Source organism: Impatiens glandulifera, chromosome 2, assembly GCF_907164915.1.
Source record: "Impatiens glandulifera chromosome 2, dImpGla2.1, whole genome shotgun sequence".
In the NCBI taxonomy this organism is placed as follows: Eukaryota; Viridiplantae; Streptophyta; class Magnoliopsida; order Ericales; family Balsaminaceae; genus Impatiens; species Impatiens glandulifera.
The window spans coordinates 9,742,046-9,814,134 of record NC_061863.1 but is presented as its reverse complement, the minus strand read 5'-3'; the positions used below and the strand labels follow the sequence as shown (position 1 = coordinate 9,814,134).

Sequence of the window (72,089 nt, the reverse complement as noted above, 5' to 3'; positions counted from 1 at the left end):
TTTAGCCTAAAAGAATGTCAAGTTGATGAAAAAATTTCGTGGAATTGAGAAGTAAACAAAATTGAGAAAAATGACGTTCTAGTTAACACTAACAAAGAAGACAAAGATTAACTTATTTAATTAGTGTCAAATATACTAGATTTAAGCTTAGATCAACTTAATGAAGAAAATCATAACTCAACTAATATGACTTCATCAAACTCTTCATCTCCGAGTTCAACTCTAAAGAGGTACAAATTATCAAACAATATATGCTACATTCTGTTGGTGTTCCTTACCATTGCGGGCGAGTTTTAAATTCCGGGTAAACGGGTCAGGGTTTTCTTTTAGAAAACGGGTTAGAGTATAAATACTTTTTTTTGAGTATTTTTCTCATAACAAAGCAAATAGAGAGATAGTGAATTACAGATCTAGGGTTTTCTGGTTTCCTTCTTCTTCTTGTTCTTTGGCTGATCTAGAGTGAGAGATTGGGGGAGCTTTTGATTGTGGAGTAGTCCAATCATTCCTAGTGTAATCACTTCTTTCATTTGAGAGCGGGGCTGTAAGTTTCTACTATTGACATTTGTTTGATTTAGTGAAACTTATCCCTCCCGTGGACGTAGGTCGATTTTGACCGAACCACGTATATTGTGTTGTCGTTTATTGCTTTGTGCTATTTCAGTTCTTAGTAATCTGTTTATCGTCATAGACGATTTGGAATCTGATTTGCTACAGGTTTTGATTTCTAAGAAGATCCATAGTTTTGCTGTTGCAAAACCCAACAGTGGTATCAGAGTAGTATTAATTGGTTATCTGTTTTAACATTGGAGCAGAGTGCTCTGCTGGTTATTTGGCGAAATTCATAGAAGAGATCAACTGGTTTCTTTGCTGGTGTTTTTGTCAGTTGTTAAGACAGTAATAATGGGGAAATCTAGACCTGATATGGTGAGTCTGAATGGTACAAACTACAGGCAATGGAAACTGATGATCAGTGATCTGTTAGTTTCAGATGATTTGAATGAAGCAATTGAAAATGAGGGTGTTAGACCTGAGACTACAAAAGAGGCTGATTGGAAAAAGATAGATAGAAAGGCCTGAAGCTTTATTCGTTCCTGGGTTAGTGTAAATGTTGTGCACCATGTTGAGAATGAGACTACAGCGTATGGTGTGTGGAGCAAACTTGAAGCTCTCTATGCTGGGAGGTCAGCAGGGAATAAAGCAGCACTGGTACGAAGGCTGGTGAATCTGAAGTACATTGATAATAAATCAATTGCTGAGCACTTGAATGAATTTCAAAATATTTTGAATCAGCTGAGTAGTATGAAGATAAACTTTGATGATGAGGTGCAAGCACTTTTAGTCCTTGGATCTTTGCCTGCAAGTTGGGAGACACTTATTATCACTCTCAGCAACTCAGCACCAAATGGTAAAGTCAACATGGCATTTGTCACCAGTTCCTTACTTGATGAGGAGAATCGAAAGGGGGATAAACCCTCTAAGTCTGATATGTTGGTGGTTGATAGAGGAAGATCAAAAGATAATAGAAGTGGTTCGAGCAGGGGAAAGTCTAGAAGCAAGTCTAGAGCTCCAAAGAAGGATGGTGCTTGCCATTACTGTGACAAAATGGGTCACTGGAAAAATGAGTGCTGGAAATTTAAAAATGATAAAGCGAAGGGTACAGTGAAGCCCAGAGAAAAGAAAGAACAGAGTGCAGATACATCTGCTTATGCTTCAGATGGTGAACTGACATATGCTTCTAACTGTCAAGACTCCTATCTTAGCACATCTTCAAATGAAAGAGCATGGATTGTTGACACAGGTGCCTCATTCTATATAACTCCACACAAAGGTTACTTCCAGTCCTACAAAGTTGGTGATTATGGTGAGTTTCGCATGGGTAACAGTGGTGTGTCCAAGATAGTTGGTCTGGGTGATGTTAGAATTGAGACAAACATGGGCTGCTTCCTGACATTGAGAGATGTAAGACATGTTCCTGATTTGAGAATGAATTTGATTTCAGCAGGTAAGCTCGATGATGGAGGTTACCATAATGTTTTCAGTGGTGGAGCATGGAAGCTAAGCAAGGGTTCATTGGTTATTGCACGAGGTAAGAAATGTTGTTCCTTATACAAGACAAATTTGAAAATTGTCTATGATGCGGCATATTCTGTTTTAATGGAGTCATCCTCTGAGTTGTGGCACAAGAGATTAGGTCACATTAGTGAAAATGGGCTGAATGTTTTGATCAAGAGGAATGAGTTGCTGAATCTCAAGGATGCTCATCTTGAAAATTGTGAGCATTACTTGAAGGATAAGCAGAACAGAGTCTCCTTCAGTAAGTCAAAAGTTGAACTGAAAAAGAATGTCCTTGAATTGGTCCATACAGATGTTTGTGGCCCTATGAAGATTAAATCCATAGGCGGTGCTTCCTATTTTATAACCTTCATAGACGATGCATCTAGGAAGGTTTGGGCTTATGCTATAAAGTCCAAGGATGAGGTTGCAGCAAGGTTTAAGGTCTTTCACAAGCTGGTTGAAAGAGAGACAGGAAGAAAACTGATGAGGGTGCGGTCAGATAATGGGGGAGAGTACATAGGCTCATTTGATGATTATTGCAAAGAGTAGGGTATTCGACATGAACAGACTGTGCCCAAGACTCCACAACAAAATGGTGTGGCAGAGAGGATGAACAGAACAATGTTGGAACGGATGAGGAGTATGCTCTCCCATGCCAGGTTGGCTAAGCATTTCTGGGCTGAAGCCATGAGCACTGCAGTGTATGTGATCAACCGTTCTCCCTCCAAGCCATTGAATAATAAGTGTGCAGAAAGTGTCTGGTCAGGTAAAGATGTTAATTATGACTCTTTACGTGTTTTTGGTTGCAGATCTTTTGTGCATGTTCCAAAAGATGAGAGGTCTAAGCTAGATGCAAAAACCAGACAATGCATATTTTTGGGGTATGGTGATGAAAAGTGGGGATACAGGTGTTATGACCCAGTTGATAAGAAGGTTTTGAGAAGCCGGGATGTGGTATTCCTTGAAGATCAGACTATTGAAAATTTTGAAGATGGTGAAAAGCTTGATGCATACATACGTGACCTTTCTGGTCTTGAGTTGTCTCATGATGTTGAGGAGACAAGGCAACATGTAGCTTCAGACTCAGATAGTGATGATGATGTTCCTCAGGGTCAAGCTGTAGGCCATGGAAATGATACTAATACTGAAACTGATCTTGGTGATAATGTTGAGGTTGATTTTGAAGTTCAACAAGAAGATAGAAATCAACAGAATCAACAAACAGAGGTACTTCGGAGGTCTACTAGGGAGAAAAGATCAAGTTCTAAGTATCCTACTACAGAGTATGTTCTTCTAACAGATTGTGGGGAGCCTATATGCTATAAGGAGGCTCTTAAGGATGCTCATAAGAAAGAATGGCTAGCTGCCATGGATGAAGAGATGAAGTCATTGCTGAAAAATGGCACATATGATCTAGTTGAAAGACCAGAGAACAGAAAAATATTACAAAATAAATGGGTGTACAAGATCAAGCAAGAAGGTGATGATAGCAAGACAAGATACAAGGCTAGGCTGGTTGTCAAAGGTTTTGGCCAGAGGCATGGAATCGATTATGATGAGATTTTCTCACCGGTAGTGAAGATGACTTCTATCCGGGTGGTGTTAAGTCTAGCTGCTTGTATGGATCTTGAGGTTGAACAACTTGATGTCAAGACTGCATTTCTCCATGGTGATTTGGATGAAGATGTTTATATGGAGCAACCTGAAGGTTATAATAAGAAAGGTGAGGAAAGCAAAGTGTGCAAACTTGTCAAAAGTCTGTACGGTTTGAAGCAAGCACCAAGGCAGTGGTATCTTAAGTTTGAGTCGTTCATGACCATCCATGGGTACATGAAGACGTCTACAGATCACTGTGTCTTTGTGCAAAAGTTTGCTTCTAATGATTTTATTATACTTCTCCTTTATGTTGATGACATGCTGATTGTTGGGAGAGACAAGCTCAAGATTGCCAAGTTGAAAAAGGATTTGGCTAAGTCTTTTGAGATGAAAGACTTGGGTCAAGCAAGACAAATTCTTGGAATGCAGGTCATTCGTGATTGGATGAAGAAAAGGCTATGGTTATCTCAAGAGAGATATATTGAGAAGATTCTAAAACGATTCTGTATGGACAAGGCAAAGCCAGTTGCTTGTCCATTGGCTACACACTTGAAAATAAACAAGACAATGTCTCCTAAGGATGAAGAGGAAAGACAAGAAATGTGCAGTGTTCCATATGCTTCAGCAATAGGCAGTCTGATGTATGCAATGGTCTGTACAAGACCGGATATAGCTCATGCGGTTGGAGTACTTAGTCGTTTTCTTTCAAATCCTGGTAAGACACACTGGGAAGCGGTTAAGTGGCTAATGAGATATCTTCGAGGGACCTCCAAATACGCTTTGTGTTATGGTACTGGAAAGTCACATGTTGAAGGGTTTTCTGATTCAGATATGAGTGGTGATATTGACACAATGAGATCAACTTCAGGGTATTTGTTTACTTTTGGAGGAGGAGCTGTATCATGGCAGTCTCGTCTATAGAAATGTGTTGCTTTGTCTACTACAGAAGCTGAATATATTGCCATTACTGAATGTTGTAAAGAAATGAGATGGATGAAAGAATTGTTGAAAGAAATTGGCATTGCACAAGACAGGTTTGTGGTGTTTAGTGACTCACAGAGTGCTATACATGTGAGCAAGAATCCAAGTTTCCATTCACGTTCAAAACACATCCAAAGAAGGTACCATTGGATCCGTGAAGTGCTCGAGAAGAAGGAGTTATACTTGGAGAAAGTGCACACAGATGAGAACGGGTCAGATATGATGACAAAGGGCTTGCCAAGAGGAAAGCATGAGATATGTTGTGCCAAAGCCGGAATGGTTCTGGCAGAAGCGTCACAATGATGAATGTTTATAGCAACATTCTCCCATGGCTCGGAAGGGGGAGAATTGTTGGTGTTCCTTGCCATTGCGGGCGAGTTTTAAATTCCGGGTAAACGGGTCAGGGTTTTCTTTTAGAAAACGGGTTAGAGTATAAATACTTTTTTTTGAGTATTTTTCTCATAACAGAGCAAATAGAGAGAGAGTGAATTACAGATCTAGGGTTTTCTGGTTTCCTTCTTCTTCTTGTTCTTTGGCTGATCCAGAGTGAGAGATTGGGGGAGCTTTTGATTGTGGAGTAGTCCAATCATTCCTAGTGTAATCACTTCTTTCATTTGAGAGCAGGGCTGTAAGTTTCTACTATTGACATTTGTTTGATTTAGTGAAACTTATCCCTCCCGTGGACGTAGGTCGATTTTGACCGAACCACGTATATTGTGTTGTCGTTTATTGCTTTGTGCTATTTCAGTTCTTGGTAATCTGTTTATCGTCATAGACGATTTGGAATCTGATTTGCTACAGGTTTTGATTTCTAAGAAGATCCATAGTTTTGCTGTTGCAAAACCCAACACATTCAACTATTGTCTAGTTAATTCTGAGAATTTTGACGAAGCAATCAAAGAAGAATCGTAGAGAAAAGAAATGGAGGAGGAAATCTACGTGATCATGAAGATTCAGACATGACATCTCATTTTGACAAGCCAACAAACAAAGAAGTCATATGTGTCAAATAGATCTACAAAGACAATCATAATTTTATCCGTGGTGTAACATTCACCTTATTGATTAATAAGATATTTGAGTTGTTTTATATAATATATATTAAGGTTTTTGTAATGAAAAGCTATGAAAGAAAATAAAATAAAATACTAATTCTCTCTCAAATCTTTACAAAATATTCTAACACCAATAAACCAACTGACTGCCACCCATCACATCCATGGATGTTTGCTATGTTGTATTACAGCTCCCATGTGTTTTACCAGAACGCCGCGATAGTGAAAGATGGTATAATACTAATATTGAATCCGCCATATCCATACAAAAGATACGGATTTGATCCATCCAAAACAAATCCTTTTCTTGGATATAAACATTGGTATCTGCGTTCCATCCTTACTAGGCACAAATACCTAGAAAAAAAAAGAGGATATTAATGTAGTTGTTTTGTTTCCATCTCAAAATTCTACATTTGTTATATATGGTAAAAATCACAAATAATCTAAAAAATAATTTGATCATTATCAAGCAAAACAATCTCAATATAATTTAAATCATGATTAAGCATACAATTTGTATACCAACTCAAAAAAAAAAGAACACTATAATCATAACCAAGATCTAAAAAACGTTTGATGCTTATTATCAAGCGATACCAAAAGAAAAATTATATTAATTTCAATCTTAATTTTAAGATTTATCAATGAGATAATGACTGACAAAGTACTAGTTTCAAAATAGTCTCGTTATCAACTCAAGATGATAATTGGGTTGGGAAAAGACAACAAGAATAAAGATTTCCATGAAATGTATTATTCTTTCGATTGAAATGTTACAGCTTTGTTAAGTTATACCAAAACCTAAGTCTTGAACACGTGACCGAAATATTTTACATATAACTTCATACGTAATATTATTTTCCGTTAGTGCATTGGGTAATATTTTGAAACACTTTTGTTTATGCATGTGGAACCAAATAGGAAACCGTGATATTCTACATCTGCCAAACTTAGTTCAGTTTTTAAATGTGATCTCATCAGGACACACATCCTGATAAGAAATTTGACAGAAGATGCCACACAAAACTATTCGAAAAATCTACATTAATTATAACTTACATTGCCGAAACTAACGATGATGAAAAACATTGGTTGAATCGTGATACAAAATATAAGTGGATCATGATTGAGAAAAAAAATCACTATACCAAGCAAAAACAAATTACAGTATTCATGATCAATAAAATAATAAGTATACCAAAAACTACACCCTCTAATCCATAAAAATAAATATTATAGTTCTATCAGCCATAAAATAATAATTGTTTTTAAAAATGTCAACTTTTATTAAAAAGCGCAAAATGCGTTCTAACGTTACAAAATGGAAAGAAAAAAAACATTAAATAAGAAAACAATGTAAGAATTTTAAATGTCAATAACATCGAAAAAATCTCATCACGTACAAGCCCCTTTTTCGAATTGAAACAAACGCGTGTAACTTGAATCATTTGAGACGCTTGTATCTATAACTTTTCCCTTCAAAAACTCTTCTATTTTCCAGATCATCCACCACAAGATGAATGGAATTGGTTTCTAATTGTCCGCGCGAGACGATTGTATATAACTTGATCTCTTAAGTAGCACTTTTTTCACTCAAGTTATCCTAATGGATTCTTTGTAATATAATAAATGTTTACATGAAAAACTCTTCTATTTTTCTAGATCATCCACCACAAGATGAATGGAATTGGTTTCTAATTGTCCGCGAGAAGCTTGTATCTATAACTTGATCTCTTAAGCAACACTTTTTCACTCAAGTTATCCAATGGAATTGGTTTCTAATTGTCCGCGAGACGCTTCATCTATAACTTGATCTCTTAAGCAACATTTTTTTCACTCAAGTTATCTAGTGGATTCTTTGTAATATAATAAATGTTTACATAAAAGACTCTTTTAACCTTTGAAAATTAATCAAATTACATCACTACAAGGGTAAAATAGACTTTTTAAATACTTCTATACATTAGTTTCACACTTCATCAAATATATATATAAATACCTAAAATTCAAATAACTTCCTTTAGTTTATTTTTCGACACTTGATTAATGCAGTTTTATCACAAACACAAAAGAGGAAGGAGAATTCAACCAATTTTATAAGATTGTGAATTAAAGAATTACTAAAAGCCAAAAGGTATGCTTCTTAATTGATAATAGGACTTTAAATAGCCAATTTAACACATAATAAATCAAACTAAGCATAAAATTAAGCAACTAATATATCCTGAATTTAAGCAAATAATCTATCTATCTTTAAAAAAAATAAGATTTGCTCAGTCATACTTAATTACTAAACAACTACGGCTAATTAAATATAAAAAACTACTTTTTGTTATTTTAATCAATGATCACCCTTGTATGACTTGGGTCTATTTCATGAGAAAAAAGTCCGAAGTATTTATGGGATTCAAAAAGTTCAAGAGTCTCATTGAAAAATAGAGTGGATGCTTCATAAAAATCCTATAAAGTGATAAAGGCAAGGAGTACACTTCTAAAGAGTTTCACAAGTTTTGTAAAAATGAATGAGTAGAAAGACAACTAATAGTAATTAAGGTATACCCTCAACAAAATAGTGTGATTGAGATTAAAAAAATTGGACGATTATTGAAATGAAAAAATCAATGATTCACGAGAAAAGTTTACCGAACATCTTTTAGGCTTAAGTTGTTTACACCATCGTTTACATATCCAATGGATGTCCAAATATATACATACCAAAAAAATTCTGTTTGAAGCATGGAGTGGTATAAAACCATCGGTGAATCATCTCAAGGTATTCGAAAACTTGTGTTATTCTTAAATTCCAAAAGTAAAATGAAGTAAACTTGACGAATCGAGTGAAAGATATATTTTTGTTGGCTACACCACAATGAGCAAAGGCTATGGACGGTTTAACTTAAAAGAATGTCAAGTTATTATCAGCCGTGATGTTCAAGTTGATAAAAATTCTTTATGAAATTGGAAAGAAAATAAAGATGAAAGAAATGACGTTCTAATCATCATTGACAAAGAAGATAAAGATGAACTTATTTTATTAAACTCAACTTAATAAAGAAAGTCATAACACAACTAATCCGACATCATTAAACTCCTCGTCCCAAGTTCAACTTTAAATAGATACAAATCATTAAACAATATATGCTACATGAACAATTATTGTTCAGTAAATCACAAGAATTTTGACGAAGCAATAAAAGAATAATCATGGAGAAAAGAAATGGAGGAGGAAATCCATGTAATCACGAAGAATCAGACATGGGCCAACCAACAAAGAAGTCATAGATGTATGTGGAATTGGGCCTAGGGTTTTGAGGCATAATTTGGTGTGCCTCAATATTAGGTACAAAAAGGGAAAAAAGATATGTACGATTATTTATTGGATTCAAAAATGCATAAAATCATGTCAATCAAATCATATTATTATGGAAATGTCAACTAAATCGACACGAGATCATATAATGGTGGAGATGTCAAATATATCACATGATTTTTACCCTAATTATGAATTCTAAAATTATATATATATATATATATATATATATTGTAAACGAGAATATTAGTGTGAGACTAAAACCTAGAACAAACAGAGAGAGTTAGAGTTTTTAATCCATATTATAACTCTATTTAATCGATTCTCTTCAAGCAAGACGTAAGACATTGTTGGTCCGAACCTGGGTAAGAATTTTGTGTCGTTATTTTGTTCTTTCTTACTTTTACGCTATTGTTCTAAATTTCACTTCGGTTGCTATTATTCATTTTTCATTCTTACGGTGATAGTTTTCACCACAGTGTCAAATGGATCTACAAAGACAAGCATAATTTTATCCGACAAACGATAGAAGACAAAACAAATTCAACTTAATTTTTGTCGATATGAAGAATAGAAATTTGACATCCTCACAAAATCATTTAGAAGAGAATTGTTTCACCAACCTCGAGCTAAACTTGAAATACGACAACACATTAAAAGGAGTATTAAAATTAATTTGGTGTAACGTTCACCATATTAATTGAGTATTATAAAAAAAATTGTAACCATCAATTACATTAATTCCATAAATTGTACGGTATAGTTCTAAGATATTTTAGTTATTTTATATACTATATATTAAGATTTTTGTAATAAAATGCTATGAAAGTAAATAAAATAAAATACCAATTCTCTCTCAAATCTTTACAAAATATTCTAACACCAATTAACCAACTTTCTTCCACCCTTCACCTCCATGGATGTTTGCTATGCTGTATTACAGTTTCCATGATACTGAAAGATGGTGTAATACTAATATTGAATCCGCCATATCCATACAAAAGACACGGATTTAATCCATCCAAAACAAATCCTTTTCTTGGACATGATAAACATTGGTATCTGTGTTCCATCCTTATTAGGCACAAATACCTAGAAAAAAAAGATAAAGTTGTTTTGTTTCCTTCTAAAAAAAATTCTAAATTTGTGACAAAAATCACAAATAATCTAAAAAAATAATTTGATCAGTATCAAGCAAAACAATCTCAATATAATTTAAATAATAATTTAAATCATGATTAAGCATACAATTTGTATACCAACTCAAAAAATGAACATTATAATCAACCAATTTTAGAAGATTGTGAATTAAAGAATTACTAAAAGCCAAAAGGTGTGCTTCTTTATTAATGATAGGGCTTTAAATAGTTAGTTTAATACATAATAAATCAAACTAAGCCTAAAATTAAGCAACTAATATTTCATGAATTTAAGCAACTAATCTATCTATCTTTAAACAAACTAGCGAGATTTCCGTACATTTGTACGGTTAAAACATAATTATTACCCACATCTTCTTTTTACTCACTTCGGTCAACCAACATATTACTTATTACCCAACCATCATCTCTTTACCGATTTTTATCAACTCATTTTTGTCAAACAACAATCATATTCTCACTCACTTATAAACTCACTTTCGTCCACCAATATATTTTTTATTCCCTCTTTATAATTATTACAATTTTACATCAGGTGAGATTCGAACCATTGATCATTATTATGCATAATGAACACTTAATCATTATACCACTTAAGATTGTTAATTTTTTTTAATGAATATATAATTGATATGACTCACAATTATATATAATTATATATATGGAATGTTATATATAAGAAAAAATATATATAAATAAATCAAATTATATAAACAAATTTAAAATATTATTAGTTTAGTTATTTAAAATGTTAAAGTTATACTGTTAGAAATGTTATACGTTCACTAATTTTGAAGTTGAAATTATAATATAAATATTAGCTTAATTGGTTAGAAGGTTAAATTTATATTATGAGGTTGCAAGTTCAAAATTTATGTATATCACATTTTTTATTTAATTTTTCAAGTTTATGTGTGAGAAGGTCAACTCACGACCCGACCCAGTTATCTATTTACTCTCACATACATATCCAAATTAACCACAATTCTCTATCCGTCAATCCAGATACTTTAAAATATATATATATATATAAGATTTGGTCAGTCGTGCTTAATCTCTAAACAACTATAACTAATTAAATAAAACAAAATAACATTACCTAAATGAGGTAGATCATTGCTAATTTATTCAACATAAAATAAATAACTCATAACTAAAAAAACTTATCTAATATTTCCTCCCGTAAATTAATATGCATATTCATTAAGTTTAATGAAATTCACTAAAATCAAACTTATCAAACATTTCTACCCGCAAATTAATATGCATATACATTTAGTTTAGTGAAATTCGTGACACCAATTGATCTCCCTATCCTCTAGAATGCATTAGTCTTCAAAGGTTTTATCATCAAGTCAGCCAATGATAATTACTCCTGCATTAAATGAGTTTCAACAATTTTTGCATTTGATATATCTCGAATGAAATTATATCGTATATGAATATATTTACTCTTTACATGTAAAACTGCATTTTTAGATAATTTAATAGTAGAAACATTATCACAATATAATTTCAAACACTTTTGTTGAGAATGATAATGTGTTTCAAGAATTATACACACACATGAAGCATCAGTAACAATTATGTTTTTGTTGTCGAAAGTGTTACAATTGGTTTTTTATTTGAAGCTCACGCCACAATACATTTTCTCATTATGCAGACATAACCTTAGGTGCTTTTTCTATCATCATAATCACTTGCATAATCACTATCTGTCAAATAAATTAAGTCATCTTCCATCTTTCCTTTACAATAGAGAATTCACATTGTAGTTGTTTCCTTCCAATATCGAAATACCCTTTTAACAATACTTAAAAATTATATAGGTTACTCTATATATCTACAAGAAATATCAACTACATAAAAAAATGTTAGGTCTTGTGGTTGTTAAATATCTAAGACCACCAACTATTTGTTTTGTTGGTAATGAATGATGTCAATCTTATTATCAGCTTCATCCAAAAATACATTCTCCCATCTCAAAATTTTATAGCAGTTCATTAGCATATTTTTGTTATCCAATAAATATTTCAGTTTCAGTTTGAATTACTTCAACCCCTAAGAAATATTTCAGGTCAATCATCTCAAACTCTACCATCAATGATTCTATAATATATTTTATCAAATCTTCATCATTTCTTGTAATAATAAGATCATCTACATAAATTCTAACAATTACAATGTTTATCTTACAGACAGTTTTTACAAATAATGTAGGTTCATAGGCTCGAACCCTTTCTCAGTGAAGTATGTGGCAATCTGGATGTACAACGCCCTATGAGTTTGTTTCAAACCATACAAAGCCTTTTATAACTTATAGACTTTATCTTCTTTTCATTTTCTTTTGAATCCTTTGGGTTGTTCAACATATACTTCTTCATTTAAACTATAATTGAGAAAATGTACTTTTCACATCCATTTGAAAAATCTTCCAATTGTTTTATTATACCATTATTATCATTATAATTGTGTCTCATCTTACTATAAGTGCAAATATTTCAATATAATTAATGTCATATTGTTGAGCATATCTTTTTAACACAAGTTTTGACTTGAACTTTTCAATGTCACCACGTTCATTCAATTTTTTTTTAAAATCCACTTGACACCAATATTTTTAGCTCATTTAGGTAGGTCCATCATTGTCCAAGTTTTATTTTTCTCAATTGAAATTATTTCTTACCTTATAGATTCCATCTATTTTGAGTTAGAAGATGCTTCTTCAAAAAAACTAGCATTAGTGTTAGCATACATGGAAATATTTTCTTTATCTCCATTGCTTCTTCAAAAGAACTATCATTAGTTTTAGCATACATGGAAATATTTTATTTATCTTCAACTATTTCACAATCACTGGTCACATAATCTATCAACGGTATTGCTGCTTCTGATTGTGGAGCGTTTAAAATTGTGGGTTCTTCTTCAATTTCTCTAAATGACTAGATAGTGGAACTAAAAAGTAGGGAAATACATGGACATGATCTACTAGAAACCACCCACTAAATCACTAACTAAAACTAAATTACTAAAAATAAGGGAAAATAACATAATTCAATCAAACTTCAACACTCCTCCTTGCTTGAGTTGTTGTAGATGCCAAGTTTCTCCCTTAGGAACTCGAACTTGTTCCTCGGTAAGGCCTTGGTGAATATGTCTGCTAATTGAAGTTCAGTCTTACAATACTTTAGCACAGATCCCTCGTTTTGCACTTCCCTAAGAAAGAACAATTTAATGTTGAAATGTTTGGTCTTCCCATAAAAAACAGGATTGTTTGAGATAGAAATTGCAGCTTGGTTGTCAACAAACACCTTTGTACAATCATTTTGTCTCAAGCTCAGATCAATTAGCACTTTCCTCAGCCATAAAGCTTGATTTGCAGCAGCAGTAGCAGCAATGAACTCTGCTTCTATTGTGGATTGTGCAATTATCTCCTACTTCTTACAGCATCATGAGAACACTCCTGAACCAAAACTAAAACAATAGCCCAAAATACTTCTCATATCATCAATAGATCCAGCCCAATCACTGTCTGAATAACCCTGCAAAGAACACTTCAAACATGTACTGAACTTAATGCCAAAGTTTTGTGTTCCTCTAACATATCTAAGAACCCTCTTAGCTGCTCTAAAATGAGTTTTAGTTGCACAGTTAGTAAATCTTGACAAAAGACTTACAACATGCAGGATATCAGGTATGGTTGCTTTCAAGTACATGAGACAGCCAACCAACTCTCTATAGAGAGCCTCATCAACTTTATCAGTTTCATCATTCTTGCTCAGTTTCTCCTTATGACACATAGGAGTAGGCATAGTTTTGCAATCCTCTATTTTGAACTTTTTTAAGATCTCATTGGCATACGTTTTCTGGTAAATGAATATCTCGTCAATTTTCTGCATAATTTCCATCCCAAGGAAATATGTCATCTCTCCTAAATTTGTCATCTCAAAAGAACTTTGCGTATCCTTTTTAAACTCTTCAACAAGCTTAGCATTACTTCCTGTTACTAACAGGTCATCAATATATAAAGAGATGACAACAAAATTGATTTCATCCCCTTTAACATAAAGAGTTGCTTCACTTAGACTTTTTCTGAAGCCCAACTCCATCAAATACTTATCAATTCTGTTATACCAGGCCCTTGGAGCCTATTTCAGTCCATACAAGGCTTTTTTGAGCAAGTAGACTTCATCTTCATGCCCTTTCACAACAAACCCTTTAGGTTGCTCAACATAAATCTCCTTTTCAAGAACTCCATTCAAAAATACAGATTTAACATCAAGCTGATACACTTTCCAGCCCATTTGAGCAGCCAAAGCAAGTAGCAATCTAATGGTATCTAATCTAGCTACATGAGGAAATGTTTTAGAAAAATCAACACCAAAAATCTGAGCATACCCTTTAACAACAAGCCTTGCTTTGTGTTTTTTAATGGAGTCATTTGCATTTAGTTTGGTTTTGAACACCCACTTCACTCCTATCACATTTCTGTCCCTTGGCTTCTTTACAAGCTTCCAAGTATGATTCTTCTCGATCATAGTGATCTCCTCTTTCATTGCAGCTCTCCATTTTGAATTCTTTTCAGCTTCCCAATAATCTACAGGCTCAAGGACTGCAACATTATAACTCTGGTAGATATCAGAGAGAAATCTTGTGCCCCTCACTAGTTCATCATCCACCAACTCTTCTTCATTTAGTTAAGGATATGGAGTTGGTTCTACTTCTGCCCAATTCTGATTTGCATTCTCTATGAAGTGCACATCTCGACTTATCATAATCTTTCTAGTTTGAGGCTGAAAAATTCGATAAGACTTTGAAACTGTACTGTACCCCACAAAGATTCCAGCTTCAGCTTTTTTATCTATCTTATCTCTCTTGATCTGTGGAATGAATAACACAAAATCCCAAATATTTTAAGGTTTTTCACAAAAGCTTGTAACCATACCATGCCTCAAATGGTGTCCTTCCTTCCACAGCCTTAGTTGGTAGTCTGTTGAGTAGAAAGACTATAGTGTTTGAAACTTCTGCTCAGTACTCCTTTGGCAAGTCTTTCTCATGAAGCATACACATTTCCATCTCCATGATAGTGCGATTCTTCCTCTCACTCACTCCATTCTACTGAGGAGTGTATGGGGCTGTCAGTTGGTGTTTGAATCTCAGCTTCTTCACAGAACTGATTGAATTGTTCTAAGGTGTAGTCCTTGCCATTATCAAACCTTAAGGCCTGAATCTTGCATCCACTTTGAGCTTCTTTCCACTGTTTGAATCTCAAAAACACACCAGCAACTTCAGACTTGAACTTGAGAAAATAGATCTAACACATCCTTGTATAGTCATTAATGAAAACTATGTAATACTTACTCCCATTTAGTGAAGGAGTTTTGAGAGTCCCAGCAAGGTCTGTATTGCATTATGTTGGAAATGGCCCAACCTTTTATGTCAAATCTCAGCTTGAGATATTGTAGCTAAATAGGCTGATTGCTCCTCCTTTAGTGGATCTAGTTCAAATATTTTCCCTTTCATGCTAACTTTGAACACATTCACCCCATCTGCATCTTTGATTAGGCACTCCTTGCCCTCAAAGATTACCTTTAAACCTCTTTCGAGTAACTCACCAACACTTAATAAATTTGTATTGATGTTGGGCACAAATAACACATCTTTAATTAACTTAGTATTTGAGGAACTGCCTACTGCCATAGTTCCTTTTCCCTTGACTACAATGTACTCTCCATTGCCAATTTTGACTTTGGAGTTGAATGATGTGTCCAGTTCTTTGAAGAGGTCTCGATCAAATGTCATGTGGTTGGTGCAGCCATTGTCCACAAGCTAGTTATTACTTAAACTATTTGCTGTAAAACAAGTTGCCACAAAGAGCTGCTCCTCCTGGTCTGCAACTTGAGCCACATTTCTTTGCTGAAGGCTCACTTGAGTCACATCCTTCTGTTGTAGATTACTTTTGTAAATTCTAGTGATGCCCCATCAAATGACACTTCTCACACTACACATCTGGCATCTTCCAGCATTTAAAAGGTGCATGACATTTCTTCTCACAGTACTTACAAGGAGGAAAGTCTGGTTTAGAACTTCTACTTGTGCTTGGAGAATATGAACCTGCACTTTCCTTCTTGCTTTTCCAGTTCTTCTTCCATTTTTCACTTTGGCTTGACTGCACTTTTGCTGGTAATTCTCCTTCTACAAACCCTTCATTCCTCATCAATCTTCTTTGTTCTTGTGCCTGAAAGGCACTCAAGATTTCTACAAAACTGACTTTTGACATTTCTTTAGTGTTCTCTAATGAGAAAATGGTAGCCTCAAACTTTTCAGGAATAGTTACCAACACCTTTTGAACCAATCTGGAATCAGGAAATTCAGTGCCAAGCAATCTTACCTTGTTGACAATTGTGAGTAATCTGTTAGAGTACTCTTTGATGGTCTCTGAATCATTCATCGTCACCATCTCGAATTCCCTAATTAAATTAAGGACTTGCATCCCCTTAATCTTTTCATTTCCTTCATACTCTTCTTTGAGAAAATTTCAGACCTTAAATGCTGACTTTATGGTCATTATCCTGATGAAAATCTCATATGACACAGCAACAAACAGAGTAGCCCTTGCCTTTGACTTTCTTGTCTTCTTCTCTTTGTGATTCTTCATCTATGTCAGTGTTGGGTTAGCTTGTAATTCTGGTACTACATACTCCTCTTCAATAGCTTCCCAAAGATCATTTGCTTCAGATGAGCCTCCATTCGAGCAGCCCAGACATGGTAATTATTACCATTGAACACATGTGGTTCTAATGATGTAAAGGGTATATCTGAATCCATAGAAAAAGGTAGATGTCGTGGTAGGTATCTCACTCACAGGTCCCTCAAGAAGATAGCTCTGATACCAATTTATTGGTTATTTAAAGTAGAAAAGAGATGAAGGAAAATTTAATAATTTTCATTAAACTGAAATCATTTAAATACTACTAAATGACTAGATAGTGGAACTAAAACGTAGAGAAATATATGGACATGATCTACTAGAAACCACCCACTAAACCACTAACTAAAACTGAATTACTAAAAATAAGGGAAAATAACATAATTCAAGCAAACTTCAACAATAACCTTTCCATTCAAGTTCGTGATTTTTGTTAAACTCATCTTCTTTTCAATTCCAATAGTCCTCTTCTTCAAATACTACATCTTTACTTACTATTACCTTTTCATAAATATGATCATATAACTTGTAGGCTTTGGACTCTTTGCTTAGACCAAGTAATACGCATATGTAACTCTTATCATCCAATTTTTTCCTTCTTTGGTCAGGTATGTGTACATGATCTAAACACCCAAATATTCTAAAGTGTTTCACTGAAGGTTTGGAACCATTTCATACCTCCTCAGGTGTCTTATTTTCCAGAACCGATGTGTAACTTCAATTGAACACATGGACACTTTATTGCATTGCATCTGGCCAGAATCTTCTTGGCATATTCTTATTAGCGAGCATGCTTCTTACATCATTCATTATTGTACGATTTCTACTACCCCATTTTATTGTAGAGTGAATGAAGTTGTGAGTTATCTTTTAATTTCATTTGTCTCACAAAAGGTTTCAAATTCTCTTGATGTGAACTCGTATCCACTGTTATTTCTTAAACATGTTAGTTTCTCTTCACATTTCCATAATCAACCAGTTAATAGCCTATTCTAGTTTGTATACAGCATGCATTTTAATTATAAAAGTACAACAAAAACCTCAAAGTATTATCTTTGATATGACAAACGCTCGTTAAAATAATGGTTGACAAGTGAAAATCTGTTCAGGATAAAGAATATACTCTTAATTTCTTCTTTAATCTCAATGTAAGTTCTTCCAACTTTAAATTTTAAACAAATGTCGCTTTGGCCGAGTGGTTAAGGCGTGTGCCTGCTAAGTACATGGGGTTTCCCCGCGAGAGTTCGAATCTCTCAGGCGACGATTTTTTTCATTTTTATGCTTATTTTTATTCTTGGAGGAACTGTTATTCATGATCGTAAGATTAATGGTATATCAAAGAGTGATTTGTTGTCTTGTCACGTTGATAAATGGATTTTATTGTTGAGCATACTCGATTTTAACAATTCTATTAATTACTTCGAGGAGGAGGTTGGAATGATTGGGGGAATGATGCAAGAATTGAAAAGCATTTACTCATTATTTCTCATATTTTTTTTGTGGATCAAATGATTTAAAATGAACCGATTTTTTTTAGAGAAAATCTAGACTACTTTAAGGAAGGTGATCCTTTCAAACTTCTCTTTGATTTGTTAATGTTTGCTATATTCTCGTCTTGACACAAGCTCGAACATATAAGGAAGGTGATCCCTTTCAAACTCTAGTCAAATTTAATAACTAGAATATTGTTTATAAACTACTACAATATTGGATACTACTTAAATTTGGAGAAGTTGAATAGTGCAATATACTTACTATTAAAATTTCAAAACAAACCAAGCGACGATTCCACCAAAAACTATCAGAATTAGATTTCAGCAAATTAAGGGTAGAATACACTAAGCACAAATCCTCCAACTTGTTCCGACTTGGTTCTGATCTGACAAATTTAACTATGTATCTTATAACCTTCGACCCTTTATAAAATGATGTTTTGGTTGTCGGATTCCACTTGAGTTTTGAAGGGGCTTATATTATAGACTATAGTATCAAATTTTCAGGGCAATCAAACAGTTTAAGATTTGGTTGATAGAATTTGTTTTTGTAAATGTAGGTTTGATATGATTAATTTATTGATTAATTGGAGAGTAGGAGAAGATGCTCATAAAAATTACAATTTAAAAAAACTTCAAAATGCAATTTGTATCGAGGTTCTTAAATGAATTGATCGTCATCAATCACTAGTATTGTGTAGAGGTAAATTTGATTTTATCGAGGTTTATTGTGTTTACAATATTTGTTTCTTTTATTTAACTTTAATAGAATAAGTTTAACTAATTTTACTTTTTATTTGGTGATAATCAATTGTATTTTTTTATTATTTAATTTCTATCATATTTTTTTTGGTTGTGTGAAGATCAATGTCAAGGTGAGTTAATATTCAAGTAGGAACCAAATTTGGTAGCTAAAATGCCAAGCAGTTGATTTGATTCAATTTAATTTAGTCATTTTTGGCATGTTTGTTTCCCTTATAAAATAACAGTTTTGTTATCTAATTATTTTTCCATTTTACTACTTATTTAAACGACACAAGTGGATTCTAAAAAAAGAATAATCAAATTCATGAGTTGTAGCACATTGAGCGATTGACAACACTACATTATATTGCGATAAGGTATCATAATATTTGATTATTATGTTCAAATATAAAATGGGCCGTCTAATTTGAGATTTTCACCTTCAAATTAGAAGGCCCAAACTTAAACTAATATCAATTTTGGACTATTTACAATAAAGTCGACTAAACCCTAACCTAGCCCTATAAATAGATTGGCTACGAATACCTAGCCGCTTCATCCAACATCTTAGACGCATGAGATCCGATGACAATAGAAGTTGTCCCAATGGAGTACAAGGTATGTGAATATGCTATTATATCATATGAAGATGTTTGATTATACTCTTTTTTTTATACGATATATTAACATCATATTTTTTTATTTTGTCTTTCAGGAAATAATTTCTTTGTTAAAGATTTATCAAATTAATATCTCAAGTTCGATTCTCATTGAAAACACTAAAATCAGGATTACTCCCCTAAAGCGTTTCGCTAGGGTAAGCAAAATTGAATTTTTTTTTCATCCAAATATTCTACTGTGTTTTGTATTGGTAGAGGCTATGGTTACAGAGTCATATATTATTACCATTTTGATAATCTTTTGCATGTATAACATTATTTCTGTTTTAATTTTGTTTGTAGGTGAAGAAGGTATTAATTATGTATGTGTATGAGAAAAATCTTCTGAGTTACACCGTAAAAGTATGGTCACCAATGCGCCATAGACGCAGTTGACAAATGTATGATATTTTATTTCTTCCAATATTTTTATTACTTTTTTATGAATAATTTCTCTTTTATGTTATATTTTCATTTATTACAAATTCTTTGAAGGTATTTAATTATTTTGATCCGGGATTGCGAACAAACACAAGGTTGGTTTTATCTTCTTTTCTTTACAATTTAAGAACTAATTTTCTTATTAACATTATAACATGTTATTTAAAAGTTTGATATTGATATGATGGTAGGGAGTGGATATCCTAGTTCTCATGATGAGATATAAGAGTTTGTCTAAGAAGAAGGAAAGGAGCAAGCTATCAACAAAATGATGTCAAATGTAAAAATTTCATAATTTACTTGTAAAATACACATGTTTCTTGTGTAATTTTAGTTTTTTTTTAGTATTCATTTTTTCTTGTAAAGATCAGTTATGTTTGATCTCAATTATCACATTGAAATAATATCATAGTCTCCAGGTCAAGGAAAATATATAGAATTGGAGTTGAGTTTAATTCATTATACAAAATTAATAAATGTATGTATGTATGTATTAATAATCTTGATATGAACATTATTATTTTAATTTTTTACTTTTTATTTTAAATAATAAATATAACTTTAATTAGTCTTAAATTAATAATTAAAATAAATAAGAACTTATGAATTTAAATCATATTTAAGAAAAAAAAACATATTATTTTTAAAATAGAGAGGGTACGTTATTTTATTTTATATTTTGAAAAACATATTAACGTCATTTCATTAAAAAAAACTCAAAAATTGGAGAAATGGTCAAACTTATAGTTAGACAGGCCTTAGCTTTGATTAAAGGATGACAAATATTGACCCTAGAGTATCTGATTGGAAACAAACAAATAGAGGTTATAGTAACAAACAACAAAGAATACAAGACCTACCGCTTTAAAATTTTGATTATATTATGAGATTCCTCTTTGACTACTCTTACTCTGCTTTATAAAATCAATTTGCATTCCTCAAATCTCAATCTGTATTCCACGAATCCTAGCGATTATATTCACGTCACGTCCTCACCTATTTAGCTCTGGACTTTATTATTGGTGATTGAACTATTGAATATGATAATGTGATGTTTACATCCTTCTTTTGGGTTAGCTTTGTTTTAGTACTTATTGATAAAAAGAGTTTTGCTTCAGTATTTCGGAAACTTCACTTTTACTTATGCATTCCTTGGCTTCAACTTTGTTTGAGTTGTTTCGATCTACTTTCATAGTCTTCTCTTCACTTTCCTTCGCTACTTTTCTATCACTTCCATCTTCTAATTTTCCATTGCTTTCATCCCCTGATTCTTCACATTTTCTTCCTCTGGTTCTTCATCATTTTCATTTTCTTTCTTCATATATTCTTTATCTGATTCTTTATATTTTCCTTCCTCTAAATCTTGAACATTTTCATCACCTGCTTCTTTATCTTTAGTTCTCTCTAAATGCTTTCCAGTTCCTTATTCTTCAATTTTATTTTTTTAAATTTTCTCATTATTTCCTGAACTTTCAGACTTTCCTGTTGTTCTTCAATTACTTTTGCACATTTATCACTAGCATGTTCAAAAGTATTACAGAACGCACATATGTTTGACCTCTATTCATATGAAATATTAATGTATGTGGGCTTACCTTTGCTGTCAATAACTGTCATTTTTTTTATAGTCTGGTAGGGTAATTATAGGATGCACTTTAATGTTATCCTAGCATATGTGATATGTTCTCTTTCATCTGTACAATGGGTTCCCCATGAGACTAGAAAAATGACTAAGTGTTTCTACATTGTACATATGAGTCGGAATATTCCTTAGTTTTAACCAAATTTGAGTTGTTTCTTTCGGTTTGTTCAGTAGGTTCATTTTTCAGAACATCTTTTTAGCTTCATGCAGTTTGACTCAGCATAAGTATGCCCCAACTTCAGAATATTCTCCAAATTTGTTCTCTACTTGAACTTTAGAAAATAAATATCTTTGATATTTGCATATACTTTTTCCAGTATCATGTGCTTCCATTATTTTAGTAAGGCATCCTTAGTGACTGGGAAAGATACACGATTCTTTCTTATGTAGTTCCCAACAACTACATATTTTCAATCTTTAATGCACTTCTCTTCAACTTTAGGGTAATTTAAACTCAAAAGGAGATTTGAGAATCTCAACATTTTGTTTAAAATCACCCAAGTAAATTTTGTTTTTGTATTATACATGAGTTTCAACTTTCTGCTTAGTTTTTTTTCCAGATTTTATTTACTTTTCAACTGAAGTTATTTCTGATAGTGTAAGTCTTCATTTTTGGACACTTAATTAGCTCTCGTATTGTTTTTGATAGAGATTAATCCCATGGTTATTATTGATAAACAATGTTACAATATATACTAGTCAAAAGACTCTTAATAAGGTAAACCACTAATCTAGGAATCTAAACAAGGTAACCCACTAATCTAGGAATCTAAACAAGGTAACAAGATATATACAATATACTAATACACCCCCGCAGTCGAAACGGGAGATTCTCGGACGCTGAGACTGTCTCTGAAATCTTCAAATAGTATGCGCGGAAGTCCTTTGGTGAATATGTCAGCGATTTGAAAACGAGAAGGCATATGAAGAATGCGAACTTTACCTCTATCTACTTTTTCCCTTACAAAGTGTATGTCCATTTCGATGTGTTTGGTACGTTGATGTTGGACCGGATTTTGGGAGAGATAAATCGCACTTATGTTGTCGCAGTAGACCAGTGTGGCTTTGTCCAATGAGATACGAAGTTCTAACAATAAATTGCGAAGCCAACAGGATTCGGAGACAACATTGGCAACTCCTCTATATTCAGCTTCAGCACTAGAACGAGAAAGTGTGGATTGCCGTTTTGACGACCAAGACAGAAGATTATCGCCTAGGAAGACGCAATAGCCAGATGTAGAGCGACGGGTATCTGGACATCCTCCCCAGTCTGCATCAGTATATGAAACGAGTGTAGACAGTGAGGATTTGTAAAGATGAAGGCCATAGTGCTTTGTACCCTGTAAGTATCGAATGATTCTGTGTAAGGCAGCCAAGTGAGCCTCTTTCGGATCATGCATGTGGAGGCAAATTTGCTGGACTGCATATGAAATATCAGGACGTGTGAAAGTAAGATACTGTAGTGCTCCGGCTAAACTTCTGTAATGAGTGGGGTCAGAGACTGGTGGACTAGTTGATTTTCCAAGTTTGCCATTTGTATCGACCGGCGTTTGTGTTGATTTGCAAGTAGACATTCCAGCACGATCAATAATTTCTTCAGCATATTTCTTCTGACTAAGACAAAGTCCATCCTTAGTATACGATACAGCAACTCCCAAGAAATAGCTTAATTTACCTAAATCCTTCATAGCAAATTCTGCGCCTAAGCTTTTCATGAGAGTCTGACGTAACTGATCAGACGAAGCCGTAATGATAATGTCATCAACATACAAGAGTAGATAGGCAATTTCGGACCCATGTTGATAGATAAAAAGCGAATGATCAGTCGTGCTGTGTGTAAAACCGATTGTAGAGACAAAATCTGCAAACCTTTGATACCAAGCACGAGGAGCTTGTTTTAAGCCGTATAAAGATTTGCGCAATAAACAAACATGGTCGGGAAAGATTTTGTCTCTAAAACCGAAAGGCTGATGCATGTAAACTGTTTCGTTGAGATTACCATGTAAAAATGCATTCTTGACGTCCATTTGGTGAATGGACCAAGACTTCGATAAAGCAATGCTCAGAACAGTTCGTATGGTGGCTGGTTTGACAACAGGACTAAAGGTTTCTTCACAATTGATTCCAATCTGCTGAGACCTGCCATCACCAACAAGACGGGCTTTATGCCTCTCAAAAGAGCCGTCAGAGTTAGTTTTATGCTTAAAAATCCACATGCATCGTATAATATCAACACCCTGAGGACGCGGAACCAAGTCCCAAGTCTTATTACTAATTAAAGCGTTAAACTCATCGTCCATGGCGGCTTTCCAATTCGGGTCTGATAAAGCTAACTTTGGGTTTTTGGGAATAGGCGATGGAGATGTGAGTGTGTTTAGATTGAAAATGCGTTTTGGACAGACAATCCCATCCATTGCGCGGGTTCGTATTGTCCGTGTTGGATTGATGATGGTTGGTGAATGATTTGGACGGTTTGGTCTTGTGGACGGGCTGGTCGTGTTTGGGTTTGGGCCTGGTGAAGTGGTGATGGGTGATGGTGGGTTTGGTGGAGTGTGTTGAGTTGATAATGGGCTCGGTAATGGAGTGTTGTTTGGTGGGGAAATGGACTCGGTGATGGGCGGGGTTTGGATGTGTATTGGGATGGTTATTGGTTTGGATTGAGATGGGTGAGTTGAGTTTGGGTTTTGGACAAGAGAAAAGGGAAATTTTGTTTCGTCAAAAATGACGTGACGAGAGATGATAAATCTTTTTGAGGCTGGGTCGTAGCATTTGTAGCCGCGATGATTAGAGGGGTATCCTAAAAAGACACAAGGGGTAGAGCGTTTATGAAGTTTGTGAATAGTGGTTGGAGGAAGAAGAGGATAGCAAAGACAACCGAAAATTTTTAGGTGAGAGTAAGAAGGAGTTCGGTTATATAGAAGTTGAGTGGGTGAGAAATTTCGAATTTGTTTATTTGGAAGAATATTTAGGAGATAAGTGGTCATTTCGAGGGCGTGATGCCAAAAATTTAACGGGAGAGAAGCATGAGTAAGCAATGTTCGAATCATGTTATTTATGGTGCGTATTTTTCTTTCTGCTTTACCATTTTGAGGAGAAGTATAGGGGCAAGAGAGGCGAAATTGTAGACCATTTTTGTCACAAAATGTACGAAATTGACTGTTGTTATATTCAGTTCCGTTGTCACATTGGATTGTTTTAATGGGCTTTTGAAATTGTGTTTGAATTTGATTTTGAAGTGTAGAGAAGACGGAGAATACTTGGGATTTGTTTCCAATTGGAAAAGTCCAAAGGAAATTTGTGTAATCATCAAGAAACAGAATATAGTATTTATGTCCATTTGTACTTAGCACAGGCGACGTCCACAAATCACTATGAATAATATCGAATGGGGAAGTAGTATAAGAGACAGAATTGGTAAATGGTAACTTAACTTGTTTACCAAAGATGCAAGACTCACAGAGTTTAGACCCTAAAACGGGCTTACAAGAAATAGAATTTGATTTATTGAGAGAATGCAAAATATCGACACCGGGGTGTCCTAATCTATTATGCCATAAATTTGACGAAATTGCAGTAAACGAAGAATTAGTTGGGGGTTTTTGGCTTTGGCTCGACAGAGAGAGTGGGTAGAGATCCCCCGAGCTATTGTTCCTCATGATAACCTTCCCCGTCTGGAAATCCTTTACAGAAAAACCAAGTGAGTCAAATTCTACAGAGACGTTGTTATCACGAGTAAACCGACGAATAGATATAAGATTTTTAATGAGTTTGGGAGCATGTAGAACATTGTTCAGAAGTAAGGGTGGTAAGGGTGGTTTTAAGTTAGTTTTACCAATACCGCGAATCGGGATTTCCTGTCCACTCCCAACAATGATATTTTTAACACAATTTAAATTAGAATAAGGCGAGAGACTACCTGAGTTGGGTGTCATGTGTGAAGTTGCTCCCGAATCCATGTACCAAGTATCGTCAGGCGGAGTAAGGGATAAAGTGTGCATCGCCTGATTGATATCGGTTGCAACGTAACTTTGGGGCTGCTGCTGGCTCGTCTCAGCCATGTAGGCCTGCTGTGGCCGAGAACCGAGTACGCCTGCTCCTGCTGTCCGAGTGTGTTGCTGCTGATAGCCAGAACCGCGCCAGGAGGCGCCTTGTTGCTGTTGACCAGATGCGTGCCAGGGGGCGCTTTGCTGCTGCGGCCAGATCTGTTGTGTCGGGTAGGGACAAGGGGGTGCTGTCCAGCCCGCAGGCGCCCACTGTGCCCATTGCTGTTGGCCAGGAGGTGCCCAGAATTGCTGCTGCTGGTGGTATGTGCGGCTGGTGTTGCGACCGCGTCCTCTGCCGCGCTGGCTGCGTCCTCGGCCCTGGCCGGTCTGTTCCTGCGCGCTAGAGGTGCCCTGCTGCTGCTGCTGGCCGGTAGCACGGGCTGATTGGCTAGAGTTGTTTCCGCGGCCTTGGCTACGATCGTCCGAGGCAATAAAAGAGGTGTTTGTGTGGACGAATTCATCCTTCCTTGTTTCAACAAGGAGCAAATCAGATCTAGCATCGTAGAAAGATGGGAGAGGCTTCTTTTGACCTATTATGGTGGCGATTGTTTCGTAGTTTTCATTCAAACCCCCAAGTAGACGCAACACCAGTCGATTTTCAGAAACGGGGCAATCAACATTAGCAAGTTGATCCGCAATCATCTTCAATTCAGTGCAATAAGCACTCATGTTTGGGAAATCATTGAGACGAATTTGAGAAAACCTATTTTCAAGATACATAGCGCGAGAACCTGTGTTATCTTGAAATATATTCGCTAAACGTTCCCAAGCCTGAGCAGCCGTCATACCAGGTTTTTGGATCGTGTTTAGTAGATCCTTGGATATTGTTCCAAATATCCATTGCTTGACAAGGGCGTCAAGGCGTTTCCACAGAAGAGAGTCGGTCTCGGAAGATGTTGAAGGTGTTTCGGAGGCGTTGGGAGTTTTTGGTTTGAGATGTTCGTAAACATTGTGAATCAAGCAGTGGTTTTCGAGAAGGTCTGCCCAAGAGAGATATTCCTCGCTACCCATCTCTAGGGTGATAGGAATTATGGAGCGGAGATTGTTAACAGAGAAAGCAGAGTGGTATTGAGAAACAGACATGGTGGTGGGCGTCTGACTTTGATTGGAGGAGGAGTCTGAATTAGTAGGTGGGACAGACATTAGAAGTTTGTGCGTGAGGCAGCAAGGTGGGAGGAAGAGAAAAAAAAATTCGATTGATGATCTTGAGAGGATCTTTACTCTGATACCATGATAGAGATTAATCCCATGGTTATTATTGATAAACAATGTTACAATATATACTAGTCAAAAGACTCTTAATAAGGTAAACCACTAATCTAGGAATCTAAACAAGGTAACCCACTAATCTAGGAATCTAAACAAGGTAACAAGATATATACAATATACTAATAGTTTTTATGTCTAACTATCTTATCATATTCTTCATTTTTAAGTAAATTTCAGTCTTGAAGATAATAAATATTAAGTTGGGCTATGGATTATTGGGTTTTTTCCATACTAAGAACAATCTCTCATTTTTTCGCTTAAAACAGCAATTTCGTAATTTGATTCCTTAGTCCATAGAGATTAGTCATTTCATTATATCCAACCAACTATTTGACATCCTTGTTGACTTCTACATGAACACTTTCTGACATTTTTGTTTTATTCTGAAAATATTCTCTATTTTCCTTCTGCTCTTTTTTAGCCTTCTTAGAATTTTATTTCTGTTATGTTTCAGCCTTCTCAAAACTCTATTTCTGCTCTATTTCAATAATCGCTTTCTTACTTGTATCAATTTCCCCGGAGTCTTTTACTTCTTTTACCTTATTTTTGTTATTTTTTCCTATCTATTGTGAACCCTAAGAATTTCTTTTTACTGCAGTAAAGATTACTCAAAACAGCAGCATCAAAATTACAACATATAAAAATAAGAAATTGTTAAATTACAACCTTCCAACAAATCTGCAGCAACAGAAGTACAGAATTATAGTCTTCAAACAATAATGCAGCAACAGACGAAATTCGACGGCAAAGATTTTGAATCTCCAGAGGTTCTGTATTTCCGAAGAAGCGGCACGACGAACACACATGACACGACAACATAGTGGCACGAAGAACATGGTCATTTGTTTGTTTGATTTTGAGCTTTGAAGTGGTATCATAAGTTGGATGACAGTTGTAAGGATGGGAGTTCGTTTATCCTCATCGGTCTAGTTCTACTTTAATAAGAAAGAAAATTGTAGCACCTTATAGTTTATTGGAAAACTTTCGCAAATACCTTCGTCCTGAGTCTCCTGACACTTAAAAAAAATTTTCTGTTTTGGGGGAAGAATCAAAACTGAGGTTTCTTTTAAAAACTTTCGCAAATACCTTCATCTCAACACTTAAATTATTTTCTTTTTTTTTTAGAGTCAAAACCGAGAATTTATTGAAAAATCGAGAGTTTATTGAAAAGCCTTCGCAAATCCCCCCATCCCAACACTTGAAATTTTTCTATTTTTTTGGGAATAGCCAAAACCAAAAGTTTTTTGAAAAACCTTCGCAAATACCCCCATCCCAACACTTAGAATTTTTTTTTGATTTTTTTTTTGAAGAGTCAAAACCGTGAATTCTTTGAAAAACTTTCATAAATACCTTCATCTCAATACTTAGAATTATTTTCTGTTCTTTTTGGGAAGAGTCAAAACCAAAGGGTTTTTTTTTAACTTTTGCAAATACCCTCATCCCAACACAAAACTATTTTCTGATTTTTTGGGGGAGAATCAAAACCTAAGGTTTTCTTAAAAACTTTTTCAAATACCTTCATCCCAACACTTAGAATTATTTTATGTTCTTTTGGGAGAATTAAAACCGAGAGTTTTTTGAAAAACTTTCGCAATTACCCTCATCCCAACATTTAGAATTATTTTATGTTTTTTGGGAGAATCAAAACGACGGTTTTTTGAAAAACCTTCGGTGATAAATCACATTACCGAAGGTAATATACTCCTCCCAGAATTTATTTTGAATAACGAAAGATCACTTCTTGTCGGGAGCTATACCGAGAGATTTATAAAACTCTCAATAAATTTTGTCGATAAAGGTCCCTTTTTCACTAGTGATTCCGTTCGGTTTCAGAGAATTCACTCAAGCCACCGTCTAAACTATATTTTAAACAATAAAATGTCTATGATAAATTATATAAAATATTATTTTATATAATATATATAGTAATATGTTAAAAACTCATATTATTATAGAAAAATTAACCGTAAACTTTTATAAAATATGAAAAATAAATAATAATATATATTTAATTGTAATTATCATAGTAAAATTAGAATGATAAACACAAATATCATCCCGAGTCAACTACCGGGTTATACAGTTAAAAACCGTCCCAAACAAGACCGATTAATTATAATTATATCATCCTTGTTGGAGAGTATAAACTGAAAAACACCGAATTTAGGTCGGTTTTTGGTTGATTAATTTTAATGTTTGAAAAATTAAAAATATAAAATAATAAACAAATTAAATATGTACGTTACTTCTTAAAATTAAATTTTAATAAATTAAATAAATTATTAATAAAATTTTAAATAAAACATCTATTTAATTCATAAATTAAATTTTTAATCAAATCAAATTACATTACATTACAATCAAAATAATTTTCATAAATAATCTTTAACATTACTTTTTACAAATAAAACTATTCGGCTTTAGATTATTCAAATAAATTCTTTTTTTACTAGTTTATGAAAAATTGGGTTATTATTGAAATTTTTTAAAGATATTAATATTTAATGAAAAAAAAATTATTTTAAAAAATAGATTATATTTTAACTAATGAAGAGAAGGATAAGAGGAGGGTAATTATTTAAATAACTCAATAATTATTCAATTATCTTTATAGTACATGATCTAACTAAGTCATGAGTGTTTTAAAATCCACCAATTAAAATGATTAACTAGTTCTCATATTTTAATATAATTTGAATCGTGACTAATATAATTTGTATACTAAATAAAGATAAAATTTTGAATTATAATTTAAAGACAAACAATGACTTGTGTGCAAGAAATAAATTGAAATATTGATACATCATTAATTATATGATTCACTTAAGTTATAACACATCTCACATTACTCAAACTGAAAATCCCCAAGCTTTCAATAACATTGTTTATCATTTCTTACATGCCACCTGATTCATTTTGTATGTGATTATGAACAATAAATTATTTAAATAATGCCCACTTCCAAGGACCATATTAATATCTTTGTTACTATTTGTAATGATTAAAAGATTAATACAAACTTATTATTATAGTTTGAAGTTTCACTATTTTCTATTGCAAAATGAGAAAGAAGGTAACAAAATAAAAAATTACCTAAATGAGTTTATTTTTCAAAAGAAACAAGCACTACCCTCAAAGTCTGAGTCCCCACTTGAACATTTTTAGAGGATTTATTATAAATACAATGAAAACTAAAAGTGCATATTTTTCTTCCTTTTTCTTTTCACCATGTGTAGGTTAGGTTTTAAGTCTGATGCAGGACTTGATGCAAGACTAGAATGTTTACAACAATATATACATGGATCTAAAAATAATCAAGCTTCATAAGAATAATAATTTGAAAAACAGCATCGAGCATGACATGCCGTTCCTGTACAGATTTTTACAACCGACGAAGACTTTCATGTGTATGAATTTGAACTTGAACGCCCACCAGTTGTGTTTAAAGTATACACTAATGTCTACCGATAACAACACTACAATATTGGTCCCCATTAATTTCATCTTCCTACTGTACTGCATCATTTTGCCAGCATTAAACATGTGATGATGATAATGAAGGCAAAATAATTCTACAAAGATTAGAAAAATACCCACCTAAAAATGGTATTCTACTTCTGATGTTTGTCCAATAATTGTAAGGAAGGATACTCTGTTAGGAACTTGGGCAGTTGAACAACCGACAAATCTAGCATTGGAAGTGCCATGTCTATGTCTTCTGTCGAGAAGGGTATGCTGCAACCAAACATTTTAGAATTAGAAACCCTCCCAATATCAATTCTAGTTCAGGAATAACCAAACATAGCCTTAAGAGTAAATCAATGGACTTCGAGACTCCTAGCTTACATGCTAGAAAGGGTTTATAGTAAGACACCCGCTTATAGATACCTTGATTACTTTGCTTTTTCACTCTCATTTACTCAACATTTTTGGACCATGTATTCATTGATCAAAAAGAGACCATATTTGGAAAGACCATACTGCTGACTGATGTAGGAAACAGGTATAATACCTACCTTAGATCATCATCCAACAGAAAAGAATTTGAAGCAAGATTCTGAGAGTCCTTGTTCAAAATTTCCCTCATCTGAGCTACCACCTGTTTAAGCAAAATTCAATTTGCATAAATTGCAAATCCAGGATACCAAACTTCATATACCATGGAATTCCAATTCTTTGATAGAAACACACCTCATTTGAAACACTCTGAGTGCCATATTTGTCGTCCCAGTACATGGTACTTATTCTATAAATTTGTCTAACAGTCAACACCTGCAAAAATATATATACATGAAATTACAGATCACCAAAGTGATATATATAATAGACCCTATTTGGAACTCCATCTTTTATCACAATCATGTCAAAGTTAAAACTGAAAGTGACCTTTTTGTTTATCATGATCCAACTTCTAGTCTGATTTTTGTCATTTCATTTGGTATACAAATTATAGTGTAATATTGTGTTTTATTTGGTATATAAAAAACTATATCAAATAAGATTATTTTTGGATTATGATCAAGATTATTGTGATTTTGACAAACATAACTATAGAAAAAATTGTATAGCAAAGCATCCCTATATATATACAGCAATGTATAGGATCTTACTGGACAAAGATCCTGCATGATCTCTTTAAGGGACTTCTTCCTCTTCTGATGTATTACCTGAGAAAGGTTTAATGAACATCCAAGTAAATAAAAGTCAAATATTCAACACAATGGATTGAAGAAACAAAAAGGTTGCTTTTCTTTTTACCAGAAAGCCAACAGCTTGTCTAATGAAATTCAATTCATGCCACGAGGTTCCTGCAAACTATGAGAATCCATCTTGGATTAGATAAATCCAACTTTCTATTCTTAATCTGAAACAATAATCTGGTTACCTCCTCTGTTGCAGCGACTATCCATTTCTCGAGTTCAGCCAAACCAGATTTAACGTATTCCCCATTTGAAAATGTGCAACATTCTCGCCGAAGCAAAAGACTGAATAATTTGAATTAAACCATGGAGTCAGTGCCTGAAAAAAAAAATTGTTCTTTTCTAGGGAATGGGTGAGTTTGTTTAGCTTACCTATTGAAAAGTGATATATTAACGAAGGAGAATACTTGAGTCATTATCTTACGAATGAAAAATGAAGGCACCTGGAAGTATTTTGATAGGATCACAAACACATGTAGCTGAAATATAAACAAATACTAATTAAGATTGAAGGAACAGATTTCATACATGGTTTCCATGTAGACGACTCATCAAGGACTCCAAGAACTGTATGATACTGTCCCACTGGCTATTTGTTGATGGCTGAGGTGTATGGCCAGGTGATCTAGATGACTTTCCACCATGTCCCCGTTGGGTTTTGGGAGCCTTGATAATAAATCAAATATATATATATATATATTGCAAGAATTCATCTCTTAGAATAAAATAGAAAGAAAAAAAAAACTTCAAAGCATTGGAAGTCTTGCTCATAGATTTACAGTAGGAAGAAATAAAGACATCAAGCACTCTATTTGGAAACACTCATTGTTAATGTTTTGTATTTGGAAAACGTTTCCAGATACAAAATGTTTGAAAACTAATTTTAGTCAGAACTTTTTTATTTTTGTGTTGAGACAGATCCAAAACAGAACTCTATGGAACATGATCTAGGGAAAATAATGTTTCCAAATGGCGATCACATTCTCTTTTTAATATCTAGGGAACATGATTTGAACTCTATGTTGGAACTGGTAACGAGGCCTCCAAAAATCGTTTACCACAAAAATACCCTTTATTTGACTAGAAGTTACATGATCAAGTACCTAATATCCAAGCTCTTAGAAATACAAGAATATTAAAAGAGGCTATCTTTATAGATTTAGGTTGTATTTGATAACACAGCTTAAATTATTCGACACTTAATTCAGCATTTATAGTTCAACACTTAATTTTCAGTTGTATCTAACACACACTTAACCTTGATTCAACTTGTCTTGATGAACACCTATGTAACATAAACATCTCTATAATTTGTTAATAGATGTTCATGAAAACTCTGCATCGATATTAGTACTGTGTAGCAAAGCATCAAAATTCAAATAATGTACAAACACCGGAGATATTAACTACAAAACATGACATGTGATTATTTCAATAAGATTTATTAGGTACTCAAGATGATTGAATCAACAAGTAATGACTCACCTGAATGCAGGAATTCAACAAAGGAGATATCTCTTTCTTCAAATTGTCACGAATCAAACCAAAAATCTTCTCTACACATGCTGTTAATTGCTGTTTGAACAGAATTGCCGGATACCTTGCTTCCAAGTGTGAAATTCCGTCCTCCAAACCAGCTCGTTTGAAAGGAGATTTAATGGCCTATAAGTAATTTTCAAACTTGTAATGTATATGAAACAGATCATACTTAAGCAAACATAACAATTGTCTAGAAACTAACAGGTAAAAGAACCTAATGCCTGCATACAAGCAGGCAACAATGCACAAAATCCTATTTTTCATTCATGAGAACAACAATACATTGGTCAATAGTTCTAAGATATAAAACAAAAGCCAAACTTTTGCATTTCACTGTGACATGTGTCAAATTCTGATTAATTATGGTACCAGAAGCAAAGAATGGCCATGCAAATTTCTATCCTATGAGAAATTGAGATCTTCTTATCATATATTCAACACTCTTTTATACACAAACATCTTTTTATTACTTTTTGGATGCCTATTAGTTGTTTTATGTATCTATAGCATACAAAGTTACAAATAGGAAGGGGGACAAATGAAAGAGCTCTTATGGAAATCCGAACCGATAATCAATAGTTTGACAAGTGAAAAATTCTATAAGAATATTTAAAATTAAGAAGACTAACTTGTGCAACCCTCCCATTGAGGACTGATCCTCCAGAACGCTGAGATGTTGCAGGTAGAAACCCATTAGAACGTATATTCCTCTGCAGGAGGCATAGAAGTGCTGAAGCATTGGACAACCAGTAAGGCAAGATAACAGTCTCCTCTCCCACCTGCATATAAAAGGTAAATACAGTTAGCCCTGTGTGATGTGAATTTTTTCAAATTAATTTGAAATAACCTACTATCCAATCCATAATCTACTCATGAATCACATCCTTCAAATCATCAACCAAAATACCCTCTATTTTAAAATATCTCTATATTTATTGATGTCCCTAATATTTTTCTACCAAAATAATCTGATTTTCAATAACATACATCAGACAAGGTTTTTAGAAATAACCACTTGGTTATTCCTTAGATCAAACGAGGCCTTGGTGATAGTAGAACATTTGAGAAACTATCAGAATAGCTGGTTTTCTTAAATAGCACCTGAACCTCTAAAATCCTTTTTAACACTTGAATGTTACATAGTTTGTCTGTACTTGGGGACAGATAAGAGATAAAAGATGATAGGCTAATGAATACCTTCAAGCTATCATTAATCCCTTCAATAATATAGTCAAAAATAGTTGTCCTCTCAGACTCAAAGGCATGCCAATGGACAAGGCACTTATATATCACACAAGCTGCTACCGGTTTTCCATCATGAAAACCCAAATCCTCCTTTATACATCTTGCAAGTAGATCATAGTTCTCCTGAGACCAAAAGGAGGAAAACTCAGTTTTCACGATCTCAACTTGCTAGAAAGACAAAATATGCATGTACAAGAACAGAACCTGGCTCCTATCCAATGTAGATTTTGTCCTGCGAGAGTCTGACAAACTTCGAGGAATAGATGCTATATGTTTTGTGGGAGTAGGAGTTTCCTGAATGAAAAAGAGTTTTGCCAACATATTGAAATCACATCAAGATATGATATCCTCTTCTGAAGAATGAAACACAGAAACTAGTACTCACAAATCCAAGTTTCCTATTGGGATGTGAAAGTGCAAGGGCACTAGAGTATTTCTGTTACAAGACAACACAAACTTCCAAAATATTATCTCATCAAACATAGTAAGCTATTATGAGTTTTACATTGCTTTAATTTGATCAGTTTTCGTTTATTTCCTGCAATGTGGCAGGCTTCGTAAATAATATATGGATCTATAGGAAACTTACATCAAAATATGGCTTAGCAAGCCCAGAGCGGTTGCTTTTGGGAGAGGCATCCAAGGTCCTTTGCCGCAACACAAGATTTTCATCATCCATATTGGCAAGCTTTGCCTCCAAGCTAATATTAAACAAACTTACTGTGAGAAATCAAGATAAGAAACATGTACCATAAAAATGTGAAAGCATAAACCAAAAAGGGAGGGGGTAAAAGTGAATAACAGTAATGAAGCTAGTAATGTAAAGATTCAAGAATAAAGATAATTCTGTAACATGTTTACAAGACCTCAAGAAGTACCTTCGCAAACTTTCTTGGAGGTTTGCACATGTTTTTTGAACATCCAACAAATTTTCAACCGCATCACTTGTTTCTCTTCTAGACTTCACTAGCTCAACATTCAAGGCTGAGTTCTTTTCTTCAAGGGCAACTAAAGAATTCTGTGAAGAACCAAAAAACATGACTTCAATTAATACAATAATATTCCAGAAATAAATACAGAAAGACAAAATTGACTGCATGGAAGCTTCATGTGCTTATGATATAGCATATACTTATTTTTTCCCTTCAACAATTAACCTGATAGGAAAAAAATGTGAAGTTGACCAAGATCAAGGCAAAGAACAAGAAACTCCCTTCTAAATTACTCACTCATTGGTATTAACCACAGTGACTTCATTGGGAAAAGGCTTGTTATGCTGATAAGCCTTGAACTAGAATTAGGTTTAATATCTAGAAACTGGAGAGTACAATTGATGCCATGAGTAAATTGAATGAAAGAGAATTGAGTTGAGATGAGAAGAGAAAATAAACTCTTAACAAACACTAAGAGTAACGGATGAGAGAATTATCAAGACATGAGAAGTGAGACAAAAGGTCACATGTTAATAGGGTTAGAGTTACAAGTTAGAGCTCTAAATAGTGAAGAGGCCCTAAAGTTTATTACATTAGTTAATATCAGTTGCCAAGTTGTTAGGGACAGTTAGTTGTTAGAATAGGTGGTACCCTATAGTTATAAATAGAGTGACCTAGCTGAAAGAGGTAATCAAGTAATTAACATGATATTATTGAAAAAACACCAGTAGAGCTAAAGATTAAAAATGCAAGGGAGCCAACATGCACTTTTTCAGTCACCTTTAGATATGTGTTCTGACTCCGTAGTTCAGCCATTGCACTCATTTCCTTTTCGAGAGCAGATTTCTCCTTCAATGATAGTTCTAACTGATGTTGCAGTACTGCATTCTTGTTGGACTCGTGGACAATTGCCAATTTTGCTGCATCCAATTCAAGTTTTAAAGAACCCACCATCTTCTGAAGCTTCGAACTCTCTCCTGTCTTGGCATCTTCACTGGAGACCTGCATAATATATGGTGTCTCATCATTATACAAAGATTCAGTGGAAACTACAAAAATAAATGATAGTTTCTCCATGTGTACAAACACAAAAACAACCTTTAAATAAACAGTATTATTCCTATGATACCATATTTTTAAGGAATTGGACAGTCTTATGATACCAATGTTGTACTCTCAAAATTGTTAAGTTAGATAATAAACATCATTCCCTGATCACAGTCTCTTACAGTTCCGAAAAATTCAGACCTTTAATAACTAATCATAATTGCTGGGATATCAGCAATGCTGGAATGGTTAACAAATAACAAAGTCAGCAAGTCCTTGATCCCTTTCACACACCCATAATCAACAAGGAAATAGCCTGTCCTAGTTTGTATACAGCATGCATTTTGATTATAGAAATACAACAAAAACCACAAAGTATTATCTTTGATATGACAAATGCACGTTAAAATAATGGTTGACAAATGCAAATCTGTTCAGGATAAAGAAGATACTCTTAATTTCTTCTCTAGCTTCAATCTCCATGTAAGTTCTTCCAACTGTCGTTCAAGTTTATTCTTTGCCAAACGCAAAGCACCTGCCTCGTTTGCCTCCTATATGGTTGAAATGGAAACGGGTAGAATAATTAATAAGAGGGAAAAGGTTACTTCTATGTCAAGTGCATTAGTAATCAAATTTTGCCAACAGGTTGTATGTTCAATATATAAGAAAGAAATATTGATCATGATAAATCATTTCAGAATCAAGCTGATTTGTTGAATTGCTTAACAGAACTCCATACCAAGTAGGAATATGCATGACAGCTACATGTCCTGATTTCCCCTTTCAAACAAATAATACTACATCTACATAATAACTAATAAGTCCTAATAGCACAACACCAAGGCCAATTTAGTTGATATAAAACAAGAGACTGTATGACATTTACTATTTAAGCTTTGAATGAAACAGAAATTAAGTCTTAGTTGACAGCTCCAGCTAGTCAACTAAAAAAGTCGAGTACACAAATGATGCATTTTGAACAAATTTTATGAATCTAACAGACTAACATAATCAAACTTGCCAAAAGGGGCTTTCATCATGACAATGAAAATCAAATTGATTTTCCAACTATGGTGTAGAAGAACGTAAAGATCTAGAGAATGTTTACTAGATTACGTCAAATTTATAGTATAGTAAAAAAGATGAGCATGTCCTTAGTGTCACAATTTTTTCCTATAACAAGATTTTAGTGTAGGAGATATGATTATCTTGCATGCATTTCCACTTAGAGTTCATAAACCTTTCTAACTATTAAAACGAAGATACTAAGCCTATTCTTAATGCACATACATCCTACATTGCCACTTAAATAGTGACTGAAACAAACTGGACATAAAGAATCACATTCACCTGTTTAAGCCTCCGGAAAACTCTTTTTGCCAACTTTTGCCTCCATAGACATTGTACTTTAATAATATTAGTATGACGCTGACGGAACGCTGAACGGACCTTGCACATCCTCCAGTAAGCCTATAAATATTGTATGTGAGTCTCAAAGATCAAGTGCCAAACATAACCAGATATCCACAGGAAAGATAAAATGGAAAACAAAAACAAATGATCACTATAAATGCTCATGCAATTCGAACACTAGATGCAACAGATCAAAATAAAATGTATGATCAACATTGGTGCCATTGTGCTTATTGGTGTATATATATAGATGCAGGGAAAGTCAATAAGGTAAACAATACAGCAACTTCTAAAAACCGGACCCAAAGTCTTCATAAATCATGGAAGATTTTAGCGCAGATCAAACAACTCATGCATTGATAGTATATTTCTTATACAGTCTATTAGAACTGTACATGATAAAGTAATGGAGCAAGTAATGGAGCGTGTAACAGAAAAGAAAAAAAGGTACAAACAAATATGGTGTCATCACACACAGTACAATGTAGAGGTATTCTTGTCAGGCTTAAGATACCTGAATTAAAGTTGCAGCTCTGTGTTCCCTTCTATGCAAAAATCTTTGTCGCACCAAGAATCCAAGAATTCCAGATTGTACAGTTACACATGAAGAGCGCAGCCGAACATAGGCAGAACACAAAATCCATTTGCGGACATGCATTTGTATGGTAATTGCAGCTTTGGTCTTTCGTAAGGCTTCATACATTTTCCTGCACAAACACCCTATAGAAACAAATCATTTATCAGGTTAAATAAGTATTTTTCAATAAAAAATCATTTCTTATTGAACAGGAGAAATAAACAAAAGAATATATGAATATAGGTTTTTTTTAAATATAGGAAGCTAGCATGACATTGCACAGCCAAGACTTACACTTCCATTTAAGGCCATTTAAGGTGTTCAAAGTGGGAATCAAACCCGTGACCTTTGGTCTATTAGGAATCACTCTTGCCACTTGTGCTACATTAGTGGGGTAGAATGTATGAATATATGTGAACTGTCGTATAAAAAAAGACCATCTTGAACCGTCGATAACTAAAATTTTACAAAACCAACCAGTTCTATTTTATTTTAAGCACTAGATTTTGACTTGAAATTGAATAGGTTACAAGGCCTGGCAACAAGGACCTATGCACAATGGTTTTACAGAGGTGCAATTACACACAAAGGAATCCGGGAGTCCTAATATTTCCCAAGTATACATCTCTGAGACTCCATAAGGAGCTACAACATTTTAATCATGGTGATTCAAGGATTATTTTGTGAACGGAGTTTATTCCTCGAGGGCAGCTAGCATGACCTCCCACTGCCATTACCCTCATTTAATAGAGAGTGTTCTTAGTGGGAATTGAACCTGAGACTTTTGGTCTCTTAGGTAAGACATTTTGGTGATTCAAGGTTTCAAATGCTCTCTAAGTGAAGAATCCAACAATTAGACTAGTCCAAAGGTCATCCCAGCAGCATACATCAGCTAAGCAGAAGAATCTTTTAATAATTCACAGTATGTTAGACCTAATGGAGAGTAGGAACCATCTGGCAATTCAAATGTGACATTAGGCATAGCTGAGATGGCTTGGCATTTGGCTCATTTTAATGATCTGATGAAAGACAATATTCGTGAACCAGCACCGTAGCCATGGCTATGCATACTCCAATAACTAAAGCGAGTGAAGGAAATGGATCATGTTCCACTCTCCACACATTGTAAATCCTACTATTTCCAATAGCATGTACTATGATATCCAACTGTTCAACAAGCAGTCTAACATAGTGGACTTTTCTTCTGAGCACTAAGAAAGTTAACTTATAAAGACACGAGTTTTTATAGTGCAAACAGTATGCTTGTGGATAAGCTAGGCCTTGCAGTAGGTAAATAGATTACACAAAAGAATAATGGATAGTGTATTAATAGAAAGGATTATAAAATGTTTACCTCTGCAAAATGCTTGAAGACAGGTAGCTGCAGTCTTTGTTGAGATAAAATCCCTGCGTGTGAAAAATGTTCGAAGTCTTCCCTGAATACATTTTGCAGCAGCATCTAAAACTTCAGCACGGCGTACATCTAAAACAGCTATTTGACCCGCCCTTAGGAAAACTTTTGTCCTCCCTAACTGCAAAAAGTAGTTGTAATACAATATTAATCTTCATGGCTACTAGAATTAAATATTATGAATGTCTATCTTAGGTTTTCTGGTTTGACCTTGTTGGACAAGTATGATTAACAGAACACGAGTGCAACTTCAATAAAAACATACACACACACATACAAAATCACCCATTTTGCGAGCACAAACTAATGGACATGTACCTGGTAATTTTCAAGCTTCAGCTTTTGCAATATTTTCTCCGTCGTCATTTTGTCATCATAACTGCTTATGAAGCGGGGAAAACATTGAGATTAGACTTAAACGAGTATACATGAACTTTTAGAATTGAAGCAAGTAATCATATTAAAGGTTAGTATTGAAAGAAGTGGATTTTTACTTAATCTGAACTCTGAAGTGGTTTAATGATTCAAAAATATATAAAATATTAAAAGAAATTAAAAAATAATAATATTAAATAGTGTTATTGGACTATTAATTTCCTAATAAATCAAATTTAGAGTCAAAATAACATCATTGGGTAAGATTTTTGGGAGAAGTGAATTCGCCCAAAATAAGACCATAGGAGCTGAACAAAGAGGATCTTCAATTGAAAATTCGAAAGCAGCGCATCAACTATCTATCTCCCATATTTTTCATTCAAGCTACTATAACCTCCTTTGATTTGGTATAAAATCTCATATATAAGATATTCAGCCATGGTTTCTGAACTTAATCACACATTACTAACCAAATGGATCCCATATGTGAAATGCTACAGAAAGTTTATTTAGAGAGGAAAAAAACATGCAAAGGTAAAAGTTTAAAATAAACCTTCTATCCATTATTTCCAAAGCTAATAATCCAAAGCGATCAACAAACTCGTTATAAGTTTTCCGTGTTGGATAACCAGCCAAACTTATTCGAACAGCCTCCAGAACACCCTGGAAAATTAGTTAACCAGACAAATTTATTAAGCTGCACAATTGGCTAGAAAAGGAAAAGAAGTAACTAACATAGAAGGTACAAGATACAGTATATTGTCTATGAAATTAATTAGTCATACAAATAGTGACAATTGGGAAGCTACTGACCCCACAACGTAATTGATGCAAGATACTATGGTTCTCAAATTTTTGAGGTCGATTCAACGAGTTTGGTTTCACACAACGAACATAATGTGGCTCTGTTGAATTGAGTGTCTCCATCAAAGCTTGAAGTTGTAACTACAAAAAGAAGAGATTAACTGAAACCAATGCATTCTAATGGAAAGAAATAACTAGATGTGCTGAAGAATTTATTCTGTTTAAGGTGGATCTACATCAAATACATAATGATATCAATGCTGAAGATGCTGAAAGGCAAGACTACAATGACAAACTGTTAAACTTCCGGCAGCATATGCCATTGTTTGACTACTTCAGCACTTCTATTTTTCAAACTTTTATAAGAACACATAACCTTAATCCTAAGATGTCATAGTTACACACCTTAAACCTGGACGATACAGAAGAAAATTTATACGAGGACCTTGAAGATTCTTCTTGTAGTGAAGGAAATAGACCGGCAATGAAAGTGCAAGTTGAAGAAGACATAAGATTGCAGTGTTCAACCACCACATAATCACGATTCTTGTCCAAAAACGAGTCTGTTTGATAAGTAACCTATGGAAGGACTGTGAGTCAAACTCTGGTAACAAATTATCGTAATTATAAAATGATTTATTTCAACTGTATTTTATATCACATGCCTTGCCAGCATAATGAGACACCGTAAAATCTGTCTCAGAAAATTTTGCCTTCTCCAACCTTGGATGGGACCGGAAATTCTGAAATAGCTTGGTTGCAAATGTTTCATGAGTAGATTTAGGAAACATGCTGTATTCAAAGAAATGTCCAGGTTAAGGGAAGAACAAATAGATGTGCAAAATAGGGAACTAAGAGGTGCCAAGCTTACCAAGCTTCATCCAACAGAGAAATTATCCCAATAGGCTTCTGCAGAAGTATGTAAAAAACATGGATGTGTCACTAACATGTTTAAGATCTTGAAAGACACAAAACGAAACCAACAATGGAAAAAGGAAATCATTGAACAGACAAACTAGCAACATCTTATGGCAAGGAAACTACAATTCCATATCTATACAATTTTAGCATGGAGCATATAGAAACTACAATTCCATATCTAGACAAAAGGAGACTTGGGAGAATACACGTATGCAAACTTCAATTCCATATCTATACAATTTTAGCATGGAGCATATAGAAACTTCACATCATTCAAGATCATACTATATAAAGAGAATCTTCCAGAATAGAAAACCTTCTCAATCAGATCAAGAACATCTTGATTGTCTATGAACTCAATATAACTCCAGTTGATTTCTTCCTTTTGGTACTCTTCTTGCTCCATCTTAAATACATGCTGAAAAAAATATGTTCCACGCATGAATAGAATGAAACAATTCAAACGGTAGACAACAAGAATGTCATAAAAGCTGACAGATTCTAAGGAGGATCCTGCCCAACCTCATTGAAATGTTGTTGAAGCTTTTCATTGGCAAAGTTAATGCAAAATTGTTCAAAGCTGTAGATAATAAAAATAAATGAAAGCTATCAGACAATGATAATAAGAAAATTTAATCAACTGCAAGATTTAAGCAACTTTTTTATTAAGAACTAGTATGTGGCCAATCTATAACATCAAATTCTACGTCAATTTCATCTTGTTTACACCTAAAATGCTCCTACATGAAGGATGTACATGGATCTCCATTTCTCTGGATTGCTAAAGCAATTTTTCACGTATATAGACCTGTAAGTGTTTTCAAGCATGATAGGTATCTCTCAACAAGAAACTACAATCCCTCTAATAGAAGCAAATACTTCAGACTCCATCAGTAAAATATAGATAAGTTATCATTAAGCCAAATAAAATAATTTTGCACAGGAAGATGCCTGTTGCTTTTGAAGCATTCAAATCCATATATGTCGAGCACCCCAATCTGCATCTTCGAGGATTGGTCCTGCCCAATAGACCTATTAATCTTTTCAACAAGCCTGTGAAAATCAAAGAATCCATTTGAGTGTTTTACCAAACTAAATCTTCAAAACCAATTGAAAAAATATACTCAAAAGAAAACCTACCAATCAAATAGCCGGGAATAAATGGTCTTTGCCAATGCATCCCTGCTAGCAACAGCAGCATTGTGATCCAGAGCTTTAACAATGATGCCTTCACGAGTTTGAATTGATCGTGTGCACAATGTGGCTACCAAAAGATCTATGTCACACCTAATTAACAGAATTAACATTGTCATACAATATTTATGGCAAGTCCTAAGCAAAGCATTACAATTAAGATTGAATAACTTCAGACTTAACAGGTCACCTTGGCAGCAATTGTTTCTAGTTTCTACATATGCATCTCAGCTCAATGGTGCATATAGATGAAGTTAAAGCTCAGAAGTAAAGTTAAAAGTGAGAATTTCCCCTCAACATGCAACAAGAAATCATAGTCAACCTTTTTCAATCAGAAGAAAAACAAATCGGCAAATATCAAAATAAAAGTCACCAAAAAATGTCATCACATTAGTGTATTTTCAAGACTACATACAAGCAGCAAGAAATAACAAGTGTAAAAACTTCATCGGGGATCCCAAAAGCATTTAGAAGCTTATATATATATATATATATATATATATTGAAGTTATTGAAGTGACAACCAAGAAAACCTACATAAAAAGATTAGCAGCCGTCTCTAAGTGGAAGGTTGAATTCTGATCCTTCACAACAGATGAATCATGCTCTTTTCCAGGAGAGAATTCAATATTTCCCAGATGTAGAATCCCAGCCAAAGTCCTGAATATGGACTCCTGATGAAATGGGAAGGACAAAATTCCAACACTATGAAGAACATTGTCAAAAATGGAACAGCAAAAGGTGGAACAAAATCTTATGCTAAATACACCAATTTAAAAACCTGTTCTTCTTGACTAATGCCAACAATCTCCATAGCTCTTCGGGTCTTCATGTATTCTTCTTCATTGCTCACTCCATCTAATTCATAGATCTTACTTTGGTTTAAGTAATGAAAATTGCTGGGATGGCCTAGCTTGTATTTCTCAGCATCCTACTGACATAAATGCAAAGTTGTTTAGTCAAAATAAGTAATCCCAAAAAAGTATATTATTGTGCAGAAAACAGCTATGTGCTACAATCACACGGACGTAAGCTTTGCCTTCACTCAAATGTGAGAATATTTTATCACATATTTGCTCAAGTTTCATTTTTGTGTTGTTTTGAAAAATCAAAGGACCAGAAGATACCACTCCACAGCAAAGTCAAGTACATACAATGTTCAGAACAACCAAAATAGTAGACAGACTGGAATACAAACACAACAGAAATAAAGGATTACCCCTGCACATGCACACAACTGATAAAAGCAATGGTAGTTCCTCTCAGGATCTGTGATTTGAACTACTCGAGATCTTTCAAGAAGATAGGTCCTAATGGCAGCACCAGAAATCCGACCATTGTCATCAAACTGAATCTCAACAAATTTGCCAAAACGACTGCAAGAATATAACAGATATTAATGAAAAAAGGAAATCAAGTATTCTTATCAACAACAAAGCTGAGCAAATAAGCACTTCATTTTATTTCATTAAGCTGACCAGCTTGTCCAGAAACATGTGGACTATTATGTTCTGTGGTTTATCAAGAGAACTGGTTAATTTTAAAAGTGTTTTTCAGACTTAAACTTGCAGAATTAAAGTGCTAAATTGTCCACAAACCACCTTTAAAATTACAGCTATTCCACTTTCAAAATCTTCCAATTTGTCGGATAAATAGGAAACACCAATAGAATATTCAAGTACAGTACTGTAACTATGAAGAGAAAAACAACAGATAATATCAAAATGATTAAGTGTTAATAAAAGTTTGTCGTCACGCCATCAATACATATAGTATAAATCCTCAGAAAACATAAAAAAAATCTTAGAATGCAGAAATAGTTCTCACCTTGAATTGTCATTTCTGACAGTTCTTGCATTACCAAATGCCTCCAGAAGTGGATTTGACTGAGCAATTGAATTAAACACAAAGAGTCAAATCTAATATGCCAGATTTAGTGAATAAGAATAGGTTATTCTAGTTTTTGTTCAAATACACCTTTTCCCTATCTAACGAATATGATAATGAGACAGTGACAATTGTAAGTTTAGCAAAATATATCTAAATGTTGCATCTTCATCTATAGAATATGGAGAACTTATCTTTTGGAAGAAAAAATATGAAATGAATGATTTCATTTTCATGTGGAATTAGAAAATTCAATGAACAACCACATGGAAAGACTAGCTGACAATAAATCTTTCTTACCTCAAGGACTTGTTGTTCCACTATTCGTTCATCACTAGCAGCACGTCCTCCAACATAAGTAAGGTATTGCATAATCAATTTGGTTGTCTCAGTCTTACCAGCCCCACTTTCTCCACTAACTAGAATAGATTGACTTTTACCATCATATATCATTGCCCTGTTAAAATGCATAACAAAGGGGAATATCAATCAATGGAAACTAGATAAAATGTGCAACAATCAATTTGAGTCAACTGCTTTGAACCTGTAGGACGCATCAGCCACAGCAAATACATGGGGGCTTAGCTCACCAAATACAGCTCCCTTGTATTGTTCCATCATGTGCACATTATAAAGATGAGGGAGCTTCGTGAATGGATTAACAGCAATCAAGATGCTTCCAGTGTATGTCTATCAACCATCAAATGACACCCAAAAAAAATAAGGTAGTTATATTTTGAAAATCAACATTAAAATTAAGAAAAAGAAAAACATAAAATTGACTGGTTCCCTTAATTAGATACTTGATTGTCATTTTCCCCGATATGGATTAACTACTGCAGACCGCTTTCAAGTCCATGGTTGATAATTAATATTTCCTCATATTGAGTCATCAAATCTGAACTAATTGGTTAATTTGTAACCTGTGTCAGATGCTTCTTCACCAGTGCCAAGTTAACCCACCCCACCCACACAAAAAAATGTAACCCTAAAATCATGAGCGAATAATTCAATTCCTGAATAAACAAATGCTCTACGCTTGTCTTCATCGGCTTCACAACTTCCCTCGAAAAGAAGAGGGGAACCCGCCTAAATACAAGCTAAAAGACCCGAACCCATCCACTATAGATGTAGATAAGTACGCATCAACTTACAGAGGGTGAAGCGGCGAAAAGAACAAGTTACTATAGTACAAATTTAGACATAAGGCAGTTTCGCGCACAATCATAACCATTTTATTCAGCATTACCGAATTTACAAGATTTCATAAATCTCCACAGCAAGCCATCCGTTAATGCACCAACTCATAACCATTTTATTCAGCATTTCCAGATTTACAAGATTTCATAAATCTCCAAAGCGAGTCATCAGTTAATGCACAAACTCAATAGAATAACAAAAAAACCAGTTCCTTCCTAATTGCATTCAAGGTGTAGAAACATTTACTTTCACTTAAAAAAATAATAATAATGATAGAGCTTACATATATCTCGTTAAGAGGATATCTCCTCTGCAAGTTATCAAGAACTCCAGGCTCATTCAAATATGTTAATCTAGTCATATCATCAACTCCTCCAATATCAGCTTCTGCATCTCTTGGGAACAATTTCTCAGGCAAACTTAAAATCTACAAAGCAGCATAAAAAACAGTAAAATTCCACCACATAACAGTATTCAACAATCCATAATCAAACAAACTATAAAAAAATCAGATAACAATAACCCACCTTCTTCCCAGACTGCGTAAAAACTTGAACCTTGTTACCCCCAACAAAATCGAGAACTTCAGCAGGGGCCCAAGCAGTATCCTTGTCTTCAACCCAGACCTTGGAACCCCTCCGAAGGGCCATCGTCAGGGAAGAAAATCAATCGAAACCGAAAACCCTTGTTAAATAAGATAAATTGATAAAGAAAAAACCTTTTTTTAATGATTTGAAATAAACCCTAGGGAATGAAGATGAAGAATGATAAGGAGAGAGAATGGGAAGGTAGGAGCTCTGGCTTTGTCTAGAACAAAGACTGTTTTATTTTTTGGTTTTGAGTGAATTCGGCAGCTTCCCGCCCTAAGAAAAGAATAGGAAAGAAACAATTGTTGGCTGGAGAGTCTAATGCCAGTCAGTCTCCAAGTAGTAGACACGTCAACTAAAGCTTCAGTGCAGCTCTTTAATGGCTGACGCGTGGGTTTTGCAGAGATTACGCAATCTCAAACATGGAGAAGACATAGATGAAGAAGACGATGAAGAAGAAGATGAAGAAATGTGATCCGATGCGTTCAAAATTTCACGCATAATCCTTTTAGCGGCTCATTCGCCGTAATTTTGCTATAAGGAGGGAATACCAAAACAATACAGCTCTTATTTAGACTTTTTATAATTAATGGATTTCTTTTTTTCATTTATTATTTTTAATATCAAAAGTTTTTTATTCAAAATATACACACAAATATAGCTAGAAACAAAGTCGAGTCGGGTTGGTCGAACTCAACTCGATTAAGTATTTATTAACAAACTCAACTCGATTAAGTATTTATTAACAAACTCAACTCGATTAAGTATTTATTAGCAAATTTGAGCTCTAGCCTCGATTATACTCAAAAAAATTTGAACTAAAATTAAATTTTTAAATATTTATCAAGAAAGAAAAAATATTTTAAAATTTAAATTTTAATATTATAATAAATATATATATATATATATATATATTATTTATGAATTTGGTCAAACTCAAACTAATTCATTTGAATTTTGAATTTGAATCATTTTTAACCCTACATAAGTATACATGCTACATAACACTAATTTTATTAAAAAAATAATTTATACATAGTTATATTCAAAAACATTTATAGATGGTTCATTATCATTTATTTTAATTACTTAAAAGTAATCTAAGATCACTTATAATTTCTTCTTTTATATTTTATTTTAAATAATTATTATAGGAATCTCATTTTAAATAAAATATTAGTTAAATTAATTTTTATTTATTTGAAAACTATTATTTTATATTGTCACCTTTAATATTATTAAAAATAATAAGTTTATTTTCGTTTCTTTTTCTACTTTATTTGTTTGTTTTATTATTTAATCAAATCCAAAAATACATCATCTCATTCTCTTTGTCTTTAATTATTAATTATGTTACTCAATTTATTATTAAAATATAAAAATATTTTTTATTTTAAATTATTATTTTTTATTTAATTATATATTAATATTTTTTAAGTTTTTTTATATATTATTAGGTATTTTTTATTTTATTTGAATATTTAAGTTTTGAATTATTATGTAAATTATTTTATAATCTTTTTTTTTATGAGCATAACAAATGTATATTTTTTTGGTTATAATTATCATAAGCTCATTATATTACAAATTATTTAATAATCTTAACCTTGAATTAATTATTTAAGATGAATTGTATCTATATTTATCTTTACTAGTTTGTATTAAATTTTTCATTTAAATAAAATTCCATACGCCACTAAGTTAATTAATTTAATATTCTTGGTTTGAGTTAATTATCAATTTAATATGATAGTTGTCAAATTTATTGTTTAAATGTTACTTATAAGACTTGCATCCATATTTAATACTAATTAAACTTGTGGTCCTTGTAATCTAAAATGTATAGTACATAATATTTTTTTTCAAGAGATCACATCAAGTTTAGACTTTTTATATGATTATCATTTCATGATTGTTAAAATCATTACTATATTGTAATTTAATTATAATTTTCTATATAGTTAATCATTATTATATGGTATTTTAATTACAATTTGATAGTTAATCATTATGTCATTAATAAATATCATTAAAGTTTTTAAATATTTTTTACTATTGTTAATGTGTTAATGAAAAATATTAATTATGTTTTGAAGAATTTTGTAACATTAAGTAATGAATTTTTATTTTCAACTTTTTATAATTTTCGAAAACACCTTAACAATGGTAAGGTATTTTGCAAGAGTTTAATCCATATAACTCTAATATGTGATTTTCTAAACTTATTTTAGTTATTTTGTGACATATTTTCATTTTCATTCATATATTTGTTTTCGGCAAATCTTCATCAATATATATGTAATTAAGCTTGTAAAATTGTTATGTATACATACTACATATTCAATGGAATATAAGTTTTTTTAATATCTTATATTTATATTTGATAGAATGTGATTATATTATAAATTTATTTTTATAGACTTTCTTTCACCATTAGTCTTTTTTTTTTCTTATCAAATGACCATAAAAACATTATTGTTCAAGTAAGTCTTGAAATTGTTATTTTGTTAATGATTTACAATGATATTAGATCACGTTTCTTAATGATAGTGAATTTCTTTATTATTTGTTATGTTTATATAAATTAATAATGATCTAAAAAATCATATAAATAGTTATTCATAAATATCTTAATTGTGATAAAAATAATTTTAGATCAATGAAGTTGATTTTTTATTTCATTAAAAATTTAAACTAATCATGTGTATTTAATAAAGTTTATAAAATAATTATAAATTGATATAAAAAAATTATCAAAAACTCACATTGAAAGAATTTAATTTAATTACATTTTTCATACAAAATAAAAATAAAATCATTTTCACTTTTTATTTACAATTTTAAAAAATAATTGTGATTGTGAGGTGACAAAATACTATTGAAAAAAATACTGATTTACAAATAATCTAATATGCATTATTATTAAAAACAATATTCTTATTTAATTAAAAAACAACTTATAAATTAATTTCAAATTTTATTATTTTCTAATAATATCATAATTATGATATATAAATACTAAATATGAACTGAGTTATCTCTTTTAACTATTTCAATAAAGTTATTTATTTAATTACAAATTTTAATAGGTTGGACAGTGATAGCTTCCAAAATTTCAACTAACTTTTTTTTTTATTATACAATGATTTTAATTTTTAAAGTGTCCGGATTGCTTTGAATATATATGTGAGAGTAAATTGATCCGCGCATAAACTTAAAACAGTTAAAAATAAAATTAAAAATGCTATAAGTATGGTTCGAACTTGCAACCTAACAAAACAAATACAACTCATTAACCAACTAGGTTAATAACACTTTATATTTTAAATTCAACACTAAATTTGATGAGCGCAGGACATTTTAACAATATAAGTTCAACTTTTTAACTAACTAATATATATATATATATATATATATATATATATATATATAATGATGCTTAATTTTTAAAGTGTTCGGATTATCGGGTCGAGAGCTGTGGTTAATTTGGATATATATGTGAGAGTAAATATATACTTGGGTCGGATTGTGGGTTGACCCACCCAAAAATTTAAAACGATTAAAAATAAAATTAAAAATGTTATATGTATGGTTCGAACTTGCAACTTAACAAAAGAAGTACAACCCTTTAATCAACTAGACTAACAACACTTTATATTTTAAATTTAACACCAAATTTGATGAACGCGGGACATTTTAACGATATAAGTTCAACTTTTTAATTAACTAATATATATATATATATAATGATGTTTAATTTTTAAAGTGTTCAGATTGCCGGGTCAAGAGCGGTGTTAATTTGGATATATATGTGAGAGTAAATAGATATTTGAGTCGGATTGTGGGTTGATCCGCCCATAAACTTAAAACGATTAAAAATAAAATTAAAAATGTTATAGGTATGGTTCAAACTTGCAACATAACAAAACAAGTATAACTCTTTAACCAACTAGGCTAATAACATTTTATATTTTAAATTCAACACAAAATTTGATGAATGCAAGATATTTTAACAATATAAATTCAACTTTGTAACTAACTAATATATATATATATATATATATATATATATATATATATATATATATATATATATATATATATATATATATATATATATAATGATGCTTAATTTTTAAAGTGTCCGGAATGCCGGGTCGAGAACTATGATTAATTTGGATATATATGTGAGAATAAATGGATATTTGAGTCGGATTGTGAGTTGACTCGCTCATAAACTTAAAACGGTTAAAAATAAAATTAAAAATGCTATAGGTATGGTTTGAATTTGCAACCTAACAAAATAAGTCAACTCTTTAAATAACTAGACTAATAACACTTTATATTTTAAATTTAACACCAAATTTGATGAACGTGATGGTTCATCAATAGTTTTTAATCGATCATAATTTTCTTTTGACTCCGTACTATAGATTTCACTATTATTAGTGAGCAATAATGGAAGAATTCCATCATATTTATAGAGATATGAGACATAATTCATATAAATATAGTAAGTCTCGTCTAAACTACTTTAATGACAGTCTTTACATTTTTCCTTTCACTCGTAGTATGGGGAAGAATTGGACTCTAGAGGTCAAACTAAATGAGTTGAGGAATCAAACTGTATCAATTGTTTTAGATATATTTCTGTAATGTGAGAATAAATGAATATTTGAGTTGGATTGTGAGTTGATCCGCCCAGAAACTTAAAATGGTTAAAAATAACGTAATATTTTTTCACGATTTTTTATATTATTATCCGTACATTGCACACATTGCACACATTGCACGGGATAAATGCTAGTTTAACTAATATTATAAATTATGTGACTTAATGAATATGGTTTTGAACCTTTGGTTTATGACACATATTTCGTTGTTGGTTTATGTGGCTTAAATCATTTTTTGTTTTTTTTATGATATTAAAATTTCATATATAATATTATTGACTATTTAATTTTGTTCTCTTTTATTTTTATATATTTTTATATATATATATATTATGAATATTTAAATATATAAAGATGTGTATTTTAAAAGAATTGATTCAAAAACTAAAAGACAATTTGAAAAATACACTCAATTATAACAACATTACAAACTAAAAAAATTAATCGTGAGACACAAGGCACAGTACATGAATAATGAAAGGTTAATTGTGATCTTTAAAATGTTTAACTAATACATAAACAAAAAAAGATAACAAAAGTTTTTGAATAAATTAAATAAAAAATGAGATGATATTATTCCTTAAAATAATATTTTTTACCAACACAAATATCAAAATGTTGATTATTTGTAAGAAGTCATATACTTTTCTTCCCATTAACAAAAACACATTTAAAATAAAAATAAAAATAAAATAATATTATAGATTTGGACAAAGATTCAAAATAAGTAATAAACTTTATAAATATTGAAATATAGTGAGTAGGTCCCATGGTCCCAACAATTTTTAAATTTGAATAGCGTGCCGTATAAATGTGGGTAGTCAGAATTTAAGATGTTGTACGATTAAATTCAAATATATTTATTTAAATAAATATATATTTTTCAAATAAAGATATATTCTTAATTATTTAAAGAATTATCAGTTAAAATATTAAATAATTTTATAATAAATATTTTGATCAAACACAAATAATCCAAAACACCACTCATCAATTTTTAAACATAAATAATGTGATTTATATATATATATTAATTATTTTTTATTAAAAATATCATTCTAATAATTAAATCACTTAATTTATATTCTAATTAAATTATATACATATAAAATATTTCAATAATTTATTATACCAAAATTTCAACCTAACTTTTTTATCACACAGTTTTTATTTTTAAAAAAATCATACAAATTATAAAAGAATAGGAGTCTTGTTGAGATTCCCATCTAATTCTATTAAAATTATCCCAAATGATCAAACTGTTTTTCTCAACAAACTTAATATATTTTTTTATCAACTAGTTTCATATGATTTCAATTTAAGAGTTTTGAGTGATTTTTTCCCCTTAAATAAGTACAATTCCAACTTAAATTGTTGAGAATAGAATACCTTGATTTAGACAAGAAAATTTTCCATTTAAACTACCCAAAAAATTATTCAAATCCTAGTCTTAAATCAAATTTTAAACTAATTAAACTAAAAATTTTATGTATTTATAAATTATTTTACAGAAATAAAATAAATTTCAATTTACAAATTCAAATAAATAACCTAATATAATTAATTTTATAACTATAAATTATTTTTTAATATAAAAACTTTTAATTTTGACTAAATCTTTTTAAAAGAAATAGAAACATGTCAATTTGATTACAATCTCTAATAGATAATAAATATAATAAAACGTAAATACCAAAATACCTGGGTAACATAAAAAACACCAAATATAAATATATCTTATAAATATTGAAATCTTCCCTTACTCTCGTAAATATGAACTTAACACTATTTACAAAATACAACATCAATATAAATACAATAATAGAAGGGTCGGATCAAATACACACGCAACAAAACTGAGCGTTTAGGTTGCTATAATGCGTAAAATACTTAAAAAACTCTTAACAAAAAAGCTAATAAAGATCTTTATCTGTAGAATGCTTATTGTCCAAATTACATTCAACTATTAGTATTTATATATAAGCTTGATGATTGAGTGAAAATATAATAAAGAGAAAAGCCCACATTACCCAAAGTCCATATATTCTTTCTTCAACCAAGTGAAGAAGTCGAAGATAGGCTGCTGTAAACGCGTTTGAGGCTAGGGCATGCAGCCCTTAATCTCCCCATGTTAACAGAGTATATCTGTGAGTGTAGGTGAAATATCAGTATTGAGAAATGCAAGAACAGTCGGTTAATTATTGAGGAAAAATTAAATTTACCTTTTGACAAAAACGGACATCAAGTGTTTCCAATAAGCTGCACTCTGAAATAGCTGATCCAACTGTTTCTTCGTCAATGTTGCACGACTGGATATACAAGTCATAATAGCAAAATATTGGAGGAATTAGAAAATCCTTTCTTACAAGAACTAAGCACAAAAAGGAAGATTGTGGATTCAAATTCAAAAATAAAAGTGTTTTCCTACAGGACCCACCAGGATAGCTCGAGTTCCAGGAGTTTTGCCTAGGAAACCAAAGATCTCAGAAAGTGGGGAGGCGTGTTTTCATATAAGATGAAGTTTGTTTGGAAACTAATTCAATTTTGGAAGATAAGTCCATTCTCAAATACCTTATTATCCTTCAAATTCATTATAAGCTTTTAAGATGGAGATAGGGGGAAATGGGGGGAAAAATAAATTAATCAATTTATGGATGCTAAATGGAGTTAGTAACACATAATGAGGGGAAATGTGTGTTTGCTTTTAACTCAACAGCACAAATATATAAATTTATTATAAAGAGACTTATTATGAAATTAGAATAATATCTTGGTGAAATAATTGGGATAATTATAGGGCCAATTTGTTAGCACATTATATTTTCCAAGAATCACAATGATTTACTAGAAAAAGACTTGTTATAAAAATAGAATAATATCTTGCAACATAATTGGGGATAATTATGGGCTTATTTATCACATTTTATGACTGTAAAAAGAATTGCATTATATTTTCAAAATATAAAATATAATCTTTATACCAAATGAAACAAAGTACACAATAATCTCTATCAAAATCTTTTAGAAAACAATATTTAATCACAAAGGTAAAAAGAAATCACTTTCAATTTTAACTTTGGAAATTTTCTAATGGGATCGTTGATTGTGCCTATTGTGACAAAATACTAGCTTCCCGATAGGCACTATATTTGATGAGGTTATTATTACCTTATGTATTCTATAGTAAAAAAGAAAGAAAGTAGATGGTGTATAATTATTAAGAAAGTTAATGTTAAAATTCAAAATAATACAGAAAATCTCTCAATATAAAAAAAAGGAACAAGATTACATACCTGAAGAGAGAGGCTAGCCAGCTTAGGACAGTCCAGTTTTAAAACTTCCAATGAGTAACAATTGCTGAATAGAATAAGAAGATATGAATATAAGAATCAGAATCTATCACGACAAAATAAAAAAAAATATATAAAAAAATTACATCACCTCAAGTTAAGACAGCTGAGATTGGGACAAGCCACATCAACTTCTTTCAAGTTATTAGAGAGAGAGAGATTTAGCGATAACAAATGAAAGCAACAAGCTGCAGGAGGAATTCGAACTTCCTTAATATTTGGACACCCAACACAGTTAAGGTTTTGCAACATGCGGTTAGGCTGCTGGGCCGACAACTGACTTCCAAAACTTGGTATATTAAATCCCCAGTTCAGATCATGCAAATTTACACATCCATTCAAACTCAAATGTGTGAGTTGAGTACAACAAGCTAGAAGATCATCAATGGCAGACTGACAGAGGGTTCCATACGATAAGTCAAGCTCACATAGGCTAGGAATTGCGCCGCCTTTATATAGAGGTTCTAAAGATGAATCGGGAAGATATTTGCATGCTTGTAATTTCAGTACCTAAATAAAAATCGATCACAAAGAAGTATGTCAGACATGAAAAGAAAAACATTTAAGAAATTAATAAGGAGTAGACCTTTAGCTGCAAACAAGAATCGAAAACAGGATGCAAGTTGACCAAGAAAGTGTATGACAAATCAAGTGAGGTTAAACGTGAAAGCTGACACAAGGAAGATAACCCGTCAGGGCCAATAGATGGGCATGACATTAATACTAGCGTCTCAAGCAGAGGGCATGAAGCAGTTGTTGCTGATATGCAGTCATCCATGAGTTGGCTGAACATCAAAAAAAAAGAAGGAAAAACAAAAAAAAGGAAGAGAGTTAGCAAGAACTCATAAAGAGAGCTCAGTGGTAGAGTGCAAGAACTCATGTCCGCAAGGTCATGGTTTCAAGTCCTCATATCCGAGCCATTTTCAAAAAAGATAAGAAAGAAAAACTGCATCATTTTCAGTCATTGTTCAACAACATAACCTGCAGAAGGAAGCATCGAGGGAATTTAAGACAGGACAATTAATTGATGCTTCTGACAGCACTCCACATCCTTTCAACTCAAGAACCACCATATTCGGTGCTTCAATATGAAGTACACTTAGTTTTGGGCATATGCCTAAATTAAGTGACTGAAGACCAACCTGCATCCAGAACAAGTTCACTTTGATATTCAATTCTGAAAAATAAACAATCATGCCATCCAACAAATATGACCTCAATCAAATTTGTTTAGCACGGCTTCACTTTTAATGTGCTTAGAAAAAGTTGTGAAGTGATGGTGTGAAAGGACTGAGAGAAATAGTACACCCTGGTAGAATTAAATGGTACATAGGAATTATTTAAGAGTAAAACGAAACTCATAAAACTGCAATTGAGTGACATCAATATTATCAGGAGAAGTATCCTAAGATATAAGAAAGAAGGCCTATAAAAGTAGCACTCAATAACCAAAATCATTGTAAATCTTATATACTTGAGATAAATTTTGTATCAGAACATCCGATTGAGAAACATCATATGAGGATATTAAAGATCGACCAGATTCGAGACATGCAGTTGAAGATGTTGTATTGGAAAAGAACAAAAGTCAAGCGACACATGATTTTTTTTGTGCCAAATAGGACTTACAAAGTGTAAAGGATGAGAACATGTGTTCTCTTAGTTTATGTCATGTTTGTTCCCAATAGTCTGGTTTGTTTTACTCGCATGCACTATTATTTTTGTTATAGTACAATAGAACAAAAGAAAGTAACCAAAATCACAGCATATCAGTTATAAAAGGTACACTTGACATGAGAGCACAATGATGTAGCTCATTAGAGAAGAAATTGAGAACTATGCATGTTTTTGTTCCTCTTCTTTTTCCCATTCTTTGATGGGTCACAAATTTCTTTACACACACACACATATATATATTGTTTGGTCGAAGGAAGTTGGGGTTCTCAGAGGAGGAAATGTTTTCACTTACAGGGCAAAATGACGCAATTTCAAGATGATCACAACCATCCAAAGAGACTTTCTCAAGACGAGGACATGTTAGCTTTAGAGAAGTAATACCCCGACAACCAGCAAGAGAAAGAGTGATCAAGGAAGTATTGCGGAATACAACAGCCGTCAAGCCCTGAAATGTAGAAAACACGGACAACTTATCACTATTGTACCATAAGCACACAAATGAAAGAGTGCTCATTTTACAGATAATAAGAGGATAAGAACTCAAATCATCAATCAAACGTAGAAGGAAAACTAAAATCATCCACTGCACTTTCAAATGGCTCGAATCGCCTATTGATGCCGTGGAACATTCATTTATTTCTTCCACACAAGCTATCATACTACCTTTATAGCATTACTCATCATTTTTCAACTCTTAATTTTAGGTTTGAAATGTATGATTATTTTCAAATAATCATAAAAATAGCCATGTGATACATTAAGGGTTAAGGTGAATAAAATGACCCTAAACAGACTTATAGTCTTATAGAGTGTAGTGGTTATGAGGATCAGAGGCTATGAAGAGTAGTGATTATGGGTAATGACAGGTCATCAAAGATGTTAGTTGGTAGAAGACTATAAATAGTTCAAGAGTTGTAAGATTTGAGTCTTTTAAAAGTTAGTTGTTGTTCTTGATTTCCCTCCTAAAGTCTACCTTTCTCTCCTAACATTCTGTAACTGCTTGCCTTTAATACAAGGGTTTCTCTTTTCTCATCTAATACCTGTTTCAAGCTACAAATGGATTTTCCTTTGTCAAGGGGAGTGAATAAACTGAACCTTCATATCAATTTTGAAGCAAATTTGAGCTATTTGAAAATACATGGACGATTGAGCCTTCCTCTAAGTTCATAATTAAAATATCAGATTATTGGGCTTCAAGCATTCTACAGGCAAAATATTGACCATTCATTGTATTGCACTGAGGAAACAATGTCCTATAAATTGTTGTAAATTCATAAAAACAATTTTAAAGAAGGTCAACTTAATTCCTTTTTTTCAGAATTTTAGGAAGCTAGCACGACCCCCACAGTCATGGCCCCCCACTTCAACTTAGGGCGCGAACCTGAAACCTTTTGCCTCTTAGGCAAGACTCTTTTCACTTGAACTACCTTAGTGATTTTAAAAAGATCAACTTATCATTAAAAACAAAGAAGACAATGTAAGGTGCGTTCAAATTTGACAAAATAGGGGAATGGGAAAAAACAAATACAAAAACAAGTGCAAATACATGAAAAGGTTAGAAGATGAAATTCATAATTGAAATGCACAATCATTAACTACTTTCTAGACTCCCAACATTATTTTTCTATGAAATAAGTAATTATAAATATGAGAAATAGTCATAGATAGATAACTACAAGCATAAATAATTTTATTTTTCTTCACCATAACTAGAAAGCATTAAGGACAGATGTGGTTGAAAATTCAAAATACACCTGAAGACCAAACTCTTTCTTCTTCTTTTTTTGGCTGAAAGATCAAATTCTTTCTTAATAGAATAACTGAGATCATGTAATTAGCCTTTTATCATATAAAGAACAAGTGTAAGGACTTTAAAAAATCAACAAACCTCACAGTTATCAAGAACTAGTGATCTTAGCTTAGGACATCCACCACCATCATTGAAAACTTCACATATAGAGTTTGTTAGGGATTCACAATCGGTAAGGTCCACTTCTTGCAAGCACTGACATTGAAGTGCTAAAGTGGTTAAGCTCTCTTGCTTCTGGAGAACTAATTTCTGCACAGAGAGATGCAACGGTTTATTACATAAAAACAAAAGGCTATCATAAATAATGGAGTAAAAAGAGTGAAGAGAACAGACTTGTAGCAAATTAGATGTGAGGCTGATGCGTAGAAGGGAGGGGCAATTTGACACAGTTATGGATGTCAGCATTTTGCTACACAAATTCAGATCTACGAACCTGCAGGGATCATGACTGTGAGTTACTGTAAAGATATATCAAACATACTATCTATGAAAGCATAGCACAAAATAATATAAATTTTCTTATTGAAAGTAAATTATTTTTAGACCAAGACTTTTTCTTCCTTGAGGAGGCTAGCAATGCATCCCACCGCCATGAACCCTCACTTCAATCAAGTTGTTCTTAGTGGGAATCGAATCCGAGACTTAAGTCTCTGAGTTCAAGACTCTTACCACTTGAGCTACTTGGGTGAGTTACTATAAGAAAATTAATAATAATTGTAAGCATTAAAAAGCCTTTGTGATTGCGAGGTGTGATCATTTTACTGAAAAGAAGGAACAAAATTGTAAAAAAGGAAACAAGGTAGAGAAAAGAAGTTAGAATTTCGATGTATACTTGCGACAGTGCACAAGTCGTATGGTCTGCAAGTGGGTAAGATCCAAGGAAACTGATGCCAATAAATTGCAATTATCAAGCTCCAATACCTAAACATGAATCAATGTTTGTCCATAAGCTTTCCAAACTCAAAACATTAAGATTTTAATTTTAGAAGAGAAGCTTGGGTTAGTGACTTCAGACCTCCAACATAGAACTATATGCAAGGGACGCCATTGAAGCAGAAGTTATACCATCGCAGCTGTGTAGCTTAAGAACTGTCAACATCAGCAATCTTACAGACTTCCAAGGAAAGAAAAGCCCGTGTTAAATGAATGCAAATAATATTTGGTATCTAATTAAATATATATATTACAAACCTCAAGTGAGATGTTAGGGCAGTAAGATGCATTGAGGATATGAACACTGCTACAATTAGAAGCAACTTCACGCAATGTTTCATCAGTAACACAGGAACAGTTTGACACATCTAGATATTCTAAAAGTGGACACGATGTTGCAGCTGATCTAATAGCAGCATCCGAGAGCTTGTGGCAAGAGGCGATATCAAGATCATGCAAAAGAGGACAATTGAGTGCAGCGTGTGCCATACTACTACGTTTCAAAGACAAAGTTTTAAGCAGGGGGCACCTGGAAACCATAAAAAAAATGTATTAAGCCTTTTGGAAAACATTATGAACAATTGACCAATTCAACATAGCTTGATGGAGGAGTTGTTCAATGAACAATGTTTAGGCCACGTGTTCAAAACTTGGAGCTTGTTTGATGAAAGAATCCAGTTTTTTGAAATAAAAAACATTGTTTGATGAAAAAGTGGAGTATTTGGGGTTGTTTGGGTTAAATGACTTAAACATCCTTTGTATTTAATATTTAAAGTATTATAAAAAATAAATAAGGTAAGGGCAATTTGGTATTTTGATTGATAATTTGAATTATGACACAATAATGAGTTATTTGGATAAAATACAGACTTTAACATTTAAAAACAATAAATTATAATGAAGAATTGACCAATTCAATGTGGCTAGGTGGATGATCTGTTTAATGAACAATGTTTATATCATTTGTTCAACATAACACTTGGTATACACAATGTTTGTATTATTAGTCTTCGTCTTCATGACAACTCTATCAACTCAAAAAGGAAAAAAGTAAAAGAAAATAAAAAACTGAACAAATCACACTTGACAAAATTTGAAGTGGCATTTCAGAATTTGAAGATGTCTCAATCTATCATTGTATATTGGCTTGATGGATGAGTTGTTTAATGAACAATATTTTCACCACATGTTCAAAACTTGGTATAGACATTCTTAGAGACAACTTTATTAGTACAAACTTTAACTTTAAAAAAATAATAAAAAGATATTTAATGTGGCTTGATGGATTAATCAATAAACAATGTTTATTTCATGAGTTCAAAACTGGGCATAGATAATGTTTGGATTATTAGTATTCGTCTTTGCGACAACTCTGTTAATAAAAACTTTAACATTTCAAGAGGCAAATAGTTAATAATCTGAACAATTTTTGTTAGTTTGTTTCACACCTGACTGAAATTCGAAGCACGCGGCACTTCACAATCTGAAGATGTCTCAATCTATCATGGCTTATTGGTATTTCTTGAATGCTATTGCCAAGAGTTGCATCGTTGATGATTAAGTTCCTCAAAGAATGGCAATCTGTCAGGACTTGGAAAAAGGTTTCACCTAGTTGTCCCTTGCCCACAGTTAATCTATCCAGATTCCTGAAGAATGTAAATGTATTGCAAACAGTTAAAACAGAACATATTCAATGCTCATCAACAAGATAAACAACAAATACCTTAATGATGAAACTGATTCCATCACAAGGGAGTGAATAACAGGGGCACCAAAGATATTCACGTCAGTGGCATTTGGATACCTTCTGCATATATCCTCAACTGCAGATACATAAGGGAATTAAAAATAGAAAAGGCCATTAGGTGTCATAAAATAAATGTTGCAATTGCTGAATTGAACTATGAGAAAATCAGTGAGACCTGACCCATCCACAATGGATCCTTTAATAAATTTGGAAACGTAACCCAACACAACAATCATCTAAAAGGTAAATGAAAATCTCTTGGCATGGAAAGTTACAAAAGAATAACAAAAAAGTTGTGCATCGCCTAACAACTTTCAACTAAGGCCTTGTTCGGATTGGGTTATTTGAATAATCCCCAAATAACCCATCAACTTTTCATCCATCAACTCATTAATCACGTCCTTCAATCAAAAGACAAAAATACCCTCTGTTTCTTTCTTTTTTAATTTTTTCTAATTATATATTAATACCTTTTTATCCAAATAACCCACCTTTTCACAACCCCAAATGAATAAGGTTTTTTAATAACAATACATCCATAAGAATGATTTAGACCATGTCTAATATACATAAGATCTAACACTGATACGGTTTGTCTAGCTCAACCTGCAATAGATATAAGAAACATGGATCAATAATGATAAACATCCTTACATTGTTCCAGAGATATTTTACGATTCTCAAAATTAAGCAATCGCCAAAAATCTTCATGAGCACTAGCTGCACGCCATTGTTTGCAGACCATAGCTGCCCCACAAAGATCAATGTGCTCCAAGAAAGAAAATACCTGATAACAATAGTCACATATATCATCTCTTGAAAACATATATAACAGAACCAAGAAAAAACTGAAATAAAAAATACCATATGCAGTAAGTCATCAGTAAGATCCATCCTGGTTTCTAAATTTTCAAATCCCGGATCATTACTCTCATCCACTATAGCGCTACTTCCGACAACAGCAGCATTATTATAATCTTCTCCAGTACCCCTAACATTGAACATTGAAGAGACCAAATGCATCTTCTCCTTAAAGGAACATTTATCAGTTCTATGAACTACACGGTTCTGATTACAATCCACATCCTCTAGTATCATTGTAACTGGATGCTGAGTATACCAATCACTTGACAGTAAAGCCGACTCTTTATTCTGCCTGTTATTCAATTCAATGTAATTGTAAATATTACATTTTTTCAAATTTGTGAGCATACTAATACTTTCAATTAACAAGAACTCACAGTTTAATTCGATGAACTTTCGGGCGTTTATTCAGAGGATCCAGATCAAATTCCTCTCTAACCAGCGCAGCTGAAGAAGAAGAAGAAGATGAGGGTTCTTCTCCAAGACCCAAACCCATGTTAACATTACTACTACTGGATGCTAATCGCGAAAAATCAGCAGAATAACCAAGTCCACCAACATCGCTAGCGCGTAGTAAACTCACCGTCTCAGCAAAGTCAGCATCTACTTCACCTAGCTGTGACAATAAACCAGACAAAGTCACCTCAGCCTCAGCCTCAGCCTCATGGTCTTCCATATCCTCTAACTGTAGTTCACTTCTGTAAACCTTCCTACTCATTACCTTCTCCTCTTCTTCTTCTTCGTCGAAACACAAACAACACCAAATCTTCATGCAATTACAGAACACCAACCACAGAGTGAAGGACGAATCCTTCCGAAACCCTAGATCGAGATCTCACAACAGAATAACCAAACTTTTTTTCACTCGAATCGATAAAAACATAAAGCGTTTCACCAACAGGATCAAATAACGCCTTTTTTCAGAGTTCGATTCAAGTACAGACACAGACACAGATACAGAGAGAGATGGGAGTTCAGGTGGATCTGATCAGATCTTTCCTTGTTCATCTAAACACTGCATTTACAGGTACGGTGTAAGTTGTAAGGATCGACGGTAATGGTGAATCGGTGATATCTCTCATCTAAGAAGATACAGACAGAAAGACACACACTTTGTTCTTCCTTCCTCTGTCGAAAGATTGTAAATGGGGAAGCCATTATATTCGAATATCTTTTCCTCAAAACACAATTGTACTATTCACTTTGGTTTAACCCAAAATGGAAAACCAATAATTCAACATTTTATTTACAAATTTTGGAATGCATCACAAAAATATCATTTACAAACCAATAAAAAATATATTTTTCAAATATCTCATCTCAATATTTATCGGGATAAAATAATATTATAAATATATTATTTACGACATTTTCTTAAGTTCGTTTCGAAAAGTCGGTAGAGTTGGTCAATGAATTAATCGTTAGATCTCAAAGAGACAAAACTGTATTCGATGAAAGTCGTAAGTACAACTTAGAGGGAGATCTTTCGTATCTTTCGAGATCCACCCTACAATATGGAGAAAAAAAGGTAGGAGAAGAATCATAATCGGTAAAAAAAATGAAGGGAGTAGAACCAAGTCACGATGATACGGATATACCCCTTCTTCTTGCGTCAAAAATTTTACCTTATATTTCCAAATAAAATGGAGTTACATCATTTCTATATAAGAGTTCTTATGTATTTTTACGTCCCTGTAAAATAGATAAATTTATTTTCTTAGAACATTTATCAAATTCGTTTGAAAAATTACGACTTCATAACTTATTTAAGAGTATTGTTGTATTTTTTTTCTTCTTGTTTTCATGTTTTTGATTTCTTATTTTTTCTCATGTTATTATTTGTTGTGCTTTTATTTTTTATTTTTGTAAGACAAATGTTTTTTTTATCTGAATTTTGTTTTAGAAATGACTAGCAATGTAATAGTCTCTTTCTTTTTAAATTATAGTGTTTTTAATAAAACTTAATCTAAAATATTTTAAATAAAATTCTTATTATTTGAACTACTCTAATCAACTAGACTTATATTTATCTTCAGCAACTAAAGTGATTTTATTTTCATATAATTAATTGCCATGTAATTTTTTTTAATTAGTATAAAAGTTACTAAAAGTAATTGTTTATATGTATATGTCTTTCAATTAAATAAAAATTATTACAAAATTAAATAATTTATTAAATATTTAATTTATGTAAGAATAAAAGCATCATTATACATCAAACAACAATATTTTACATACATTTTATTTATTATAAAGTTATATATTGTAACCTCAAATTTTCTAATTTTTAAGGATTGAAAATTAATTTGACTCACATGAATTCTTCTTAATTTAACTTAACACGTTTTTAATCAAAATTAAACTAGTTCAAAACCTACAAACCAAAATGAACAAGCTCATGAGTATACTAATTTTAGTATAGTTAAAAGGGAAATGACAATTTGAAAATTAAATTAAATTATAAATTAAAAAATTGATTAAAATAGTTCTAATTGTAAATAAAAATTAATATTAATTATGTTGATCTGATATCACACATCACACAGAGAAGTTTCCAAATTTTATTTATTTTATCTCTCTTTGATGTCTGCCATGCGCAAAAGTGGTAATTACAAAAACTGTGACACTGTAAATTCAGCATGCATGCTTTCCTTGTTCCCTGAAAATTATTTTGTTCTTGGCTGCTTTTTTTTAGTATCATAACAATGTACAATTGAGTTTGTTTAAAGTTAATCGATTGTAATTTTGTTTATTTTTATATAATAAATTTATCTCATTTACTATTCATATTAAAGATAAAGGCAATTTTTTTTACAAAAATGATTAAGTTGAGTCATGATATGTTTCCCTATAGATAAATCTCATTGATTTTTTTTATAACTATTACATCTAGAGATACAAATTGGTCTATTAGTGTGTTTTTTTCTCCGGTTTGATTGATAATTGACCGATGATAGGACTGGGGATAATATTTGTGTTCCCGTTCCAATTCTGCATGCCCCGATCTCACTCTGCATCTGCCCCAAACACTAATAAACACAATTAAATTTATAACATCACAAATATATTTATTTATTCTTCTTATTTTATAATAGTTTTAAATTTATTTCTTAAATATAATTTTTTAATATATTATAATATATATAATATTAAAAATATTTTTTTATATAATTTTATAAAAGATTTTTTTTTATAAAGAATATGGTATAACGGTGTCCCGCGGAGATTTTCCGAATGACGGGACAAAGAAGATAGTAAAAATAAATCCCCGAAATTGAATGCGACAGAGATGATAAACGCATTATCCGTCTCTATCTCCGTTGTCATCCCTAATTACATCCGAAATGTTATAATACTATAAAATAAAAATTAATTATACATATGTGAATTATTTGATAAAGACTATACATACAACCTCAAAAAATATGTAATTTGTAAACATCTTGTGGAGCTCTTGACTTGAGTTGAACCAATTTTGATATAAACTAGAAGAGTAATATATACAGGGAAAAATCTTGAAAAAAATGTGTAAGTAATAATATGTCAAATTTTAAATGAAATGAAAATTTAATAGGAGAAAGAATTTTTAGATTTTCAATCAAATTATAATGTGACACATTATTACCTACCCATTTTTGTCAAGATTTTTTATGCCCTCTATCATTTTTCAAACGAGAATTAACAAGATAAAATATATATAATTATAAATACATATCCTAAAATAACACAATTCATTAATATAATTCAAATAAAAAAACATTGTCTAATTTCAAATATATCATATAGAATTGAATTAGTTCATGATTATACTGTATGTATAGTAATTTCGTACTAATTACAATAAAAAAAAATCTTTATTTTAATTTTAAATTGACCTCATAATGACAATTATTTGTAAATTTTAAAATATAAAACTGGACTGCGAAACGTGTGAATGATCATTTTGAATTATGACTTTAATACGTGTATCCTTCGAATTGGTTAAAATTCGGTTGGACCAAACGATTCGCCCCTAAAATTTCATATTAGAAAGGTTGGAACAATACATACAAATTTTATTTCCTGTTAACTTTCCAGTAATCGTTCTTTCTTGTTGAGTTGTATAAATAGATTTTTTGATGTGGGTTATTATATATTTTTTTCATTGTCATTAGAAGAACTTGTATGATTTGAATATTTGAATATTGGGGTGTTGACAATATTTAATTAATATGTATTCATATTTTTTTGTATTAGTAAAAAAAAAAAAGATTGACAACTGTACACTACTCAGTAATTAGTCTACACAATCAATTATGAATTTCAGAAGATCCAGTTGGGTTTGAACTAGTTATGATGGGAAGCTAGTTTGTTCTAGATAGACAATATAGACTGATAATGAAAAAACCTGTTTTGAAATGTTCCTTAGAACTCAGTTTGGTGTAGGTTTTCCTTTGAACTTGTGTTACAACATGTTGAGTTTGGTGCAGGTTTTCCTTAGACTAATATGATGTTTGGATTGTATGTGCTAAGATTTATTTTAGTTTGATGTTTGAATTTTATGTGCTATGATGTTTGGATTTGAATCAGCGGGCATCCACCTTTCATACCACTGTATCATGGGTTTCTTTGATTAATAAATAAACTCAATGAGTTATACTTCCAATGTTTCCTTGACCATATACTAGTGTTTTGACACTACTTAGTATTGAAATGGGACATAATACTTATTCTTGGTCATTTTACAGTCTGATTTTCTTTTGTGTTATATTACTTTTTCTAAATCTTTATGAGAATAATTGGTTGTGTAGGTCAATGAAGCCAAATTGTTTGCATAATAAATTGGAATATTGTAATATCATTTAGTGTTGGGGATTTAGACTTTAGATTGTCTAATGTAAGATTTGTCTTTGTGTTAGGTTATTTTATTCTAACTATGTGTTGAGAATGATCTGCATATATTTATAAAGTAGTCGAATTGGTTTATTTAGAGAATCTGTTTTTTGTTTTGATTCATTAAATAGTTTCTGTTATGATGTTCAAGCTTATATTTTTCACTTTTGGTGTTAGTTTTAATTTAGAACTTTCATGGTTAGATGTCTGATTTATGATAGAATATACACAATTATATATTTTTTTAGATCATGTGAAAATATTTGTAATCATATATTTTTTTTAGTAATCAGCTGTTCTATATTTTTTTTTATTGATCTGATGTTCTGATTGTTGTTAAGGTTCTACCTCTTCATTCAACCAGTTATGGAAGAGAGTTTGTGCAAAAATCACTACAGAGATCAACCTTCTGCAGGAGAATTGGAAGTATCTTTTTGCAGAAATTTTGTGTCAGGTTTATATTTCAATGTTATCATTTCAACTTATTAAAATGTTACATTTCCAGAACATTTTTATTTGCTTGTGGATTATATATCGTGTTCATTCCTTCTATGCCTCATAATTTTATGTCTTTTTGTCATGCCTTTAGACCTTTTGAGCCCTATAAGAATTATAAATACAATAGTGTAGATTAGAATTAACAATCATCACATGCTAATTTGTCTTTATTGCTAGTTGTTGTTTGATTTCGGTGAGAATCCATTATCCCTATCTTCATCCAGATGTATCTGAATAATGTCTCCTTATAAATTTGTGTTGAAGATTGATATAAACGGTAAGTATTATTAACATTTAGATAATGTTTTTGCAAATTGGAATAACAGTTGGAATGTTCCTGTATTGTTTTAGGTTATGGTTCAGGACTTAGTGGAAATACATTGTCTAAGAATGGTCACCAGTAGATTGGCATGGATATTTACAGCTTGCCTAGAATTGCAGTGTTTCTAGTCGGGGATTCTTTTCAGTTCTGTCTGAAAACTGTGACTTAGTTAGTTGAGCCTACTTTTTTTTTTTTTTATTTATGTAAAACTATATGTTTTCCCACATCCCTATATTAGGAAGATATTGTTATGTATATAATGGATTATAATTCACTTACAATATGTAGGCTTGAAAACTTGGGTTTGTGACCCTGGGTGGAAATAATATTAGTTGGATACCTGGTTCAACCCAAGGTGATAATTTGGGTTTATTTGAAATGCTTTTGTTAATTAAAATCAGCTTTATTTCCGAGGATTTCCTCTGCCGTCGCAAATGCATTTTTTTTTTACCAAGACGCGCCCTGAGGGTGTTTATCGCTCTCGATGAGCTACTTTACCGAAGACTTTCAACTTTTTTTCGAGAGATTCTGCCCTCCATTATAACCTATTTTCTACTAGTGATAACATCGTAATAGTTCTTGTAAATCTCTTGTTTCATCATTTATATATTTTTAAGAAACTTAACCAATTCTATTTTATTATAATTATAACATGAATCGGTTCTAAAAGGTTTGTATAGTATTTAATTGTTTAATTTAGAATATTTAAATTGACTAGTGATCATTGTCCCATTTGAAGTCTTTAAACATAATATATTATTCTTTAGATTTCGGACAAAAAGAAATACTTATTTTCTATATCTTTTATAGCTTGTTTAATATGGGGTTATTTGAAATTTTTTTTCAAAAAATTGTTTGATAAAAAAATAAGTTATTTAAAATTTTAATTGTTTAAATCACTGTATTTTTATTAAAATTTTAAATTTTATTAAATAAAATTATTTTAATATTTTAATTGATGAATTGAATTATTGAATAGTTGATTTTTTATTTATTTATTTTTGTAAAAAATTCCAATTCAAATAAGCCTTAGAGTCTAGATTAGCCATATTTTATATATATATATATATATATATATATATATATATATTTCTAAGATTACTAATCATGTCATTATCCCATGGATTAATTCATAACTAATTAATTTTGGATTTCTTCCAAAGTACTTCTAGCCTCATTGTTCTTTTATTGATCCAACAAAAAAATTTCTATAAAAAGATTGAATATCATGCATTTTAAGGTTATTTAGTTTCCTAGCCACTCTAACTATTTTATTAACCAAAATTTTATTATTTCACCATAATTGTAATGTTTCCTTAAATTTAGAGCTCATTATCCAAAAATTAAGGAAACTAAATGAAGCAATTGTTATTTTTAGTTTAACACAAGTTATAATAATATATAGGGCAATGGCCCAATGTTATTTACAATTGCTTTAAGATTACTCCATGAATTCCAGATCAATTTTATTTTCTGAATTACTATGTTCAAACCCATTAATATTCCTAATACACTCAATTAAATTCTCTCATTGCTTTTGAAATTGGTTTCTATTGTTGAATTTTTCATCAGAAAATTTAATAACAATTAATAATAAGAGTTCTAAAATAGCCTATGATTTATCATTTTTTTTAGTAATCCTAACTAGTCATTCACACAATGATGAATGTGAATGTATTATTCAACAAGTTTGATACACAGTATATAAATTATATGAACGTGTTAGTGTAATATAGGGCTAAAAATGAGAAGAATTGTTCGTGAGTTTTTCGCGAGTAGCTCGGTCAAAGCTTGGCTCGAGCTCAGTCAAACTCGAGCTCGGCTCATTATATAATCGAGCCGAGTTCGAGTAGTTATATACCCGGCTCGAGTACTCATCGAGCTACTCGAGTTTATAATATATATTTTTAATTTTTAATTTATATTTCATATTTATTTTTTATAATAAAAAATGTATTTAATTATATTCACTCTCCAATCTTCATCCAGTCCATCACTCTATTGTATTCAGCCGTCAACAACAAAGAAAGCTAGAGTTTCTTTCTAGAATCGGGTCCTCCTCCGTATTCGACGGATCGATGTCAAACAGGTTCTTTCTCTTCTCTCCTCAGTCTCTAGAATCCTACCCTTTGTTCCGGCTGAAGACAGATCGGGTATAGTCAGGAGCGGAGCCAGGATTTCAAGCCTACCCGGGCTAAAATTATTTTCACAAAACTAATATAACACGATATTTTTTTAATATTTCATTATATATTAAAGGTTCTTAATAACACGATGTTTTGCTAGCACCATCATATCCCTAACGTCTAGGATTTTCTTTTAAACTTCGTGTGACTTATATACTTTGTATTTCCTAGAGCTTTCTCTAAGATAACATTATCAATATTATCATTCCATTTACCAAGAGCTTTAACATCTCAATAGAATTACCTTAATTTTGGGAATCTAAAGATTCACCGTGACCTCTTAATGCACATGCTTGTAAACTTAGCCAACAAACACTCTCAATTGTTGCTGCAAGCCTTAATCAATTCTTTTCAATTTGTTCAAAAGATTTTCGATTCATAACTTTATCTATATGTCGAGTTACATTCATCAAATCAACAACAAAATTTGAAAATTTATTGTGTATTGAGTTAGAACTCCTCTCGTGAGACAAAAAGGCACACTTCCTCCATCATAAACCCTTTTTCAACTTTTGAAACCTTCAACTGTAAATGCAGATTGTTGGGATTTACCTGATTCAAAGAGATAATATGGAAAACAAAATACAGCATCCTTCGAAGGAGATCGAATACTCCAACCATGTGAACTTTTTAAACCAAGAGTATTGAAATCGACGTTGTTGCTTTCCAAATTTAGATCTCGGAAACTCCGACAACATAGGTTGATATGGCCTCATTTTAATGTAAGTTTGTCTAATTTTATCGTGATGATTTATAAGATGTCGCCACATTAAAATACGCAATTCAGGATCTCGTTCAAGAGTAGTTTTATCAAACTCAACTCTTTGAGATTTAGAAGGAGATTCTAAATTCTTATCGGAAATTACTATATTTGGTTTGATTGACTCAGATAATGAAGGATTACCAATTTTGGCTTAAAAAAAGATACAATATTGTTTTTTCTCTTTCTCTCTGTATTTGACATTAAAAATTGTTGAATTTTGAGATTCTCAACCTACAATTTATTAAATACTAAGAAAATTATCATCAAAACATGAATAATGTAAAAACGATTCACATAGACACAAATTACTATAAATTGAAATTATACAAACTTGGTGATATAATGAATTTCAATTTAAACCGACAAAATACTCTCCTTCGTTTTAACATAATGAGTAGTAAGAATTCAAATTTTAAAATGATGACCTTGACTATTATTGTTAGTGACCTATTTTTTTAGTTAAATTGGATAAATTATATATAGCTTATTTACAGGGAATTAGATTTAATTAGGAATGAATAAGTTGGAGACTTTTAATTAGGAAGCAATATATTATATATTATTGTGTAAATTATTTATTTATGAATTAATAAATTAGGATATTTTTTAATTATGAATAAATATAATATATAAAATATAAGTATTGACTTGTAATTTTCTTTTTATTTATTTAAGAATTAATAAATTAGATTTATGTGGTTTAAATAGAATAAATATAAACTAAAATATATTAATTAGAATTAAATGATATATAGACTAAATATATTAGTTAAAATTAGATGTTAGATATAATATATATAATATATATTTAGTTAGCTGGTGGGGCCTCCGAGCTATATAACAGAGAAGTTAGTAAATTAGGTAGCTATATAATTATATATTATATATTAAAGTAAGTCACTCCGGGCTACAGCCTGGATAACGCTATGAGTACCTCCGCCCGGGATTATAGTAACTATTCTCTGTGTTCTGCTTCTTTGACAGATCGGATTCTTGTTTTTGTTCTTGAAAGTCATATGCATTTGCATTTGATCTTTTCTTTAGAGACAAAGTAGATGCATGAATGTTAATGCAGTTTCTCATGGTTAAACGGGTTTGTGTTTGAATTGATTACAAATTCAGTTCCTGTTGTTGTTTATATATGAGAAAGAACAGAGAGATGATGGAATTAGTTGCATCAACGACGTGCGAGGAATATTTTTAGAACACCAACATGATTTTGGTAAATCCATAGTTGTATTTTGAGTGACTTTTAGATCAATCATGTACGTAGATGGTGGTGTGGCTGAAATTAGGAGCAATGGAGTTTAACAAGATGAAACATTAGGAAGATTGAAGTTAAATTCTACTAGTGTTGATGGGGAAGAATCAACAAAATTAAAATCAAGAAGAACAGGAGAAA

General features: G+C 32.1%; 2 protein-coding genes and 1 non-coding gene across 3 annotated transcripts; 1 reads left to right on the top strand and 2 right to left on the bottom strand.

Annotated features, from left to right (window-relative positions):
• The first annotated feature begins 18,050 nt into the window (after positions 1–18,050).
• On the top strand, positions 18,051–18,132 carry TRNAS-GCU. Its single transcript has one exon. It is a non-coding gene; the product is annotated as a tRNA-Ser (tRNA).
• A 12,327-nt stretch (positions 18,133–30,459) lies between these two features.
• Positions 30,460–47,537, bottom strand: LOC124925553 (myosin-15). Its single transcript, XM_047465588.1, has 38 exons — positions 46,933–47,537; positions 46,689–46,832; positions 45,750–45,895; positions 45,506–45,662; positions 45,146–45,204; positions 44,538–44,694; positions 44,100–44,249; positions 43,856–43,992; positions 43,265–43,411; positions 43,076–43,177; positions 42,647–42,704; positions 42,441–42,542; positions 42,075–42,112; positions 41,869–41,995; positions 41,609–41,782; positions 41,213–41,344; positions 40,953–41,062; positions 40,343–40,403; positions 39,968–40,145; positions 38,551–38,756; positions 37,974–38,093; positions 37,076–37,174; positions 36,357–36,578; positions 35,523–35,662; positions 35,234–35,345; positions 35,030–35,080; positions 34,849–34,938; positions 34,597–34,767; positions 34,029–34,178; positions 33,346–33,522; positions 32,389–32,526; positions 32,233–32,303; positions 32,046–32,145; positions 31,919–31,975; positions 31,771–31,827; positions 31,352–31,432; positions 31,177–31,259; positions 30,460–30,895 (listed from the first exon to the last, which is right to left on the bottom strand). The coding sequence occupies exons 1-38, from the start codon at positions 47,053–47,055 to the stop codon at positions 30,772–30,774; spliced, it is 4,551 nt and encodes a 1,516-aa protein (XP_047321544.1). The 5' UTR covers positions 47,056–47,537; the 3' UTR covers positions 30,460–30,771.
• A 5,870-nt stretch (positions 47,538–53,407) lies between these two features.
• LOC124926160 (F-box/LRR-repeat protein 15-like) lies at positions 53,408–63,189 on the bottom strand. Its single transcript, XM_047466338.1, has 17 exons — positions 62,424–63,189; positions 62,047–62,338; positions 61,837–61,969; positions 61,159–61,258; positions 60,884–61,081; positions 59,694–59,964; positions 59,518–59,616; positions 59,335–59,423; positions 58,836–58,935; positions 58,581–58,751; positions 56,985–57,137; positions 55,997–56,157; positions 55,602–55,800; positions 55,107–55,525; positions 54,959–55,022; positions 53,888–53,974; positions 53,408–53,810 (listed from the first exon to the last, which is right to left on the bottom strand). The coding sequence occupies exons 1-17, from the start codon at positions 62,816–62,818 to the stop codon at positions 53,718–53,720; spliced, it is 3,024 nt and encodes a 1,007-aa protein (XP_047322294.1). The 5' UTR covers positions 62,819–63,189; the 3' UTR covers positions 53,408–53,717.
• Between the last annotated feature and the right edge of the window lie 8,900 nt (positions 63,190–72,089).

Excerpts from the sequence above, each read along its gene's own strand:
- LOC124926160 (XM_047466338.1), bottom strand. The coding sequence starts at position 62,818 with ATGAAGATTTGGTGTTGTTTGTGTTTCGACGAAGAAGAAGAAGAGGAG. Across the intron at positions 59,965-60,883 it reads GTGCTTCGAATTTCAGTCAG|GTGCCCCCTGCTTAAAACTT; the intron begins GTGTGAAACAAA and ends TATGGTTTCCAG. Across the intron at positions 56,158-56,984 it reads AAATTGCGTCATTTTGCCCT|GTTGGTCTTCAGTCACTTAA; the intron begins GTAAGTGAAAAC and ends TTCTGGATGCAG.
- LOC124925553 (XM_047465588.1), bottom strand. The coding sequence starts at position 47,055 with ATGGCCCTTCGGAGGGGTTCCAAGGTCTGGGTTGAAGACAAGGATACT. Across the intron at positions 43,412-43,855 it reads ACGGCTGCTAATCTTTTTAT|GTGTGACATAGATCTTTTGG; the intron begins GTAGGTTTTCTT and ends TCTGTTAATTAG. Across the intron at positions 37,175-37,973 it reads TTTTCCGGAGGCTTAAACAG|GAGGCAAACGAGGCAGGTGC; the intron begins GTGAATGTGATT and ends TCAACCATATAG.